The sequence below is a fragment of the Triticum aestivum genome, chromosome 5B (genome assembly GCF_018294505.1).
Source record: "Triticum aestivum cultivar Chinese Spring chromosome 5B, IWGSC CS RefSeq v2.1, whole genome shotgun sequence".
Lineage (NCBI taxonomy): Eukaryota > Viridiplantae > Streptophyta > Magnoliopsida > Poales > Poaceae > Triticum > Triticum aestivum.
This window is the reverse complement of record NC_057807.1, coordinates 396,818,006-396,888,564: the sequence shown is the minus strand read 5'-3', so window position 1 is coordinate 396,888,564 and position 70,559 is coordinate 396,818,006. Positions and strand designations below refer to the sequence as shown.

At 47.8% G+C, this 70,559-nt stretch overlaps 5 protein-coding genes across 29 annotated transcripts; 2 read left to right on the top strand and 3 right to left on the bottom strand.

Annotated features, from left to right (window-relative positions):
- The first annotated feature begins 25,813 nt into the window (after nucleotides 1–25,813).
- On the top strand, nucleotides 25,814–27,986 carry LOC123112063 (tetraspanin-8). Its single transcript, XM_044532982.1, has 2 exons — nucleotides 25,814–26,455; nucleotides 27,402–27,986. Exons 1-2 carry the CDS (start codon nucleotides 25,958–25,960, stop codon nucleotides 27,714–27,716), a joined length of 813 nt encoding a protein of 270 aa, XP_044388917.1. The 5' UTR covers nucleotides 25,814–25,957; the 3' UTR covers nucleotides 27,717–27,986.
- A 463-nt stretch (nucleotides 27,987–28,449) lies between these two features.
- Nucleotides 28,450–31,683, top strand: LOC123112061 (uncharacterized). 25 transcript variants are annotated; one of them, XR_006455078.1, is made up of 8 exons: nucleotides 28,457–28,809; nucleotides 28,894–29,219; nucleotides 29,474–29,569; nucleotides 29,657–29,849; nucleotides 29,963–30,119; nucleotides 30,206–30,286; nucleotides 30,359–30,515; nucleotides 31,247–31,683. XR_006455078.1 is itself a non-coding variant. In XM_044532980.1 (3 exons), exons 1-3 carry the CDS (start codon nucleotides 28,780–28,782, stop codon nucleotides 29,529–29,531), a joined length of 414 nt encoding a protein of 137 aa, XP_044388915.1. In that variant the 5' UTR covers nucleotides 28,456–28,779; the 3' UTR covers nucleotides 29,532–30,119. The 25 variants fall into 25 exon arrangements, 1 of the variants encoding a protein (XP_044388915.1); XR_006455080.1 differs by having other exon boundaries at nucleotides 28,459–28,809; nucleotides 29,739–29,849; XR_006455082.1 differs by having other exon boundaries at nucleotides 28,460–28,809; nucleotides 29,817–29,921; nucleotides 30,009–30,119.
- Nucleotides 31,684–32,564: 881 nt separating this feature from the next.
- On the bottom strand, nucleotides 32,565–35,113 carry LOC123112060 (nascent polypeptide-associated complex subunit alpha, muscle-specific form). The gene is made up of 2 exons (XM_044532979.1): nucleotides 34,881–35,113; nucleotides 32,565–34,764 (listed from the first exon to the last, which is right to left on the bottom strand). Exons 1-2 carry the CDS (start codon nucleotides 34,952–34,954, stop codon nucleotides 34,038–34,040), a joined length of 801 nt encoding a protein of 266 aa, XP_044388914.1. The 5' UTR covers nucleotides 34,955–35,113; the 3' UTR covers nucleotides 32,565–34,037.
- Nucleotides 35,114–35,351: 238 nt separating this feature from the next.
- LOC123112058 (WAT1-related protein At4g28040) lies at nucleotides 35,352–40,642 on the bottom strand. The gene is made up of 6 exons (XM_044532977.1): nucleotides 40,046–40,642; nucleotides 39,841–39,954; nucleotides 36,254–36,461; nucleotides 35,970–36,131; nucleotides 35,696–35,847; nucleotides 35,352–35,587 (listed from the first exon to the last, which is right to left on the bottom strand). Exons 1-6 carry the CDS (start codon nucleotides 40,390–40,392, stop codon nucleotides 35,371–35,373), a joined length of 1,200 nt encoding a protein of 399 aa, XP_044388912.1. The 5' UTR covers nucleotides 40,393–40,642; the 3' UTR covers nucleotides 35,352–35,370.
- A 302-nt stretch (nucleotides 40,643–40,944) lies between these two features.
- LOC123112059 (WAT1-related protein At4g30420) lies at nucleotides 40,945–44,103 on the bottom strand. Its single transcript, XM_044532978.1, has 7 exons — nucleotides 43,781–44,103; nucleotides 43,612–43,683; nucleotides 43,362–43,478; nucleotides 41,987–42,239; nucleotides 41,763–41,921; nucleotides 41,490–41,641; nucleotides 40,945–41,382 (listed from the first exon to the last, which is right to left on the bottom strand). Exons 1-7 carry the CDS (start codon nucleotides 43,951–43,953, stop codon nucleotides 41,190–41,192), a joined length of 1,119 nt encoding a protein of 372 aa, XP_044388913.1. The 5' UTR covers nucleotides 43,954–44,103; the 3' UTR covers nucleotides 40,945–41,189.
- Between the last annotated feature and the right edge of the window lie 26,456 nt (nucleotides 44,104–70,559).

Here is a 70,559-nt window from a genome sequence, read left to right as displayed (position 1 = left end):
CGCTATGATCCTCTCTCTTCCTCTCCGATTCTCCTATGGTCTACCTCCAACTAGCCTGACCTAAACGTACGCCATGCCGCATCACGATGGTCTGCCCTTAGTGTTCCAGTTTCATGAGGAAGACACCCAACCGGAGTCTCAAGAACATAAGGCACTTTGGGACGAGCTTGAACTGGCCTTGCGGGAAGACGCCGCGCCTGTCCCTGCTCCCGTTCCGGCTCCCGTCGCCCCGACTGCGCCAGCGCCCATCCCCATGGCATTGATGGGCTAGGAGCCGCACATTGTCGCCAAGCTTGATGCCACGGGGTTCCACGAGGTCCCCGTCGACTTTCACGCGCCCGTGCACCTGCCAGCGCATGCGCCTGCGCGTGCACTGACGCGCACGCCCGTGCCGGTGCCTGTGCACCTGCCAGCGCATGCGCCTGTAGCATACACTGACGTGCACACCCGTGCCGATGCCCGTGCACACGAATGTCTCCGCCGCGCCGTTGACAGCGCCTGTCCCCGTGTGGGTGCCAGTGCCCCCCTCAGCGGCATGGATGGCCGCCGTCGACCGCTTCCTTGCACCAACGCTAGTCACCTCCTCCCTCCAGTTGACTCACTCCGAAGTCCAGAGCATTTTGGCCTTCCTTGAAGCTAGGCCAACGTCCAAGAGTACGCCAACAACGGCGCAAGACGCCGCCGTCACCGTCGGTCAGTGGCCCGACGATACACAGAGCACGACAGAGGAGCCGCTTCCCACCGCGAGACGCCCCCGTCGCCGCCGCGTAATCTAAATTTGCCATGAAAAGCGTTCGGATTGCCATGCTTAAAATCCGAACGTTTATCATTTCCGTTTATTTTATATCGATCGTTGTATAATTTAAAGTCAGAGTCAGACTGAACGAAATGTATGGTTTGATCGATTGAATGTTCTACTAGAGCCGTATCAAATTAAATATAAAACATCGTCAAGCCACATGTATTCCTTGTCATCCAACGACCTAGACTGCTTCAATTTCGAGCGTTCAACACGTTTAGCGTGCAGTTAATTTCATGCCAAAAATAGTGCTAATCACATGACAACACGCAAATAATATCCTAGTAGTTAATATCCGCATGCACTTAATATACTTCCAAATTAACGTGCATTGCATGTACACACTGACTAATGCTGCTAGTACGTGAAACTGGTGCCGTGACTTGTGAACGCCTCCAGATATGGTCAACGGCAACATCGCCCGCGAGTTCTTCCTGTTTGCCTGTGCGTCTAAACGTAGAAGGGGAGGCGAGAGAGAGAGAGCACACATGGAACCCACCAGTAAGTGAAGGCGAATAGTACTAAAAATAATATTACATGTTATCCATTAATTAGGCTGTGGTAATATAAAAACATTATGTGAACAAAGGGGGTACAACAAACATTGCTATTCTACGTATATGTTGCCTATTGACGTGCGGTTTGAAGGCCCGGTCGCATGTTCGATCCTCATCCTTTATTTTTTAATTTGTATATGGGTCCAAATTTGTTTCATGGCATGTGGGCCCCTCGGTGTGTAGTTTGTAGCACTTTAATTTGTGGGTCGAAATTTGATCCATCCCAAGTGGACTATCGGTGTGTAGTTTTGTAGCTTATTTATAATAATTAAAGAGAACAACATAGTTTTTTCAATAATACCATGGTGCAACGTTGAAGGCGAGAAAGGACGTGCGAGAGAGCAATGACCAAGCCAGAGGGAAATCAACTAGGGGAGTTGTGTGGTTTGCAACGGTGTTTGGAGTAGTTGTGGGCCGAATGCTACGAAAATATAATCTAAACTAACCGGAATAAATGCCTACACAAATTAATCCAAGGTTGGAGTGCCCCTCGCAATGTAAATAGCTCCGGCTTTGCGAGGGATGGAGAGGTAGTAGCTTCAACGCGTGTAAGATACGGTGTGAGAAAGTGAGGTCAATCGAGATACATATAGATAGAGAGACAAAGTGAGTGTGGTCCAACATTCATTGAACAAATATATATGCTCCGGAGAGATATTGTCCGATTGAGCTTTTGGCAAGGGTGACGGCTATAAGATAGAGCTTGAGAGATGATCCAGTCACAGACGTGTAGATATATTTTGTGCGTGGGAGGAAGCAAGGTCAACCGATCACATAGGGTCGTCGTGCGATCGAAAGAGTGAGACGGGTTGGAGAGAGTGACCTAGATAGACGATGTGCGTGAGAGAGTATACAATGTGAATAGGTCGAATTGGGCTCAAACATGGTGATATATCGTTTTTGTCCGAGAAAGAGCGAGGTCAATCGAGACATACAGAGAGAGAGAGAGAGAGAGAGAGAGAGATTGAGTGAGCGTGGCCCACCATGAGGTCGAAAGAGTGGCGGCGGCTTGGATGGACTGACCTAGATAGACAATCTGCGTGAGAGAGTATAGAGTATGTCGATCGAGGCCCGACAGGGAGATATATCATTTGTGTGTGAAAGAAAATGAGGTTAAACGAGACTCAGATAAAGAGAGCGAGATTGAGCGAGTGTGGCCCGCCGTGCGGAAGAAAGAGTGACATAGTCTCGAGGGAGTGACCTAGATATACAACGTGCGTGCGTGCGCACGAGAGGTTGGGGGCTAGATAGGCAATGCATGTATTTAGCGCGAGAGGGTGAGAGGGAGAGGGGAGAGAGAGAGAGAGAGAGATCGGCATGGGGTGCAATGGCGGGTGTGTGAGGTAAATACATTTGGTAACAAGAGTGGAAAAAGGGGTTGTGTAGTTGAGAGACTTAGAGATCGAAACATGGAGAGAAAGAATGAACGTGTGTTGGAAACCGATAGCTTCCTAAGGTGGTTAGGAGAGGAAGATTGACCGATACAGGAAGTATGTAGCGTTTGTGCGGGGGGGGGCTAAAAACAACATTTGAATGTACATAGTACGAGACTTAATATCGATGTTTCAATTCGGTGTACATTGTAAGACTTGAACCGAGGACCAGGGGTAATTATTTCGAATTCGTGCCATACTAAGTTTCGAAAAGTTGACATTGACTCAATTTGTTGTGCTATTTTGTAGGTCATGTGTTTGAATCCATCCAAAAGTTTTCTCACTACCATGGCGTTCATCATATACATATGAAATTGTATTAAAAAAGTAGCGTGGATACAGTGAAATGTGAAATCCACGTTAGAATTGGAGATCGCTACGTGACACACACTATAATTCAAATAACTAACTACGTGACACACACTCTAATTCAAATAACTAATTATGTGACACACTCTAATCCACGTTAGCGTGGGTACCGTTTCAATTTTTTTCAAATACCTCCTCATTAATTAATGTATAGTACTCCCTCTGTTCACTTTTATAAGACCTTGAAGACATTTCAGACAGTGTGCGAAACAGTTCATTTTAAGTTGTCTGAAACGACTTACAAAAGTGAACAGATGGAGTATCTCGTTTCGAATGACTAATTATTGCAAGGAAAACACGGGCATGGTAATACATACAGATTCATTTGCAAATGAAAGAAGATTCGTTTGCATTCTCAAATGTAGGCGCACCAGGCAGACCAGGGTCGTGTCGGGTTGGACGCTGCTTTGGTGCCTTAAAGGCAACTGCCCTTGGGTGACTGATATGTGGGCCAGCCACCTGTTGGGCCCACATGTCATGGACACAAAGGCAGGTGCCTTAAGGCACCAAAGCATAGTCCTGTCGGGGTGGTCGCGTGTGTCGGACGGACGCGTAGCACCCAGCCACCCACCCCCCTCCCCCCAAAAAAGGACGACGACAATATAAGTTCGCGGTTCCACGTTTTGGATTGAAATATCTGGCGGCCCCAATTCCAGCCCTGCAAAATCTCTCTTCACCACCGTCCCCTTCCACGCCCAGATTGCTCAAATCCCTAATTCGCCGCCATCCCTCGAATCGCCCCTCGTCTTGTCTCTTTCCCCACCGTTCCCCACCTCTGTGCCGGACGACGACGACGAAGACGATGGTCGCGCTTCACCACCGCACCGGAGCTACCTCATCTACGCCCTCGTCCACCGCACCGGGTGGTCCACTGACAACATCGGCCGCCGCAACCGACGTGCCTCACAGACACCGAGTTCCACCGCATCAGGTGCGCTTCACCGACGCCGTCTCCCAGCTCACCGGGGCTACTTCACCGAGCACATCGTCGCACCTCCGCCCCCCGAGGCCGTTGGGGCTTCACCAACGGTCTCATCCACCGCATCGTAGCGCTCCACTGCCACTCAAGATCTGCATCCGTGCGCGGCCAGCCAATGCCAGCGCATCACCCTCAATGGCTCTGAAGTGACCTGCACTCTAGCTAGGCGAGCATGCCCAAACGCCGGGCCGAACTAGGTATCCACACATCACTCCCTTGTGCACTGTTCCGACGATGTTTGGATATCCTTTCACTGCTCTCTTAGCTTACAAGCCTATGCAACTCTAACTTTAACTCTTATTTCTTCTGGAGATATCATCTCAAACAAGCAAATCCATTTTTTAGCGAAGCATGACGGCGCTACGGGATCTGGTACACATCCTGCACACCCGTATAACCTTGTAAATATCTGTCCTCCAGTACAACATCAAGGTCGATTCCTCTTATTTGATCAACCATTCGTCGTGTCAAAAATGCAGAGGGGGATGCAAGGAGCACAAGGCCTGCACATCCAAGCAAGTGGTAACATGGACTTGTACATGGAACATCCCAAGCGCAAGCAGAGCTGCAGTGAGCCTGTACAACGAGCTAGCGTAAGTCCATGCATTTCATTTAATTCGTACTGGCATTCATGTATGATTTGTGTGTAGTGGCTGATCCATGAATTCAAGTTACCAGGGGCGAATATTTAACTTAAAAAATACGAAGGCACTTGCACTCTGGAAATCAACATAACTTGAGAAATGTGAAGCTACATGCGCTTTGAAAACCAGCTAATGATCCAAAGTAGTTCAGATTATAAACACTAAATGATGCAAGCACCAAAAAACACAAAATGCAACATGGTGTACAAGGACTACAAACATGGTCTGTGCCTGCTTGAATTATTCGTTCTCTGGCTGAAAATATCAAAGTGTAATTGCACGTATAACTAGTGCGCAAACTGCATATCAATATATCTATCCTGCACAAGTATGCCAATAGTTTCAAACAACAGATTAGAAAAGTATTTATGCTATGTTGTCATGATACGGGGACTTTCTGGTAGATGGCCTCGACGTTTCCTCAAGCTATGAAAATGCACTATAATTTGCTTGTCATCAATGCCTGCAAATCTTTGTCTCTCTCAACATAGTAGATCATCATTAGACACTAAATCCTTCAATGAGCTTGCAAAATGCTTGCATTAGATCCCTCATTAGACACTATATGTTCATCACCAAGAGCATGTAAAATGTTTGCATCAAATCCTTCATTAGCAGTCTGTTCATTGGACACTTCAGGCTCAAGAACAACATGAGCTTGTATGTTTGCACCGGAAACTTGATTAGATACATTAGATTCAATCAGTTCAGTATTGATTGGGGGAGTTATAAAATAAGTAGAAATTGGTTTCATTTTCTCATAGATTCCCTACATACAAGAAGTTTTACAACACCGTCAGGTTTAACTATTGGCCAGAAATTGAAGAGTTGAATTAGATATAATCAGGGATGCGATGTACCTGCTCGTTGTGCATGCTACTCTTGCAAGCTGCGACTATCCGTTTGCTCAAGCTCGATGCCATGCCCGTGTTGCCGCCGCTGCCTCCCACGCAGGCTACACCCAGGGTTGGATCTTCATCTTCTTGTCCTTCCATTCGCTTGAAGCCCGGCGATCGCCCTCCAACGAGGGCGCGAGGAAGTGCTGCGTCGGTCTGTCCAGCGGCGACTAGGTTAGGTGCGAACTAGACTGGAGGCTGGAGCGAATGAATTGGGATTTTTCCTACTGTCGATCAATATGGGAGGCGCTCGTTTGGTCCGCAAGCCTGCTATAGGGCCTGCCTTGCACTTATGTTATTGGCCCATCCAAATTGAAACATTTTTCTTCATTTTTTACATTGCCTGCTCGTGCGTTGGGATGAACAAAACTAGCGCGGGCCAACCTGGACGACTCAAACTAGGTGCACACTTTCCAGCCACCTGAGGCGGCCGCCCATACCAGCCCCTATGATGGCGTCGCCCCTTTTTGCGTGTATGATTGGATAGTGAAAAATATTCCAGTGGCGCTTTTGATTTACCCACAAAATGGTTGAATTGCTTGTTTCTATGAACTGAGTTCGCCAATAATGTGAAGGATGCCAGTCTTTTCATCCTATTGTAGATTGCTTAGATCTCAATATGCCAAAAGTAAACGCATTAAATATACAGTAAAAGCCAGTGTGATGTGTTTGGCTACAACTAGTCTGACTACATGTCCTCATATAACATATCGAGGATGCACCATCTTACCAGATTAACCATTCGACTTACCCATGCAGTGTGGGAAGAAAGAAGTATTGGGACTACGTATCCAAGCAATTGATGCCATGGACTCCTTCGTACAACCTTGTAAGCGAAAAAGAAGTTGCAGTGTGCCTGTACAAAGAACTAGCGTAAGTTCAGTTACCTGCTTCTTGGAATTTTAGTTAGCCACTTAATGTAAAATTGTTCAATTACGTTGCTTGGCTTAATTTAGTTTGCTACTGATTACATAATGGCACAGCCTGTTAATCATATTGTAGACTGCGCCTATCTATGTGTTTGATACTTACTGTTAAGAATTACCTGTTTGCCTTAACTTAAATATCTACTTGTTTGTTTAACTGCTTTGCTGTTGCAATAGCAGGTTACAATGATGTTAATAACTACTTTTCAGCATCCAATTGAAACTCTTTAATTCCTTGTTTGTTTAACTGGTTTGTTGTTATAACTCCCAGTTGAGATGTTTTGCTAACTTCAACTTTTCTGAATCCAATCGGAACTTTAATGGCAAAACAGGTTAGCCCAAGATCAAAGAGCAAGGTCCCCATGGACGTTGCATCATCCCACAGCAGTGGCACCGGCCCAATCGTGCATTATGAATTGCCAACTGCTGATGCTCTAGAGGCTAAACTAGTGGTAGAAAGAGATTCTGCTTCTGCACTTAGAGATGAAGTTGACATGTTGAGGAAGCAAACAGCACAATCACAAGCAGTACTCAAGACAACCATTAAATATTTGGTGGATTTCAAAACAAAGCAAGCTGAGATTGACCAGATTGTTAAGGTCCTGAAGGAAAAAAGGAAATTAAATTCCTACTTGGTAAATCATAGGTGAAATGTTCTTTCCATAGTTGAATAACCTTTGTGTTGTCTGTTCATGTAATCAATCAAACCATTTGTTTTAGAGATCATGTAATAATTGTTTTTTTTGTTTTTTGGTTTGTAATTTTATTTGAGCACAATTATGTATTAATTGATAAGACTCGGAGACATTTCATTTGGATTGCTATGCCAGACCTACAAATATGCCAATCGGGCTGAATGTGCATTCGGCAATAGTAGTAGTATAGATGGACCATAAGTGGTATGCATCGGAAAGGGCCAAGATGCTAGTTAAAAAATGATGTTGTTGTAGACAAAAAAAAGTACAGCGGCCTGGCCTATGTATGTTAGTTGATATTATTGATCCATATACTCTATAAGTGTTTATATGTCTGTTAGTTCTGTGCATTCTTGGTTGATTGACTCGGTATTTGAATCTTGATACATCGCTTGTGTACATATCTAAATGGGAGTACACATTATGCTGCGTGTGACATTTGAGTTGGACATGAAGTGTTCCAAATATTCGAATTCACCTTAAACTGGATTCTAGTTTCTGAATTTGAGTATCAGCATTTGTAAACCATATTCATATATCACAGTGGAATACATCTTTGTCGTCCTTTTGAAGATATATAAAAATACATAGAATGATTTATAAAGATTCATATAGGAATACAAAATGGATTCGAATTTAGTTGCCAGGGTAAACGTGGATGCTTATTGTCCCAAAATTCGAAAGAAGCAGCAAAATGTCCACTCCCATGTCGGTTGCCCGAAGCCAAGTGTTTGGGAGATGGAAATTACTCTCTACCCATTACACGGACAATCCATCGGCCCGATTTCCACTACTCTAAATAGTTGTAGGTTAGTAACTTCAATTAGACGTGACACGACCGCCTCTGAGCCCATTCCGACACGGTGGGCGTCAAACATGGGAGGCAAAACACATTTGATTCAAGCTCGTTCGAAAGACCTCTGTTTCTCCCTCCATTCCCCATTCATACACGGTGGGCAGCAAAACTCTAGATCTCTTGCGCGCTTCCGATCTCTACTCGCCCCCAGCCGCCTGCGTCGCCGGCGACTTGCCGTCCCCTGACAGCATGACTCTAGGAGGAGACGCCGGACTAACAGGAGGCCATGAGCCACTCGCCCAACAGCGTCACCGCTACCCGGGCGCGCTGCCGTGCTTACCTTCCTAGTCCATTCAGGGCTCATGCGTGCAGCACCCACCAAGCCAACCCGATTTATCCTGAGATACGTCCTCAACACTCAGCAGCCACTCCTCATCACCCATTTTCTAATTTATTCATTACTCATTAGGCAGGACTGTCATTAGGGTTTGTTGTGTGCTTAGTGCTACCTACACTTAATGGTTCAGATGTATTTCGGTAATCTTTAGTACCTCTAAAGTTCATAGGGTTTTCAAAATTCCGGCCCTCGAAACAGAAACTAGTCATTTTGGATTGTTGGTCATAGTGACATGGACCCAGATTACTACTGCAGGCCAGGTTTGTTGACAATTTTACATCTCTTTCTTACTCATTCGATATAATATCCAATTATTCATGTCGATTAGTTGCAAACAATAAGTGCTAGACAAACTTCTTCATTCAGATTTTGGACGGTCTCTTACTGCAGTTACAATTCTGCATACTTGTCCTAATAAGCTCACAAGTAAATGATTGATTCACTACATCTATGCTTGCCTTGTCATATTTGTTGTCAATATTCTTTTAGGGTGGACCACCCTGTTTCTAAATACTGGAACCGCAGACATGATTGAATAGTATTTCTCTATGTGATCTCTTCCATCATGTGTGGGTAACGAACACTGCATTGTATAGAAAGAAAGTGTCATTTCTAGCTTTTACATAGGTTTTGATCTTTTACATGGAATACAATCTGCCTACTTGCTTTGTGTCGCACTGCCAACACTCCACCCTTGAAGCTAAACATTACGCCACTCATAATTGCTTAGTTTATTTGTTCAAATACGAATTTCATATGATTCTAATGTTCCTAGTTCAGTTTTGAAATGTGTGCCTGCCTGTTATAGAGACATAAGGGGTTTGTATTTCTGTGTGTGGTCTGGTCAGCACGGTTGGGGAGGTGAACTTTGCATATGCAGGGGTTTATAGGGAGACACTCTCCGAGTTGAATCCGCAATGCATTCCGTAGATAATCTGACTACTTTTTATGTTTTCAAGAATCTCATATTTTGAACAACATCATAATGATTATGAGCTTGCGCGCATGAAAAGAATAAAGCAGAACAATGCCATGGCTGTCAAACTTGGCATTAAGGGACTGAAATCAAGTCTGGATGCAATGCAATGCAAACGCTCTCCACCTATAGATTCATGCTCAGAATATGATCCTAACAGTGATTCTGAGCTAGAGGGAGACCTAAGTCAATGTAGCTCCCTAGTGGAGGAGTCAGAGGAAGATGCCCTATCTTATTCACCCATCAAGGTACTTGCTCTAACTTTCCAAGGTTACATTGCTCGCACATATCTTGCAACTGATGCTTTGCATTGCTTCTACTTTGTTGAACTGCCATTAGCTTAGTTTACACATCGTGTATGTGAATACGCCCTGCCTATCCATTTTCAGTACATATTCCATCTGTCATCATACCATATTTATCCATTCAAATGTTGTCCTTGTGTATCAGACGTTCAAAAGGAAGAGGGCGATTGCTGATCGTGGAGGAGCACAAGCAAAGTATTTGGAAAAGGTAGTGGCACCTGACAAATCAAATAGCCAATTAGGTGTAGTTGCAATATCACCTGACCAACAAAATATCCCAACTCTAGCAGACTCTAGCCCTACTACACTGGTCATTTCTGATGCCCCAACTTAGCAGACCCAAACTGCAGCAAACAGTATGATTATGCCAGTTGACATAGCACCAGCTGTACGATGCAAAACCCCCATTCCAACAAAGAGTACACCAAATCCAGTTGCCAAATCCCTTTTCGAACCAGAGAGAGCCCTAATTGCAGCAAATAGGATCCTAGTTCCATTTCTTTCTAGTTTATAAGACGAAGCTTATGTTGTTGTCAGGAACTTTGTGCGCATCTTTCCATCATGGAAAGATTATACCGCAGACACAAAACAATTTCCAGTCTTCCTCCGCAACTTACACGTAAGTAATGTACTAATGTTATTCATGGTCATTACTACATATGTTTTTGCTGACAGAAGACACAAGATTTCATTCTTTTAAATAGGCGAGGAGCAAACTAGATTGTGATGACGAGCAAGAGTTGGTTGCGCTTTTCAAGCACTTGTTGATGAAGTATCGTTCCTACCTGAGGCAAGCGCACTTCGATGGCAAGCCTCTGAATGAAATTTCTGTAAAGTCTCCGGTGCTACATCTATCCGACGGTGACTGGAATAATCTTGTTACACATTGGTCTCGGCTGCAGCGTAAGGTACTGTCTATGATATCACATCACAATTTGAACTACATTTCTGCATTTGCCTTAATGTCTCACTTGTATGAAAACTGTTAGCAGAAGAACATTCGTTCTCAAGGCCACAGAATCTCACAACTATACTGCACACTGCATTGCTCTTGTGAGTACCTCTTGCCTTGTATGACCATACTTACTTTCATAGCTGTTTGATTATATAGCATCACTGCACATGTTAGCCTCGTAATCGTCCATTTGGTGGACATTATAAGATCCGTATGGACTCTTACACAAATTTAGAATCAACCCAATGCTTTTGAAGAGGTTTAGCTCTTTAGTCCTCTTGTAAGGACTGAACGTGGTCTATCACTGTACTTACATTAACAGCTACTCCCTCCGTCCCATAATATAAGAACGTTTTGTACAGTACACCAATGTTCAAAAACTCTTGTATTATGGGAAGAGGGATTGGTTCATTTTGTAGCATTCTGCATCTTATCTCCCTCGCCCACCATTTACTAAAAAAGATCAGATCTATATTTAATCTTACCAACAAGTAGAATATACAGACAATGCCAGTGCATAAGTGTAGCCCATTGCTCTTGTCAGTACATTTTGTCCTGTAACGCTTGTACTTCCAAGGATTGGTAGTTGATTATGTAGCATCAATCTGCATCTTATCTTCATTATCCTCTATCCCTTCCAGTATTATCATATCTATAATTACTCTCTACAAAATGTAGAGTACAGACAATGCTTATCAAGAAGATTATGTGCTGAAATTCTTGAGTTATCCTTCCCTTGACATGAAGAAGGGCATTATAAAGCCGGTGTTAGCTGTTAATGTAAGTCAGTCCTTCTAAAGCCTTTATCCTCAACTGCTGTTTAATTTGCTCATACTCCCTATCGTTTACTACTATTTAGTTTGCTATTTCTACCAAAATGCATGTTCGTAAGAACCGTAAGTTCTAAGTTTTACTTGTAAAACCAAATTCCTTATTCATACCATGCACATTACTTAATACTCCCTATATGTATGCTTGGTTTTGTGGATCTATAATCCAGTGTGTGGTGAAGCATCCCACGTTTGCACCTTGTCATCTCCTATTTTATCTTACTGATGTGGCTGATGATATGAACAACATGCCATGCACATTATCCAAAATAGATACAATGATTTTGTTTGCCCTTCATCTATGCTTGCTATGTTGACATGGTAATCCAGTAGTGTGGTGAAGCTCCCCGCATTATGAACAATGCCAAATTATGCTATTGATATTTTGAACTTACTCTTTATTTTCTAATTTGAAATTGGATAGAATTGATAGAATAGTTATCATCTTTGTTTATACACGTCCAAAACCTGTCATCTCTCTGCTTTGTTTCAGGGTGATATGCCTGATGGCATGCACAAGTCTGCTGTAGGCTGTGAGACAAACCCAACATATATTGCAGCAAAGAAGGCAAAACATCTTGAAGATAGCAAGACAACCCCAAAGTGTTGTCTTGATGCAGTGTTCAAGTTACTTGAGACTAACAGTCAGACAAGCTCACAGAATTCGTTGTCTGAATCAGTTCGACTTCTTCAGTCCCAAGTTCTAGCAGAAAGGTATTCTGCAACTCAACTTAGACTTGAAGTCCTATCTCTAAGAAAGATTGCGGAGAACACCAATGAGAACCTCATCGCTAAATAGCTACACCTAAAAGCTATGACCGACATGCTAGGCCGGTCTCACAGCCTTGCTCAGCAGCTTGCGCAGCAGTTCCCCCGCAAGGCTAACCTTTCTTGAACTGTCTTGGAAGTGGTCTCGGTTCAGTATTATTTTGTTACGCTGCAATGGTGCCTAGTTTTTGTAATCTGCTTCTTCGTTGCACTTTATGATCACTGGTGGCAAACTTCGATGCCCAGTGGATGTAATATACCTTAAATCCTTTATTGTATAGTTTAGGTTTATTCTTAGCTACTATGCCATAATTTCTTTATTGTATAGAGTAGGTTTGTTCTTAATTCCTACTAGTTACTGCCATCATTCGCTATCTGAAAAAAAATCTGATGTAGTCGACCGGGCCGAAACATTCGACTCTAACGGGCCAGGTTTTTAGCGGGCCACAATTGGGCCGGCCTGCGTCTTTCTTGGGCCCGAATGATTGGGGCCTTCACACATTGCGCCAGGCCCAAACTTACACCGGCCTATATTTTAGTTGGGCCTTTTGTCGACCCAGCGCTTAGTTTGGCCCAGGTAGCATTGGGCCATTAACAGGCTGAATATTGTACTGGTCTGTTATGACCGAGATGAAACCACGGGCCTTTAGCAGGCCAAAATGCATCTTGGGCCTCAATTTTCACTAGTCGTCGACGGGCCTTCAGCAGGCCGAAATGTAGACCGGGCCGTTTTGGGCCCAATTAGCTCACGGGCCATTACCAGGCCGAAACATATCTCAGGCCTTAGTTGGCCCACTGATATCATGGGCCTTTAAGAGGCCGAAAGCTTAGTACAGGCATCAATGGGCCGAATTACGCGACAGGCCTTTAACAGGCCCAAAGTCACGTTGGGCTTAACTGTTGCCACCTTTAGCACGGTCCGTTAGTGGGCCCGATGTCCCGTCGGACCATATATGGCCCATGGGAAACACGGGACATTCCCAGGCCGAAAGTCACACCGGGCTGAAATGGGCCCATGTCTACATCAGGCCTCTAACAGGCCGAAAGTCACTGGGCTGTAGTTGGGCCTAAATATTCAGTGAACAATTAACGGGCCAGATCTGGCTTCGGGCTGCAAATGGGCCCAAATATTGGGCGAATAATTAACGGGCCAGATCTGGCTTCAGGCCGTAAATGGGCCCAAATATTGGGTGAACAATTAACGGGCTAGATCTGGCTTCGGGCCATAAATGGACCTTTCTTAAGCAGGTCGTTATTGGGCTGGCCCACTAGTACCTAATTAAGTTCTACGGGCCTTTGACTGGGCCGGCCTTTTTAACCTATATGGGCCTCTGTTAGGCCCAACCACATGTCGACGTATCATAGGAATGTCTCCTCCAATGGACGGGCGACATCTAGCCCACTGACGAGCTGACAGGTGTTCCCTTCGGCCAATCGGAATTTTACACGTGGAAATTTCCCACTGGTCGGGGCTGTTAACGGGTTATCGGATCCAAAATCCGACCCGATAGCTTAACGGCGTTCCGTTGCGGTGGATGCCACGTGTCGGTCACCCTTGACGAAAGCACTTCTGTGACGCGCGATTTATCGTCATGGAAGTGGACACTTCCGTGATGATAATTTTGGTAATGTCATGGAACACTTCTACGACAGCACAGGTATGACTATCTTGATTTTGTCATAAATTTGTCATGGATGTACATGAATGAAAAAAAACGTGACCTACTGTGACAAACACGTATCATCACGGAAGTGTATTTTTTGTAGTGATCCTAGTCGGTTACGTATAAGAAGAACATGTTGTAGACGATTTCTACTGTCTTGGGGTGTACTTCAAATCTTCGGAGCCTTTCTCTTATACGCCACCTCGACGCGGCCCACTAATAAATCTGGTGAGTCCACCGACGCTGAAGGAGAAGCATGCACTGGACATGGTGGGTAACAGAGTCAAATCCGGCAGATCTCGGGTATGGGGTCCTGAGCTACCGGGGCATGGGTTTTACCCATGTTCAGGCTCTCCTAAGAGATAAAACCTACGCCCTGCTTATGTTTGTGTTGTAAATGATTTCTATTGTCTTGGAATGTTGTGGGTTGCCTTGACGTGTCCCGCTGGTGAATCAACATATGGGTTCCTCGGTCAGGCCCACTTGGCCGAAAGACGACTTGGTGAGAGACCCCCTAACCGAGACACCTCGATAGGATCCGACCTAGAGACCAAATAGGAGGAGCATTCCACAATCTCTGACGTGAGAATGGGGATACCTTTTCTCGGTGCAAATCATATGTGCCACAAAGCCCAGGGGAGTCAGCGGAGTACGTACCTAACATGGTACCCGTCCTAAGCCTAGACGGAGCAGCGTTATGCCATACCTCGGAACCCAAGCGTCATGCTTTGGGCAAAGAGCCATCAAAAATACCCCTGGTCGACTCGATCCGATGTGTTAGAACTTGGACATGGTGTCAATCCCAGTCCTTGTATAAAATATGTGTAACTCCGAATACCCTTGCGTTGCAGACGTAATCAGCACATGCCTGAAAGGATCGATCCCTCCATGACGTGTTGGACAAAAAACCAATACAACACTCATGCACTATCATATCGACTTCCTGGAACGTAGTCCGAACATCATCAGTGCAACACATAGGGAGCCTGGTCGAGGGTTGCTGAGGGAGTCCTGGATTAAGGGGTGTCCGGATAGCTGAACTATCACCTTCGACCGGACTCCAGTACTATGAAGATACAAGATTGAAGACTTCATCCCGTGTCCGGATGGGACTTTCCTTGGCGTGGAAGGCAAGCTTGGCGATACGGATATGTAGATTTCCTACCATTGTAACCGACTCTGTGTAACCCTAACCCTCTTCGGTGCCTATATAAACCGGAGGGTTTTAGTCCGTAGGACGAACAACAATCATACCATAGGCTAGCTTCTAGGGTTTAGCCTCTCTAATCTCATGGTAGATCTACTCTTGTACTACCCATATCATAAATATTAATCAAGCTGGAGTAGGGTTTTACCTCCATCGAGAGGGCCCGAACCTGGGTAAAAACATCGTGTCCCTTGTCTCCTGTTACCATCCGCCTAGACGCACAGTTCGGGACCCCCTACCCGAGATCCGCCGGTTTTGACACCGACATTGGTGCTTTCATTGAGAGTTCCTCTATGTCGTCATCTTTAGGCCCGATGGCTCCTCCGATCATCAACAACGATGCGGTCCAGGGTGAGACTTTTAGCCCCGGACAGATCTTCGTATTCGGCGGCTTTGCACTATGGGCCAATTCGCTTGGCCATCTGGAGAAGATTGAAAGCTACGCCCCTGGCCATCAGGTCAGATTTGGAAGTTTGAACTATACGGCTGACGTCCGCGGAGACTTGATCTTCGACGGGTTCGAGCCACGGCCAAGCGCGCCACACTGTCACGATGGGCACGATCTAGCTCTGCCACCGGACAGTGCCCTGGAGGTCGCATAAGTGTCCGCTCCGACCCTTAGCTCGGAGCCGACTGCGCCGACCGAGGACGGGTGGCTGGACACCGCCTCGGGGGCAGCTATCTCTACGGTGATGGAGCCGAATACTATCCCTGTCCTTTGCAAGGCTCGTAACTCCAAGGTACCGGACTCCTCTCCGGACTCCAGACCTTCCGCGCCCCTACCAATCGAATCCGATTGGGCGCCGGTCATGGAGTTCACTGCCGCGGACATTCTTCAGCACTCGCCCTTTGGCGACATCCTGAACTCACTAAAGTCTCTCTCTTTATCAGGAGAGCCCTGGCTGGACTATGGTGAGGAAGGTTGGGATGCGGACGATGAAGAAATTCAAAGCCCACCCACCACCCACTTTGTAGCCACTGTCGATGATTTAACCAACATGCTTGACTTCGACTCTGAAGACATCGACGGTATGGACGACGATGCAGGAGACGACCAAGAACCAGTGCCTACAGGGCACTGGAAGGCCACCTCGTCATACGACATCTACATGGTGGACATCCCAAAAGATGGGAACGGCGATGGAACAACGGAGGATGACCCCTCCAAGAAACAACCTAAGCTCCGGCATCAGCGGCGCCGCTCTAAATCCCGCCATAACAAAAACGGTGATTCCGGCATGGGAGACAATAACACCCCAGAAAGTGCCGAAGACAACCCCCTCCAGCAAGATTCTGCAGAGGAGGATGGAGAAGCCAGCCCTCATGAGAGAGCGGCAGACAGAGAGGTAGAGGACGATAATTACATGCCTCCCTCCGAAGACGAGGCAAGCCTCGACGACGACGAATTTGTCGTGCCTGAGGATCCCGTCGAACAGGAGCGTTTCAAACACAGGCTTATGGCCACCGTAAGCAGCCTCAAGAAAAAGCAGCAACAGCTTAGAGTTGATCAAGATTTGCTAGCTGACAGATGGACTGAAGTCCTTGCGGCTGAAGAGTACGAACTCGAACGCCCCTCCAAGAGCTACCCAAAACGTAGGCTGCTACCCCGATTAGAGGAGGAAGCACTCAAACCTACTTCACCAGCGCAGGATGCGGCAGACCGGCCACCTCGTGGCCGCGACAGAGAGGCCTCTCGACCCTCCACTCAAACCGCACCCCGGCGCCGCTCAAAAAATACCAAGGCACGGGGAAATGCGCCAGACCTGCAGGATATACTGGAGGGCAAGGCAAGGCAAACAATATCGATCTACGGATCGCATGGGCGCCCCACAATACGTGATGATAACCGTCACGCCGGATATGGCAATTCCGGCCGGGCCGAACACAATAGACAAAGCTCATTTGAGCTACGTCGTGATATAGCCCAATACAGAGGCGCCGCACACCCACTGTGCTTCACAGACGAAGTGATGGATCATCAAATCCCTGAGGGTTTCAAACCCGTAAACATTGAATCTTACGATGGCACAACAGATCCTACGGTCTGGATCGAGGACTATCTCCTTAATATCCACATGGCCCGCGGTGATGATCTACACGCCATCAAATACCTCCCACTCAAGCTTAAAGGACCAGCTCAGCATTGGCTTAACAGCTTGCCAGCAGAGTCAATTGGTTGTTGGGAAGACCTGGAAGCCGCGTTCCTCGACAATTTCCAGGGCACCTATGTGCGACCACCAGACGACGATGACCTAAGCCACATAATTCAGCAGCCAGAGGAATCGGCCAGACAATTCTGGACACGGTTCCTAACCAAGAAAAATCAAATCGTCGACTGTCCGGATGCAGAGGCCCTTGCAGCCTTCAAACATAACATCCGCGATGAGTGGCTCGCCCGGCACCTAGGACAGGAAAAGCTGAAATCCATGGCAGCCCTCACAACACTCATGACCCGCTTTTGCGCGGGAGAAGACAGCTGGCTAGCTCGTAGTAACAACATGACCAAGAGCCCTGGTAATTCGGATACCAAGGACAGCAATGGCAGGTCGCGTCGCAACAAGCACAAGCGCCGCATTAACGGCGATAATGCTGAAGATACGACAGTCAATGCCGATTCAGAGGCTCTAAACCCGGTCAGCGGAAAAAGCCATTCAAAAGAAATACTCCGGGCCCGTCCAATTTGGACCGAATACTCAATCGCTCGTGCCAGATACATGGCACCCCCGAAAAACCAGCCAACCACACCAACAGGCATTGTTGGGTGTTCAAGCAGGCAGGCAAGTTACATGACGAAAACAATGACAAGGGACTGCATAGCGATGACGAGGAGGAACCCCGGCCGCCGAACAATAGAGGATAGAAGGGCTTCCCCCTACAAGTGCGGACGGTGAACATGATATACGCAACCCACATACCCAAAAGGGAGCGGAAGCGTGCACTAAGGGACGTATATGCGATGAAGCCAGTCGCCCCAAAGTTCAACCCATGGTCCTCTTGCCCGATCACATTTGATCGAAGGGACCACCCCACTAGCATCCGTCACGGCGGGTTCGCCGCATTGGTTCTAGACCCAATCGTTGACGGATTTCACCTCACTAGAGTCCTGATGGACGGCGACAGTAGCCTGAACCTGCTTTATCAGGATACAGTGTGCAAAATGGGCATAGAACCCTCAAGGATTAAACCAACAAAGACGACCTTTAAAGGCGTCATACCAGGTGTAGAGGCCAACTGTACAGGCTCAGTTACACTCGAAGTGGTCTTCGGATCCCCGGATAACTTCTGAAGTGAGGAGTTAATCTTCAACATAGTCCCGTTCCGCAGCGGCTATCATGCACTGCTCGGACGAACCGCATTTGCAAAGTTCAATGCGGTACCGCACTACGCATATCTCAAGCTCAAGATGCCAGGCCCTCGAGGAGTCATTACGGTCAACGGAAACACCGAACGCTCTCTCCGAACGAAGGAGCACACGGCGGCTCTCACGGCGGAAGTACAAAGTAGCCTCTTAAGGCAATTCTTGAGTCTGGCTATTAAACGTCCGGACACCGCCAAGCGCGCCCGGAGTAACCTACAACAGGACCGCCCGGCACGTTCCGAGCACGCGTAGCAATGCGGCCCCAACCCCAGCCCTTGCGATATTGCGAAACAAGTATTACACGTACATAATTACGCTTTGGAAATACCATGGGTATAGGGGGAGGGGTACGACCATGGCAGACCCAGAATGCGGCTCAACCGCACCAGGGGCTCCCGATTGTGTAATTCTTTTTCTTACTTTCAGGACTCCTTTATCAAGAAGCCCTGCCCGGCAGTAGAATCGCCGAACACACGATGCAACAGCCAGAGAAGCAGAAAGCTATGTCGAATGTCCAGGTGGTCTTTATAACGAGCAGTATACTTGTTTTACATATCATCCCGCAGCTCGCTCCTGGAGGGGGACATGTCAAATAGTCCCGTCCCTTGCTTATCGCACTATTTGTATCGTTCTGCTTTTACCGCAGCTTTTTTAATGAACAATGCACAACTTTTGCCTATTATTGCATTCCTTTTTCTTATCTATATATGTTCACTTATGACATATTGCATCCGTACGCTTTGGTACGGCCAAATACACCAGGGGCTTAAGTACCCCAAAATATGGTGTGATAAGTCCAAACACTTTCACAAGTGCGGCACCCCGAACTTATAGCATCATATGCATCGGCTCCTAATCATGTCTTGGGTCAATAGTTGGGTTTGCCCGGCTCCCATGTTTTGGTACCTTACGTTCCGTTATATCAGCTAAGGTAGCGCTGGGAGAACCACTGCGATTGTGCCCCGGCTGAGCTGGGTTGAGCACCTCAGTGGAGAAAGCTAAAACTGATCGTCATGATAGGGCGAGAGCCGGTCGCTGTTCGAGAGGTTCTTCGAGTCCCTAAAGGCTTATGCCGCTTAGAGCGAGGAGCCGGCTTTGTCCGACCCAGGCGTGGATAGCGCCCCGAAATCGGTCTTCCGAATACTAGGGGCTTCGCTGAAATTTAAAATTATAGAATTATATGGCTAAGTGAGAGTGTTCAAGCATTATAGTCCGGTTGCCTTGTTCGTTGCATTGAGCGCATCCCTCGAAGGACCCAAGAATGGGAAAAAGAGCGCTCAAGTTTATCCCGAACACTCCAGCACTCGCGGCACGGGGGCAGAAGCCGACGACTCGCCATCTCTCAAATTTGATAAACGGCCGCACAAAAGGCAATATTTTAAATTCACAAGCGTTGCTTAGTGCATATGAACAAGTTTTCAAGCGTACAAGATAACAAATGCGAGTTTACTCAAAAATTACATCTTTGGAGCATTCACTCGCTATAAGGAGGGCACCCTTCAGGACGCCCGTATAATACATCTCGGGCGTGCGATACTCCTTGCCCGGCGGTGGAGCGTCCGTCACAAGCTTCTCAGCGTCCATCTTTCCCCAGTGCACTTTAACACGGGCAAGGGCCCTACGGGCACCTTCGATACAAACAGAGCGCTTGACGACTTCAATCCATGGACAGGCATCCACCAGCCGCCTCACCAGCCCGAAGTAGCTCCCAGGCATGGCTTCCTTAGGCCACAACTGAACTATGAGGCCCTTCATGGCCTGTTCGGCCACCTTATGGAGCTCGACCAGCTGCTTCAGCTAGTCGCTCAAGGGCACCGGGTGTCCGGCCTCATCATATTGAGACCAGAACACCTTCTCCGTCGAGCTCCCCTCCTCGGCCTGGTAGAATGCGGCAGCGTCGGACACACTGCGGGGTAGATCTGCGAATGCTCCTGGAGAGCTTCGGACTCGGGTAAGTAACAAATAATTCACTTTCACGTGCTTGCTCTGCATGAAGAATGCCTTACCCGTCGCTATCTTCTTCATTGCCTTAATTTCCTGGAGGGCTTTTTGGGCTTCAGCCTTAGCGGCTTTGGCGCTCTCAAGAGCCGAGGCGAGCTCGGACTCTCGAGTCTTTCAGTCATGCTCCAAACTCTCATGTTTTTCCACGAGAGCCTGGAGCTCTTGCCGCACCTCCGCCACCCGCGCCTCCTACTTCTCTCGCTCGGTGCGCTCCGCGACCGCACTAATTTCGGCCTTGGACACCGCTTCCTTCAGGGTCGCCACCTTGTTCGTGGCCCCTGCAATTCTCACGTTATTCCTACTATTTTTTGCAACCACATCTTTTATATACTTCCATAAGGTATTACTTACCTTCCTTGTCCTCGAGCTGCTTTTTGGCAAGGCCGAGCTCGTTCTCAGACCGCTCGAGGCTCTGCTTCAATGCATTAACCTCCGCAGTCAGTGCGGCAGAGGTCAGCAGCGCAGCCTGCATTCCCCATATTGACATACCTATGTTAGACTCCTGTGTACATCTTTTTAGATCCTCAGTTCGGCTTTTCTTTCCGAACACCAAACTGAGCATTAGGGGCTACTGTCTATGCGATAATATTTTTACATATCTTAAATACATACCTCAAAGCCTGTTAGAAGGCTGGCACAGGCTTCAGTCAGCCCGCTCTTGGCGGACTGAACTTTCTGGATCACCACACTCATAACAGTGCGGTGCTCCTCGTCGATGGAGGCGCCATTAAGCGCCTCCAGCAAATTATTCGGTGCCTCCAGTTGGACGGAGGCCACCGATGTCGCAGTCTCGCCCTTCTTATGAAGTGGTCGCCTGCCGGACTCCGGAACCACTGAAGGTTCTGGAGTCCGGCCTAGTGCCCGACTTAAAGCCCTTTGGGGTTTGATCCCCCTTATGACCGGAGTCTGGGAGGTTGCCTTGCGGCGCCTCCGGGACCTCCTCCTCCTGGCTGGGCCCCTTTTGGGACCCCACCTCGGTGTCATCCGCAGCGCGAGGAGAGGAGGCGGCCGGAAGTGAAGTGCTATTCACGTCCGACGGAGCCAGGGAGCCACTCATTGAGGTGTCAAGCCCGTTCTTAGGCGGGCTGCAGGGTTGTATTCGGCGTTAGGAGACTCTATACGACAAACGAAACGCCATGAGTTATTTTGGTATCCCGATACTTACGATGTTGCCGGGGGCTTATCCCTCGGTGGCCACTCCTCTTCGCCGTCGTCGGCATTGGTGGAGTAGTCCGGAGGAAGGGTCCTTCCCTTCTTGGACCCTCCGGCCTCCCCAGTTGGGGCGGCCTTCCTTTTCTTCTCTCCCCCCGCTGGGGGAGAGGCCTCTTTTTCCTCCTCCTCGTCTTCGCGGGAGGAGTCCGCCTCAGAGTCATCGGACGAGGAGTCCGATAACACCTGGCGCCGGGAACTCTTTCGAGTTCCCGTGGCCTTCTTCTTGGCCTTCTTCTCCAGCACCACGTTAGGTGCCGAAACCAGCAGTCCCGTCAATCGGGCGTCCGCTGGGTCTTCTGGCAAGGGAGCCGGAAAGTCAACTTGCCCGGACGTCTTCTGCCAGGCCTATCAAAGGTAAGGGAGTTTAGATCCCGCATAGAGTCAAACTATGAAAAACAAGTGTCCTGTAAAGGGTAAAATAGCTTACCTCGCTGGCTTGACGCTGCGAGCTGAATCCGCGATCTTTGGTAGCGGATGCGGGAGCCTCGGCGCCCTTGAACAGCACCTTCCAGGCATCTTCGTACGTAGTGTCGAAGAGCCTACTCAAGGTTCGGTGCTGTGCCGGATCGAACTCCCACAGGTTGAAGGCCCATTGTTGGCACGGGAGGATCCGACGGATGAGCATGACCTGGACTATGTTGACGAGTTTAACCTTCTTGTCCATCAGGTTTTGGACGCAGTTTTGGAGTCCGGTCACCTCTTCCGAATTACCCCACGACAGGCCCTTCTCTTTCCAGGAGGTGAGCCGTGTGGGGATGCCAGATCGGAACTCGGGGGGCGCTGCCCATTTAGGGTCACGCGGCTCGGTGATGTAGAACCACCCCGATTGCCACCCTTTGATGGTTTACACAAAGGAGCCCTCGAGCCATATAACGTTGGGCATCTTGCCCACCATGGCGCCTCCGCACTTGGTCTGCTGGCCGCCCATCACCTTCGGCTTGACATTAAAGGACTTCAGCCATAAGCCGAAGTGGGGCTTGATGCGGAGGAAGGCCTCGCACACGACGATAAACGCCGAGATGTTAAGGATGAAGTTCGGGGCCAGATCGTGGAAATCCAGGCCATAGTAGAACATGAGCCCCCGGACAAATGGGTGGAGTGGGAAGCCCAGTCCACGGAAGAAATGGGGGAGGAACACCACCCTCTCATGGGGCCTAGGGGTGGGGACAAGCTGCCCCTCGTCTGGAAGCCGGTGCGCAATGTTGTTGTGTAGGTATCCGGCTTTCCTCAACTTTTTGATGTGCCCCTTCGTGACGGAGGAGGCCATCCACTTGCCTCCCGCTCCTGACATGACTGGAGAAGGTTGAGGTGGGATGTGCGGACTTGGGCGCGGGAGCTCGAGTGCGCAGAGATGGATAAGCAAAGGAGGAAGAAGGCGTAAATGGAAAGAGTGGATCCTTATCCCCTTATATGGGTGGACGAAGCTATGCGTCCCCACCAGCCTGGTAAAACTCGCTTATCTCCCAAGCACCGTAATTGATGGAGCGGTTGGGTTACCCACGCCCGTATTGATGAGAATCCCGGAATAAGGGGACACGATCTCTGCTTTGACAAGACGTGCCAAGGAAACCGCCTCGCTAAACGCGCTGAGGTGGAACAGTAAAAATGATTCGAATGAAGACTTGGCCGTGATGTCACGCCACGGAATACGTCAGCAGATTGAACTTGTGTAAATATTATTCTCTCTATGGTGGTATGTGGAACTTATTTTGCAGAGCCGGACACTATCCTTGTGTTCAAGATCTTCTATGAAGTATTCGGAGGAGGAACCCGCCTTGCAATGCCGAAGACAATATGCGCGCCGGACTCGTCGTCATTGAAGCCTGGTTCGGGGGCTACTGAGGGAGTCCTGGATTAAGGGGTGTCCGGATAGCCGAACTATCACCTTCGACCGGACTCCAGGACTATGAAGATATAAGATTGAAGACTTCGTCCCGTGTCCGGATGGGACTTTCCTTGGCGTGGAAGGCAAGCTTGGCGATACGGATATGTAGATTTCCTACCATTGTAACCGACTCTGTGTAACCCTAACCCTCTTCGGTGCCTATATAAACCGGAGGGTTTTAGTCCGTAGGATGAACAACAATCATACCATAGGCTAGCTTCTAGGGTTTAGCCTCTCTGATCTCATGGTAGATTTACTCTTGTACTACCCATATCATCAATATTAATCAAGCAGGAGTAGAGTTTTACCTCCATCGAGAGGGCCCGAACCTGGGTAAAAACACCGTGTCCCTTGTCTCCTGTTACCATCTGCCTAGACGCACAGTTCGGGATCCCCTACCCGAGATCCACCAGTTTTGACACCGACAGTTGCCCTCCCACCTGGTCAGCCTCTCACGACCGATCTCACTCCCCCCAACATGCCCTTTGGGCGACGGAATGCAATGAAGGCGTATCAATGGCAAATCAGGTCACCATACGCGACGCTCCTCAGTTGAACGAAATACAGGTGATCTACTGCAAGATCGTTGTGTGCCATCTATGAGCCCCACCCCTCGGCATATGTAGGTACCCGAGGGTGTCTAGAGTTACATCCTAGTCGGTTACGTATAAGAAGAACATGTTGTAGACGATTTCTACTGTCTTGGGGTGTACTTCAAATCCTCGGAGCCTTTCTCTTATACGCCGCCTCGACGCGGCCCACTAGTAAACCTACATGGGAGTCCTTGGATGGGCCCACCTGGGCGGAGACAAGTTGGTGAAAGAACCCCTAGTTGGAACTCCGCCATTGATAGGCGGGGGAAGGAGGAGGTGCCGTTAGTGTCCAAGAGCCGATGGAATAACATGGCTGCGTGCGTTGACTTAATCAAGGGCTAAATATATTGTTGATACCAATTAAATCAAGCGGCTGCTAGGCGACCAGCTGAAAATTGGGTCGGTCCGCCAGCGCCTAGCATCGTCCTCTTGAAAAGATATATATTTCTATTGTCCGTTCCGATTATTAAAAAAATAAATCATTTTGAAGCTTTGAGAACGATGGGTGGACGACATGTGGTCCTCCATGCATGATTGGTGGCCCCCGATAGACTAGACGCGATTTCACATGATCGAACGTGGACTAGGGGAGGGCTCTTCCGTGTTCGGGTGCAACGATACTAGCAGCAGCACGGTAGCGTCGTTGGCGTCCCTAGCTTACGAAAGAGGCAAACGCAGTGCTACCAACAAACGAGCCAGGCAGGACGCGCCGCGTAGGATGGATCCCCATTTATTATCGCTGCTTGGTTTAGATAGAAGCAGCCCTCGTGCGTGCCTTCTTGACGAAATCAAACCGGGCGCAGCGAGCGAGAGGGAAATCGTACTAGAACTACCAAACGCCACTTCCCGCACACGCACTGAAACCTCGTGCCACTTCGACGCGGCAAAGGCAGACAAGTCAAACCCGCCATCTGCTTCGTGCAACCTTTTTCGACCGATGTGATATGTTTTGCTCTCGTACTAGTAGTAGTACTAGAGCTGACGCAGAATGGAGTCGTCGGTAGTTAGATCTCTTGGGTGTAAAATGTGAAACAAGAAAAATACTACCTCTTGGCGGACTGACGTGCCGGCGACGGTGTATTTCAGTAGCATATACGTGGTGTGTGTGTGTGTGTGTAGTGTAGGTGTGTGCACGAGAGAGGCCGGAAACTTTTCTTCAGCGCGTCGGTGTACGATTCATACACATTTCGTTATCGTTACCAAGTCGGGGCCCTCCGCTGATCGGCCGGAAACGCGTGATCTGAAGAACAGTGGCGTCCCCTAATAGCCACAACCTTTTTGATTTTTGAACCCTTCGTCGAGACCCTGGAGAAGGACACGAGCCAGGCGTTCCCCGGTCAATACGCTTGCGTGTGCGTGTGCAGACCCCTGGAGTGCGAGAGTCGCGGTCAATAGTTTCCGTGCCCAGCAAAGGATCCATCCATCCATCAGCAACCGCCACGCCCCGTTTCGCTCCCACACGAAAAGCCCAAGAACTTTCCTCCCGCCCTCCCCATCCCACCCCGGCCCAATCCAATCGAATCCACGCGCACACACCCCCTCTACAAATACCACGCCCACCACCATCCCACATCATCACACAATTCCCAGATCACACCGTGCGCCACGCCCCCTTCCCCAAAAACCTTTCGAAAACCGCCGCGCCAACCGCCACCCAGCCCCGTCCAAGAAACCGCACGCCACCGCGGACGCGACCCCCCGCCGGCGCCAAGATGGTGCGGCTAAGCAACACGGTGATCGGGATCCTGAACGCGGTGACCTTCCTGCTCTCGGTGCCCATCCTGGCGGGCGGCATCTGGCTGCGGGCGCGCGCCGACGGCACCGAGTGCGAGCGCTACCTGGCGGCGCCGGTGATCGCGGTGGGGGTGTTCCTCATGCTCGTCTCCATCGCGGGGCTCGTCGGCGCCTGCTGCCGCGTCACCTGCCTCCTCTGGTTCTACCTCGTCGCCATGTTCCTGCTCATCGTCGTCCTCCTCGGCCTCACCGTCTTCGCCTTCGTCGTCACGCACAAGGGCACCGGGGAGGCCGTCTCCGGCCGCGGATTCAAGGAGTACAGGCTCGGGGACTACTCCAACTGGCTGCAGAAGCGGGTGGAGAACGACAAGAACTGGAACAGGATCAAGGGCTGCCTCCAGGACGCCAAGGTCTGCAAGTCGCTCGAGGACAAGACGGTCGACCAGTTCATGTCCTCCGATCTCTCCCCCATCCAGGTAATTTCATTTCACCGCCGATTCGCCTTCTTACCTGGGTACTATTCTTGTCCATTTATTTCATACCTAATCTGACAATAACAAACCTAGGCCAAATATGCTTGATGATCCGAGATGAATTTGATTATAAAATGAGTAGGACTAGTACTTAATTTACCATGGATATATATATTACCTGTGTTTGAATTAATATGAAATATGAGTTCTTTTTCACGTGTCTGCGTACGTGCTCGCCGAGATATTTCTGACCACGGAAAAGGATAAGATATAGCTCCTGCCTAAAGTCAACAAATTGCAGTTTGAGATATTGTAGTAGCACAACTTGATCTAGTGTGATGTTTACGTGTACGGTTGTGCCAGAGGTCAGCATCATGTAGAGAGGGTCAATCAAATTACTCCACTTGCTCATTAGCGCAAACGATAATCAACTAGTCCCAACTTTATTAGTACTGCTTTTTCCAAATGATAGTTGCATGCGTGGTTAAAAAGATAAAGAAATCATCAACTGCAGACCAACGTTTTGAGGAGCAATGTTTGATACGGTCCTCCCGATTTCCGAGGGCTGACTTTGAGCCGACGGCGATACTGTCAACGGATCGCTCCTGATTCATAGTGATTTTCCTTCAAACCAAAGCAACCCTCAGGCCTGCTGCTTTGCATTAAATTCTTTCCAAACGTTCTGACCGGTTGCAACATGGAACCAGACCACAAGTGTGGCAGTGACACCTCCATCTCAACGCTCGGGTGCCATTTTACCAAACTTTCCTATTATTAGGTCGCACAATTCAACTGCTCCTTGACCAAATCATCTCTTTCTATAAGAAAAATTGAGGCATGTAGTACCATTGAACTTTTTTTCGTGGTCAGAAAAGAAATAATTTAATTGATTATTATTCTATATTTGCGATGGAGGCTGACTGACCATTTCATCTTTTCCTGCGCGCAGTCCGGCTGCTGCAAGCCTCCGATCAGCTGCGGCTTCACCTACGTCAACAGCACGCAATGGACCGGCCCCGCCAAGTCGACGGAGCCCGACTGCGGCGCGTGGTCCAACGACGGGGCGCTCTGCTACGGCTGCCAGTCGTGCAAGGCCGGCGTGGTGGCCACCCTCAAGCGCAATTGGAAGCGCTCCGCCATCATCAACATCGTCTTCCTCGTCTTCATCATCATTGTCTACTCCGTCGGCTGCTGCGCCTTCAGGAACAACCGCCGCGACCACCGCAACGGCGGCGGGTACAAGCAGCAGGGCGCGTACGCCTGATCGTTTGGCTCGGTTATTTATTGCTTGGATTGGATGGATGCGATCGTCGTGTCATTTTCATTCATCGTCGTGCTTCTCTTAGGATGGCCTGATCTAGCTTTGTACAGGCGAGATTATTCTGTGCTCTGATCATCTACTAGTTAGGTTCTATACTCCGTGGTCATGAGGAGGGTTGTGTATATATCTTTTCTGTTCTTTGATATGTATGGCAGACCATTATATATGTAACAGATTATTCTGGAGTTATTTATTTCATATTATATTTACTTTTGTCCATTTTTCTAATTGAACTGCATCTTTGATTGTTTCGCCTGACTCACAAAGTCAAAAGTATATTTCGGAAATTCGCTCGTGAAGTAGTAGTATTCATTTTGATTGACATTAAGTTTTTTTTTTAAAGTCACGGCAAAAAACTGTCCACCTGAACATCAACTGTTTTAAATGGTTGATGTATTGCTCTCATTCAGTGTTTTGACAGCAGCGTGCTGTACATGCCCTTTGATTTTTAAGCTTGGACCTTATCCAAGGCTGTATTTTTCCAAGATGGCCTTTAAGTGCGATGGGCACATGCATGCTTTCGAACGGTCTGTGTCACCTTCACTTTCTTGGTTTCTCCGGCGTGTCACCTAAATCTTGTTCATCTACTACCACTATAAAAGGAAGAGAGGGGCAGATCCAAACAATCACATCCATCAATCGTCAAGATCTAATGGCCCTTAATTCTTCCGTGTTTAATGCTGCAAGCCACGCATTAAGCCACTACAATCAAACGCACACCTCCATCGAGTCATCCATAAGAAAAACCGCCCCTCGCACGCACGATACCCACTCGCCCATATGCCACCGCCCTCGCTCGCCCATACGCCACCGCCCTCGCTCGCCCACCCCCTACACGGCCGGCCGCCGCCGCCGCCTCACACCACCGCTCCTCCGCTCGGCCGCTGCCCCACAGATGCGATCGCCGTTGCCGTCCGCGGCTCCTCCGCTAGGTTGCTGCCGCATGGATGCGGTCGCCGCCCGTCGTTCGGCTGATGTGTGATGTCCAGTCACCGCCTCATTTGCTATGGCGAGCCGCCGCCGACCTCCTCGGCCGGTTAGCCGTGCCAACACCCTCCTCCTCCCTTCTCTCTCTCTCTCCTCACTAATCTCTCTCCCTCTCCCCGTTCCCATGTTGCAGAACACCATGGCCATGGACCAAGCTCTGCCAGACCTTCTCTCGCGACTTCCGGCCTTCCTCTCGACCAGATCGACGACGGGACGCCCAGATCCGAGTCATCTGACACGACGCCGTTCGTTTCCGGCTTGCCTAGCCGCACTGAGCATCCGAACCACCTCCCCAGACAGCGCCGCCATCGTCGCCAAGGCGGCGCCGGTCTCGGCCACGGCGCAGGAGGTGTCGTCATCACCGTCCTTGTCATCATCTGGCTGGGCCGTCGACGATCTCCTGCAGTTCTCCCTACGGGCACCGTCGACGGCACTGATGGTCTATCACAAATCAATCAGGTGAACCTTTAATTCAAATCAATCCGGTGATTTTTTTCGTGTGTTATTAATCAGCTTCCATGGTAAGTAGTAGAGTTGGTGGGATCCTCACGTGTTCAATTTTTTGGTGCTAATCAATCAGATCTCCGTCTGATATAGTAGCTTATGAGCACACGTACCCCGCAGCATCAAACAAATACTCGGTTTCAGAGTTAATTTCTGTAAGTCTAGCTCACCTAAATACTCATTTGATTCACTGTTGGGTAATTGAATAGGGATAAGAAAAGCGAGGTGCAACTCAAGCGAATAAACAGTAGAAGAATGAAGAAGTAAGCAGGGGGTGGATGTAGATCCTCCAAGGGACCATCAAGGTAAGGCATTAAACTGAATTTGTGGCACTACTGAATATATGAACTGGCTTGTTAGGACCAACTTATCTGAAACTAATGTGTGAAAAGCTGGACAGGGCGAAATAATTTGTAAGTATACTACAAAACTGTACGGAAAATCTTATGGCAATTTTCCTATTGATGCTTCAAGGTACTGGTTGTGCCCACCTGTTGTGGGATTGCTTCTACCTAAACCATGTGGATTACTCTTCGTACAATTTTCTTGCAGTCAGTGTACTTGTGAAATGCATGCAGCAACAAGGTCTGCCAACCATTGTCATTGTTGCAAGATTACTTTTCTGAAAGTTGTAAAGAGAACGAGAGATAGAACTAAGTAAGTTGCTCTAGCTCTCACCAAGCTATGTCATTGACCAGGTCACTAAGCTTTGCTATTCGGGTGCATATGACACTAATTATTCAGTGGGTTGGGCACAACATGGCGCTCAGCAGCCCATAGGAAACAAATGGTTCTCTAAGTTGAGATGGTGTTGTGATTAATTGTTGGCTTGTTGCCATCAGATTTACTTACATGGTCAGCTTCCAGTGTTCAACTGTTATATGTAGCACCGCAGATGCATATATTACTATTCAGTGTATACTAAAGTGTTTACTTTGCAGAAGAAATGCATGGTACAGATGGTGTTACTTGCTGTTCTAGGTGTGGTGATCTCAACATTTTTGCTTGGCGCTCCTATAAAGGTATGTGTGTGCCTGGATTGATAACGGACATAGGCAATTCAGTTTAATGTTCCGATGCCTAATTTGTCGTAGCTTACTTTTCCGTATGACTGGAACTGGAAAACATCATTCTTGTTCGGCGGACGCTCAGTGCAACCGATCATGTTACTATGATTGCTCTTCTAAAAGACCTAGGCGCAAGCAAAAAGCTCAGTACGATAATCGAAGGAGAATCCTTAATGAACGATAGGTATGGTACTCTGACTCCCAAATTGTTCATCTTTTGATTTTTTTTAGAATGCATGCTTTCCCCTTGTCTGCATGCCCATTCCTGTGTTTTATTGGGAGCAGTTCCATTATGATAATCAAAATGGAATGATTGACATAGTATACAGATTACAAGTCTATTTGGGCTTTAGAATGTATGCTTCACACTAAGAAGTAAAAGTATACATTATATTGGTACACTTGTATGTGAAATTTAATACAAGTGTATTTTCACTTCATTTAAAATAAATCGCACCATGTTGGAAAAAAGAGACCAGAGGGGTTTGGGATGGGGCAGGGTGGGATGTGTTTGGATGAAACTACTTTGCATATTCTTAAGAAGAAGCAACGGCCAACTCATATTTATTTGATCCGGGAAAATGTAACCGACAATGATAATTCTGCCCACGACTGAACTTTGAAACATAGCCAACGCACACCCACCATTGGGTTATTGCATAGTTACCAAATTACGCCATGTACAATTATAAGATTATTTTGTACTGTATTCTTACTAAATAACCTTGCATTCTACTGGACTGCTATTGTTGTCTATCAGTTATTTTATTGAACGGTTCTCGGAAAAACTTCCAGTGCAGGGTCCATAATAAAGTTTTTATCATAAGTTTCACTCGGAGCATATGTGATTTACAATTCCAAACTAGATGATACCAAACTATGCTACCAATGCTAATCTGTATCTTCTTTGACCAGTGTTGCTCTGGGCCTTGCATTTGGAATCGCATCTCTACTATGGCTGGGCTTTATTTTCGATGGTACAATCATACAGATTTCACTAACACTCGCAGTCAGATATATGGCTTTCTTCACTGTAAGATAATCAGATAACGGGCATATCAAGGCTCTTATATTTCTATTTTTATCTCTAGAAGGACATGATTTGCTCAGTGTTTGGAAATGGTTTTTAGCTCGAGTAATAGAATGGTTGTCAAGCAACCCTTTTTGCAACATTGGGATGCTGTTTTAATGGCTTGTGATGGCAATCCAGGGTCATTTCTGGATGCATTCATGTGTGCCAATGAGGTTTCCATGTACTGATGATGTAATACTAGATTTTTTATCTTGTCAATTTCTTACCCTGGCAGTACGACTATGTACTCAGACTGCTAGAAAAGTGTATTTTCTTTTTACTATTTCCCCATGAAAGTATGTACTCCCTCCTTAAAGAAATATAAGAGCATTTAGATCACTATCTGAACGCTTTTATATTTCTTTATAGAGGGAGTACTATTTATATCTGATATTGTGTGTTGATCGTTGAACAACTTAATAACTTTTAAGTAATGACTCGGGATAAAGATGATGAAGTAGAGAACATAATCTTGGTGAAGGCATCTCAATGGAGATGGGACAGTATCTATTCATTTATGTTATATTCCTACCCATAGTCTGTTCTGTGAGCAATTGTTTATCTTTTTAATAGTTTACCAGGGATGATGAATTAGTATTACACATTAGTGATTTTGAATGCATGGTTTTTGTGGTTTACTTATGTGTGCATGATTGAGAGTAGGTGCTTCTCAGATAATAAAATTGATTGTGTCATCATTTCATTTGCTCATTATATTGTTTTTGTACTAATCAAGACGTGCATTGCACGTGCAAGCTTACTAGTTATGAGTAAAGGAGAAACTGCCTGAAGTTGTGCACCTAATTACCGTCCCCATTTGCATACAAGGTGGCAGACAGACGCGCAGGCATGCTCTCAATCTTCTCTGACTATTTGTGCCATCCTTCCCACCGAAGTATTACTAGAAAGAGAAGCTATGAAGACATATGTGCTGGATGATGATTCATGGGAGAGGCAGGTCCAGCCCACCACAACCTCCAAGATATCCAACTCGTTTCACATTCGTCTGCAAGAATCGTTATAGCTAGGCATCGCACCACCTTGCCGATGTCGTTTCTGCGCGACTCTTTCGTGTTGGACTAGTAGCCCTTCTGAACATAGGCCTCACTGTCTTAATAGCCAACTGGCATCTTCCGATATATATCTTCCATGTTGGCTCAGTCATCCTAGTAATGATGGACAGCGATGGGCTCGTGGCTGCCTGGGTCAAATCTGCTCCGAAGATCATATGCGTTCAACAGACTGCCAGACTCCGTGTCTGATAATTTTAGCATGGCTGCAAAGTCACGAATTTTTTTGTTTTGTTGGGTGACAGACAGTTCAAGGAAGCATGGGAGACAGCTGATTATCAGTTCAAAGGCCAGAGGCTCATTTTTAGAGTAGCGCAATATCATTGGCATGTCCAAGTAGTATCAGCGTCCGCGTTTTCAGATAACAATTGCTCTGAAGGATTGTTCTCACTCTCTAGTTTTACAACGATGTTCTCTTGTTCTACCATGCTCTCACTCTTTTTTTTTTTCGAGATTGACGGGGGGGCCAAAAACCCCACCGCTTGTTATATTCCCACTCGAAAGTGACTTGGCAGTCAGTACAGATACAAGTAAGTGCACAAAGGCACAAAAGAAAATAACAGGGGAGGGCTTCAAGAGGAAGCCCAAAACTAGAAGAAAGAACACAAAATGGAGGGGAAGGCTGGCAACAGAACCAAACCGAAACCCCTGGAGGCCGACATCTCAGGTAGCAAGCTCCGCTGAGCAGCTTGTTCCACCACTGACAATGAACCACAACAAGGCCTAGGGAGAAAAAGACGGGCACCATAACAGAAACTCGCAATGGAACATCACTGGCACGAACGAAGGGCGTCGGATAGCCGAGTTCGTGCGGCGACACCGGTGTGCGCCGGCGAAGCCAAGAGACAACAAACCACCGAGACCGAAGGGCACGGCACCGGTGTACCGCCGCCGAGGTCGAAGAGCAGCGTGCCGCCGAGGCCACCCCAGGATGTCCACGCAAACGTCGTCCGGGCCACCATGAAGCACATCCCTGATAGAAAGGAGACACCGAAGTAGAAGCATATCGAGAAGCATCACTGGCGCGAACGAAGAGCGTCGAATAGCCGAGTTCGAGTGGCGACACCGGTGTGCCGCCAGCGAAGCCGAGAAGGCAACACGCCACCGAGACCGAAGGGCGCAGTACCGGTGTACTGCCGCCGAGGTCGAAGGGCAGCGCGTCGTCGAGGCCACCCCAGGATGTCCAAGCAAGCTCCACTCGAGTCGCCAAGGACAATGGCCAGCCAGGGATCGAAGCCGAGGTGGAGAGGAAGCAGCAAGAGGCGAGTCCACCCGAAGCAGAAGAAATCCAAGAAGATGCCCCCAAGGAGGAAACGGCGTAGAGACGTCGACACCATCCGACACGGGGAACCCCGGGTCCGAGATTTCTCTCGGGATCTGAGTGCTTGGGGGGGAGGGAAACAATGCCAAACTCGACGCCTTCAAGAAGGAAAAATGGCGGCTGCAGCCGTCATCGTCGATGAAGTTTTCACCCGGCAGTGCCTCCTCCACCTCGCAACCGGAGCAAGTCGGCCAACCACCGCCGTAGCCCAACAATCTAGGCAGCCATGAGCTGCGAAGCGAGCTACGGAGGGCCAAAGAAGCAGCAACACGCCGGGGCGCCGCGCCCAACAAGGAGAGGCTGAGGTGCACCACGGCCAGCGCGAGGCCGCAACGAGAGAGCACGGGGAGCCGGCCGACAAGGCCACCTGAACCCGCAGATCTGGTGCTGAAGCGCGACCACCAGGAAACCCGCGACGGCAGAGGGACGAGTGGCGGGGGTCGGGGGAGGGGTGGACGCAGCAAGGAGGGCGTGCCCGGCCGCCACGGCAAGCGGGCTGGGGAGCACCACAACCGGCTGGGCCCCAGATCCAAATGGGGCAGACGGGACCAGTGCAGCAGGAGGAGCCGCATCCGGAGGGAGACCCACCACACCAGCAGCGGGCGGGGAAGACACCGCCGGGGGAGGCCGCTCACGGCGCCGGTGGAAGCCGCTGGAGCCGCCAGGGGACAGATCTGGAGGAGCTGTGGAGGGAAAGGGCGTGGGGTGAAGCGGGATGGGGGAAGAACGGCCTCGCCGCCGCCATCCCTGGGTCCGGCGCGGCTTCGTCGGCCGGCCCTCCGGCGGCGGCGACGCGGGGGTGGCCGGGAGGAGGGGCGGCGGTCGGTGGCGGCTGGGGTTCCCCTCGAGTCGCCCGGTGTGGGCGACGCGAGGGTCGGGCCTGTTCTCCTCCACCATGCTCTCACTCTCTCCATCGTCTTCTGTACCCCACAGGACTACATAGAGGCCGATGGTGATAGCGCCTAATACGCTGCGTCAAAGGAAAAAGATCACTGTAAACATCATCCACAACAAAGAGTTATTATGATTTATGACTGAACACAACAGGGTTCAGTGGACCTAATGAGGAATGAAGTTAGTGCATACCTCCCAGTATGGAGTTCTTCATGAAGGAAGAGCTTAGGTAACACTGTCATGAGTAAACAATGAAGAGATATCATCTTTGTTTCACTTTCACTTGCAAGAATAGTTGTAGCTAGGCATCGCCTTCTTGTCGTCCCTTGTGTGTGACTCTCTTGTTAGACTAGTAGTCATTCTTAACATATATAGGTCTCAGTCCTTGCCAATTGGCATCTTCCAATATCTTCCATCTTCCCTGATTAATCCTCATAATGCCGGACAGTGATGGGTTCCTGACTGGCTGGGTCAAATATATGATCGGCACATTAAGCATTGTGCAGACAGCCAGACTGCGTGTTTGATAATTTAGCATGGCCATTGCCCATTGGCCAAGAACTATCCAATGAAAAAAATATATATACACATATTTTGGCAACAAGCAGGCAGTGGAAGAAGTATCAGAAAAAGGGATCATTATAACTCAAAGGCTGGAGGCTGTGTCTGAAAAACTGCAATATCACTGGCGTCTCGAAGCATCAGCGTCCGCGTTTTCAGATGATAACAATGGTTCTGAAAGATTGATCCCACTTTCTACTTTTACACCCATACAATCTTGCTCTAAAATGCTTTCAGAATCATTAGAGTGGATGGCCAGCCCCTCGCTGCTTGCGTCATCAGCTTTACCCCACAGCACAACATACAGGCCTAGGATGATCACAATAGCACCCAACACGCTGCACACAGACAATTTCATCGTAAACATCATCAACAGTGACAGTGATTATGTACTGAGCAGAATAGGAAGTTCAGTCCACCAAAAGAGGAACGAAGCGTCGACATACCTCCCAATGTGCAGTTCCTCGTGAAGGAAGAGCGTAGACAATATTGTTGTGATGACCGCGCTCAGCGGTGTAAAAATTGCGCTGTAAAGTGGGCCTTTCACTGATATGCACCAAGATTGCATAAAAAAGTTTGCACCCGATGCGAAAACGCCCTGCAAAAATTGTTCAATGTTGTTGAGTGGCCAAACTCATTATATATCAACATTCGACGCAGTTCAGAATAACATGTGGATTACCATGCCATTGCGTGCATTTAAATGGACTAAAAACTTACTCCGTATAAGATGCAGGGGAGCTCCCAAATAGAAGCAAGCTTCCAGATCTCAATGTAGTTTGCTTCTAGGAAGAAGGCCATCACCGCGCATTGCAAGGTCGCTAGGAAGCACATCCAGGTTGCCAAGGATAGTGGATCAAGGTAGGATTTACAGACCGGTACCTGAAAATGACCGCGGACTTGATCATTTTCCCTCTCTTCGATCGCACAGAGCATACACATTTTGTCTATAATCTAACAGTAACAGGGTAATGTTTTCAAGCCAAGGTGCATGCAATGCTTGCCTGCAAGATGTACCAGATGGAGAAACAGAAGGCGTTCCCCATGAGGTAGATGCCGCCTCTCACCCAGTCATCGGTCGCCGGCAGGAGGAGGGCGCCGAGAAGCTTTGGGCCCTTGAAGAACGCCATGAGCATTGCTCCGGCGAGGCAGACGACGGTTCCGACGATCTTGGCGATGCTTCTTGAGCTCCTCAAGTCCACCTTCTCCAACCTGCGAAAAAGCGTGGGAATGGGATGATCGGTCGTGGTTCCTATATGGCGCGTAGGTAGCCGTGTAGCACCGTAGCGCGTACCCCGCCTGCGTCTTTCCTTCCATTATCGGTACGGCCCAGTTCGCTTCCCTTCCTCTGGTTCTGCCGGTTTTGGGAAGGTTCTAGAATCTTCCCAGGACCGTTTTTTTTTTTGTTTTTATGTTTTCTATAGTGTTTTTTTTTCATTTTTCTGTTCTTTCCAATTTTTCTTTCTCGTTTGTTTTCTTTCCCTTTTTTTCTATTTTCTTCTTCTTCACTTTTTGACTATTTTTGGCATTTTTTATCTCGAATTCTTTAAAAACTTCTTTGTTCATCGAATTCGGAAAATGTTCAACCATGCAAAAAAAATGTTCAACAATCCTAAAATGTTCATCCAATTAAATTTTTTGTTCATAAGATTTAAATTGTTCATAAAAATTCAAACGTTGTTCACCAAACTAAAAATGTTCATCGGCTTCTTTTTTTTTTCATTGAGATTTTGTTCATCAGATTCAAAAAATGTTCATCATATTCAAAATTTGTTCACTGAATTAAAAATGTGTTCATCATTTTTTTAAACGTTCATTGAATGCAAATTTGGTACATAATTTTTCCAAAAAAATGTTCTCTAACACAAATTTTGTTCATCAAATTAAAGAAAATGTTCATCAAGTGCCAAATTTGTTCATCGATGTTCAAAATATGTTCATCAAATTCAAAAAAATGTACATTCCTTTGGAATCATGAACATTTTTTGAATTCACGAACATTTTTTTGAACCATGAATGTTATCTTAAATTTAAGACAATTTTTTTGTAATCATGAACGTTTTTTGCAAATTCGTGAACATTTCGTGAATGCATGAACTTTTTATGAAATCATGAACATTTTTTTAAATTTGTGAACATCTTTTGCAATCATGAACATTTTTTGCAAATTCGTGAACATTTCGTGAATGCATGAACTTTTTTGAAATCATGAATAATTTTTTAAATTCGTGAACATTTTTTTACATCTTCATGAACATTGTTTGAATTCCCGAGCATATTTTTGAAATATTTATTTCGAAATCATGATTGTTTTTTTTCAAATTAATAACTTTTACTGAAATTTAGAAGCTGTTGATATCCTGAATTACTGAAAAAAACAAAAAAAACGCGAAGGAAAAGACGAAACAAAAACAGGCGGCGTGCCGGCCGCACATGGGCCGGCCCAGAAAGGCGCGGAGGGGGAGCGGGGGGTGTGCGCCCGCTGCGTTCTTAGTGCGTGCTGCGACATATAGGAGATCAACTAATTAACGAGCGCTCCTTCGAGAGTCTCACAACGATCAGCGCTACATGATGCGCTCTCAGCCGCCCGCCACGTCTCGCGCTCTGGACGCTCCCTCCGGATTTTTTTCTAAATTTTCCGCACGCGTTTTCGTCTTTTTAAATGGTTTTTTCGCGAAAAACACCTTTCTTTTTTCTTTCGTTTCGCGAAAGTCACGGTTTTGCTTCTGCAAGAGGCAGACACGCTTTTGCTTTCGCGAGAGTCACGGCTGTGCCTCTCGGAAACGGAAAACGTGTTTTCTATTTTATTTTTCTTCCATGAGAGGCACGGTTTTGCTTCTGCAAGAGGCATGTTTGTGTGCTTTCACGAGAGGCACGACTATGCCTCTTGGAAATGAAAAAAAAATGATTTCAGTTTTTTTTCTCTTTCACGAGAGGCACGATTTTGCTTTCGCGAGATGCATGGTTGTGCTTTCGCGAGCCTCCTCAGAAACAAAAAAATGTTTTCTCCTTTTTTTTCCTTCCGCGAGAGGCATGATTTTGCTTTTGCGAGAGGCACGATTTTGCTTTTGCGAGAGGCACGGTTGTGATTTCGCAAGAGGCACGGGCGTGCCTCTTTCGGAAAGGGAAAAAATTCCGTGCTCCCTGTTCGGTATTTTCGTCCGTCTTTTTGGTGAAAAATATTTCGTCAAAACCTATCAACATGGGATGTAGTTTTGAAGATTCGACGCGAAGAATTTAAGGATGAAAACGGTTCGAGATTTGAACGCACGGTTTAAGAGATAAAACGTTTTAAATAAACGAATCAAAGAAAACAAAAATTGCCAGGTTGTGACAAGTAGCGCACATGCAGTGCGCCACTTGTTGCAACATAAGAAAGTGAAAGCGATTTTGCAATACGAACTCTTCACAATTTCGGTCATATAGGAGGCCTCATGATCGGTCAAGCATTTCGAGTCACTCCACTAGTGGGCCGAAATCGAAATGGAGGAGTCTCAAACGAAACCGGAAGCAACAGATTAACGAGCTCTTCTTCGGGAGCCTCGTAACGATCAGCATCACTTGCCACGCTCTTAGCCATTCGTCACATGTCGCATTCTCGGCGCTCCCTCCGATTTTTTTTTGCACGTGTTTTGGCTTTTTAATCGTTTTTTTCCAGGTTTTTATGACGTTTTGGTTTTTCACCGGTCTTCCCTAGCTTTTCGACAAAAAAAATTGCGCTATCGTGAGAGTCACGGTTTTGTTTTCGCGAGAGGCGCGGTTGTGTCTTCGCGAGAGGCACGGTCGTGCCTGTTGGAAACGGAAAAAAATGTGTTTTCTATTTTTTTTCCTTTCACGAGAGGACGGTTTTGATTCCGCGAGAGGCGCGGTTGTGCTTTCGCGAGAGTCACGGCCGTGCCTCTTGGAAACGAAAAAAAAACATATTTTCTGTTTTTTTTCTCTTTCGCGAGAGGCACGGTTTTGCTTCCGCGAGAGCACGGCCGTGCCTCCTCGAAAACAAAAAAAAATGCATTTTTAATTTTTTTTCCCTTTCGCGAGAGACACGGCTGTGATTTCGTCAGAGCCACGCCGTGCCTCTTTCGGAAAGGGAAAAGACTCGTGCTCCTGGTTTGGTTTTGTTATCCGGTTCTTTTCGTCCAGTTTTTTTTATGAAAAAAAATTCGTCAAAATCTATCACCATGGGATCTAGTTTTGAAGATCTCAACGCGTGAAATCCAACAGCGAAAGCGGTTCGAGATTTGGACGCACGATTTAAGAGATAAAACGTTTTGAATAAACAGATCTAAAAAAAGAAAAAAAAATCATGTTGCGACAAGTGACGCACATGCAGCACGCCACTTGTCGTAACCTGAGGGAATTGGAGTGATCTCCGCAAGAAATATTTTTAATTAGTGATTTCAGACGAAACCCACATGCCCAAACATCGGTGGGCGGGCCTGATGGGCATATGTCTCATTGCTGGTGGGCCTAAAATAAATGAGTAGCTACAAGCGGGACAAAAGAAGGAAATCGGACGGCCAGCGGGCTCTGTCTGACGCACCGACGACGGACAAATGACGTGAGGTGGAGAAAGGGGAGGAGGAGCGAGTACCCGATGACGGCGGCGATGGCGAAGGTGATGCCGGGGGCGAGGTTGGTGGTCGCCCGAGCCATGGACGGCGACGCCAGCTGCAGCCCCATGAAGTAGAAGTACTGCCCCGTCGCGCTGCAACATCGACCGGCATGTACATCTATCAACAACACGAGGGATGCGGCCGGGATTAGAGAGATGGAAGCGGCGAGACTTGGGTGCGCACCTGGCGAGGGAGGCGAGGAAGAGGAGGGCGAAGGCCCGGGAGCCGACGGCCATGGGGCGCAGCGTGAGCCCCCTGGTGGCGAGCGAGGCGAGGAGGAGCGCGGCGGCGGCGATGCCCTGGCGGTAGGCGACGAAGACGATGGGGCGCATGCCGAGCCCGTAGGCCGTCTTGAGCGCCATGTCCACCAGCGAGTAGAAGAGCTGCACCAGCACCATGGCCACGCACGGCTTGTACCGCTCCGCCCACGGCCGCCAGCCGCCGCCTGACATGGCACGAGAGATCCGGGAGAGAGTGACCAGGGAGGGCCTCCGCCTCGCTCTCGGCAGCCACCAGCTAAGTAGGAGCATCCATGTGCGGACAAGCCTGGTTTTGCGTGCTAATTTTGTTTATGATTCGGGTTTTGCAGTCAAACCAGCTACCAGCCGATGAGATAAAGAATTCCCGGCTGCCTGCGGTGATGCGGCGAGCATGCGTGAATCACCATCACCAGGCTTGAATTTTTCGCCTTAAAATATGCTTGGTGATCATGTTCTCTTGTCCTTCTCTTCGGTCCTGTGACTCATGTTCCCCCTCTAATCAATTGGTTTCCGCGGCATTCGTGCCCGAGTTCTCCTCTCCTGCTATCCTGACTTGGCTGGCACCATGTGGTCGTCGGCGTTTTTATTTCTTTAGCACCTTTCATTTTCACCCGTCAGCTCGCCGCCTGGCACTGGTTCGACATGACCAGACTGGAACATGCTGACTGGAGACGGGTCCTCACTGAAATGCACAATGACTGCAGGTGCGCATGCACTGTCAGTGTCAGTTCAGAAACCAGATTCGCCTCTGAGGTTTCTGCGTGATCAAGCGGAAATCAAAGCCATGACACGGCGAAAGTATGATTGGTTGTAGCACAAATGTATTGTCAAGACAATATATGTTGCCGTAATTGGTAAGCACCCCCTACCTCATCTTAAATTCGTGGGTCACAACAACATTTACGGGCATTATATTTTGTACATTAGCGGCGACATGCATGATGCCCATGGCCACATGCTTCACCAGCACACTAGTACTCTCCCTCAGAAAACAACCCTGTAACTACAAAAACACATGGGACCATGAGCTGAGAAAGATCACTGGCTATTCCAAAATTGTAGAGCCACTACTTCTCGATCCGGTTGTCGTCCGCTAGGAGCGGCTCGGTGATCGTACTTTCCGCGTCGAGGAGCTGCGAGTCCGACCATGTCTTCTCCAGATCATCGGCGTGCTCCGCCGCCCTTGGGCTCTTGACGTCGCCTGCTTTGCCCCACAGCACGATGTACAGCCCGGCGACCACCGCGAATGCACCCAACAAGCTGGACAAGCAGAACCGTTTCGTCGTTAAGTAAGTTGAAAAGTGAAGTGGTGGGTTCAACGAGACTGAACTGCATGCTAAGTTGCAAATAGTAACACACACACACACCTTCCGACGTGTGGCTGTTCGTGGAGGACGACGGTGGCGAGCACGGTGGTGACGACGGTGCAGAGGGGGTTGAACATGGCCGAGTAGAGCGGGCCCCTCACCGTTATGCACCACGACTGCAGGTAGAACGTCACGCCTGACCCAACCGCGCCCTGCATGCCCAACGATCGACATTGTTTAACAGTTGTACACTCTCTGTAGTTGTTTGTCCGCGGAAACGGCGGCGACGCGCACGGGAAATACTGAAAGTGGATGGGAAGACGATGAACTTACGGCGAAGATGCAGCCCATGACCTCGAAGAGCGAGTTGATCTTCCAGGCGTCGAGGTCCGGCAGCACGAAGGAGTTGAGTAACGCCATCTGCGCCGTGGACAGGAAGCACATCCAGGCCGACAGCGTCAGGGGATCCACGTACGACTTGCAGATCGGAACCTGTGAAACAGTACAAGGTTCAAGTTCTCATGATGGATATTCTTGGCTGGCTGACTGACACCGACCTGTATGATGAGCCACAGCGACCAGCAGGAGCTGCTGCCGACGAGGAACAGCGCGCCGGTCACCCATTTCCGGCTCGCCGGCGAGTTGAGAAGCAGGTCTTGGAGGTCCAGCCCGGCGCCGTCGACTCCCAGCGAGTCGTGCAGCAGATTGGGGCCCTTGAGGAAGGTCATCACCATGGCGCCTCCGACGCAGACGGCGGTGCCGAATATCTTGGCCACGCTTCGCGGCTTCCTGATCTCCACGCTTTCTAGACTGCGTGCATGAGCCGCCGGTAATTTCATTAGTAACTAATTCCACTTTTGTAATCCAGCGTTTCAGTAAATGCTCCTACTTTTTTTTGACTAAAGAGCAAGAAGCCCTCTTATTTAGACTACCCAGCCCCACTAACACTCATAGTGATGGAGAAGAGAGCGTACATAAGTGGCAACGTTGGGGTGTGATAGTACCAATTATTTGCATCTTGTCCCAAGAGTTTCACAAATGATGACGTCCCGTACGTAGCCCCCCACGTACGTGGTCGGCACTACTGTACTGGTGTCCTAGAAAGGCAGCCTTTATTGCAATCTGTAGTAGCCAAGTGGAACGGCTACTGCTTGTCACAGATCTGTGCTTGATGAACCAGGGGTCTAGGGGAGCTGACTTCTGTTACTAGCATTTTTCTTACAGGTAGTGTAGTGTTTAGCACTTTGGAACAGAAGAAACATGCTAGACCTGAATCTTTTAATCCCTCCGTAGTCCGTACCCAGGTGTTTATTTGTTTCAGAGAATGTTCGATCTGCACGATCAGTGGGAGGAAGAGCAAAAGATGCCGAGAGTCCACAACTTATTGGGAGGTGGCGTACACAGAGGATGATGAACACCCGACACATGCTACTTACTCAAACCACACACGCCCACACTACATAACATTTCACGTCTACGTCTACCATGCAGGCACGAATGCTGCGCAAGCTCCAAGCATCGATCAGTCACACAGCGCAGACATGCGTGCGCTTCCCGCACTCACCATTATAAGCTCGAACACTGACAAAATTGATTACTTAGTAGTTGAGGGCACAAGTTGCCTTGTTAGCCACAGTTAATTGTACCATAGGAATAGGATATTCTGTGGATCTATCTCACCTACATACTGTAGAAGTACATATATTATGACCCTAACTGCCCCATTAGTTAATTCCATAATTATCGTCCCCGATACCCTTCAGCTGACTAAGCAGTGAGGCGACAGATCTACAAGATGCGCACACGCTCATGGCCTGATTTCATTTTTAGACCACAGATGATGAAACTTGACGAGGAACTGTGAACACACGATGTGAATGAAAAGTGCAATGCCGGCTGCTTGCTGCTTGCAGTTCCAGGAACGGTACTCACCCTACTGACGTCGCCAGCACGAAGGTGATCGCCGGTATCAGGTTCGTCATGGCCGTCGCCATGGACGATGATCCCAGGTAGATGCCTTGGTAGTACATGTACTGATTGGCCGTCGCCCTGTTCATTCGTTGCAGACACACACACCAAATGATCAGTATTGTAAACAAGACTGTTCGATCGCTTCGGTGCTCACTGCTCAGCTCAGTACGTGATCGTTCGCAAGATGGCGAGAAGGCATATATGGACGTACCCGACGAGAGAGGCCAAGAACACCAGCGCGAAGCCTGTCGTCCCGATACAAAGAATCTCCTTCAGCCTCTTCCTGAGGAAAAATAAAAGGACAATCTACAGCTCACCACGAGTGACAAAATGATCGCCTAGTGAGAGCAGGAAAGAGAGAGGGGTCGATCTTGTCTTACCTGTTGGCAAGCACGGTGATGGGGACGAGGACAAGGGTGGCGATGGCCTGCCTGTAGACGACGAACACCATGGGGTTCATGCCGCGGCTGAACATGGCCTTGGCCCACAGCGCCATGGCCGCGTAGATGCACTGCACCACCACCATGGCCGCCAGCGGCTTGTGCTCCTCCATGGCAACGCCCACCGCCACCGCCACCGCCGCTACCTAGGTCGAGAGATCTCGAGAAACTAGTCGAGTAGGCGGCCGGTTTCCAAGGAACGGCTGAGGCGGGCTAGGTAGTTTATATACGCTGCAGAGTGCAGAGGTCGATCGTAGGTTCGCACAAGGTTCTGCGGTGCTTTGTTCATGTGCTGCCTCATGTATTGACGGGCCCACGGTGTTGTCGTACCTGGTGTTGGCCTCGCGTGCTAGGATGGGTACAGGTCAGCTGAGCTAGCTGGTTTTTGACAAATCTTGACTGCTGAGAACGTGATTTATGGTCTCATGCAGCGTGCTTATGTGGAGATTATTCTACTCCTGTGTCAGACTGATAGCGTGAGCTAAGCTCCGTCTGTCTAATCATACTCCCTCTGTTCGAAATTACTCTGGATGTATCTAGAACTAAAAATACGTCTAGATACATTCATTTCTGCGACACGTAATTTAGGACGGGGTGAGCATAATTCTGTCCTAAGAAAAAAACCGGGTTCGTCACGAGGCGTTTCTTTGACTGACCCGCCACCATGCTGTCTTCTCGGTTCCCTACTCTCCACCATCGGACAGTTCATCGGTTGCCAAAGAAGTGGGGACCCCTCTCTTTTGTTTTTCAGGTTCTAGTAAGTTCTTACTTTTGATATTAGGTTTTTGTTTTCTTGGCGGCAACAACAAGGTGCTGATGGCGACGACATGTGAGATTATGGTTTCTCTGGCCTCTCTACCTCGAGGATGTTCGATTAGGCGCCGATGAAAGGTTTGTGTGGTTAGGTGTTGTCTATTAGCTCTGTTAAGATATTTTTTCTCGAATACGCTTAAGAGTGTATCATTTCATTGATAGAGGGGAGAAAGTACCCCCTGTAGGTGATTAGGGTTAGGTGGACAGGAAGGCGCCCACGGATCTCATCGGCGGGGCGCATCGACACGCGCGGGGGCGATGGCAACACCGTCCACCGGCAAGGGCTGGAAGCGCAGCGGCAATCTCTCTCCCCGCTCTGCGCGAGCATAGATGGAGGAAGCACTCGGCAAGCTGGACATCACTGAAGAGGAGCCGACATCCCTAGTGATCGACGACGCAAACGATGGTGCTCCGACGAAGTGGCTGTTCGCAGGGAAGGTTCTGCATCGCAATCTGCTCCACATCCAGACAATCAGCAATGCCCTCCGCCCAGCCTGGGGAAACCCTAGAGGTCTATCCTTTCAGCCTTTGGGAGAAAACACTTTTGCAGCGGAATTCGAGTCCAAGCGCGATCTTGATCGCGTCTGGGAAGGAGCGCCTTGGCACATTAGCAAGAACACGGTGATCTTGGAGGTGTTCGAGGACCACATGCAACCTTCTGAACTAAAGTTCGACAAGCTACCAGTATGGGTTAGGGTAGTCAATCTACCTTACAACCTGAGGAACGACAATAGGGGTTTGGCGATAGCTCAACAAATTGATAAGCATGCTTCTATCGTCCAAATCGATCTCGTAGGGGGCTTTTTGAGGGCACGGGTCACTATTGACGTGCTCAAACCTCTTCGCAGATGGATAGTCATTGAATCGACCAAGAGGGACAAAGTGGACTGCTATGACATTGAATATGAATAGATCCTGCACTTTTGTTTCTCTTGTGGTCGGCTAGGCCATTCTCTGTTCTGTCCCACGCCAGGGACACGGGATGCAAGCGGTGACCTTCCTTTCAAGGCAAGTCTTCAGGCGCCCGAGGAACGGAAGAGGAATTTCTCGGGGGAGAACTCGTCGAAGGAGAAACAAGACACACATAATAGCACAAAGGAATCTTGATCGTCTAGTTCCAAACAGCACAAGGGTGTTGAGGTGACCTCTCCTGTCAAGAACCCCATTCTGAATAAGAGGAAAGGAGGGCCAGATCCTACAAGATCCAGAGGAGGTGAAGAAGGAGATTACTGACTTCTATCATGATCTGTACCAAACGCAAGGCTATAGGCTGATGGCAGAGTTGTTAAACTGTGTCCAACCCATTGTCACCGAACACATGAATGAATATGTTAAGAAATTGTACGAGGCGGACAAGGTGAAGAGGGCGCTCTTCGACATGGCTCCGTCGAAGGCCCGGGAGTGGATGGTTTCACGGCGGGTTTTTATCAACGACATTGGGATGTTATTGGAGAAGACATCACAGTGGTTGTCCTGGATTTCTTGAATGGGGGTGAGTTGCCATTGGGACTAAACGACACATCTATCACACTACTCCCGAAGGTACGGCACCCATAGAAGATATTTCATTTCCGCCCTATTGCATTGTGCCCTATCCTTTATAAGATTGCTGTCAAAGCAATTGCTAATAGAGTTCGAGGGATTTTGGATGAAGTGGTCGGAGAAGAGCAGAGTGCATTTGTCCCGGTACAATTAATCACTGACAATGTACTCATCGCATATGAGAGTATCCATGCTATCAAACGGCGGAAGAAGGGCAAGAATGCTTGTTGTGCAATCAAGTTAGATATGCTTAAAGCCTACGATAGAGTGGAATGGCACTACCTCGAAGCTATGTTAACAAGGCTGGGATTTGGAGATAATTTCGTTCACCTGATCATGAAGTGTGTAACTTCGGTAAGGTTCACGATCAGGGTAAATGGGGAGCTCCTGCCATTTTTTAGTCCATCCAGGGGGCTACGACAGGGGTGTCCCATGTCGCCATATCTGTTTTTGTTATGCGCACAGGGCCTCACATCATTGCTTAATAATTTTGGTGGCGCATACATTGACAGAGGCATGAGAGTGAGTTCCCATGCACCTTGGGTCAATCATCTGTTATTTGCTGACAATAGCTTTATCTTTCTCATTGCAAATACCCAAAGTACAAAGAGGCTCAATGAGATTCTTCGAATTTATGCCGAATTCTCAGGGCAAGCAGTGAATCGGGAGAAGAGTTCCATCTATTTCAGTGGTAACACAACACAACCCCTGCGATAGCTTCTGAAGCTATCACTCGGGATCAATGTGGAAGCGTTTTCATAGCGCTATTTGGGGTACCGACAACCATTGGGGGAATTACCAGCGGGACCTTTGAACACTTAGTGGACAGGTGTCGTGGTAAAATGCAAGGATGGTCAGAAGGAAACATGGCTTGTGCAGCAAGAGAAGTCTTTCTCAAAACGGTAATCCAGGCCATCCCTACATTTAGTATGAGCTGTTTTCTTCTTACAAAGAAGGTTTGCAAGAGCATCGCATCACCTATGGCTAAATACTGGTGGGGAATCTCTATTGATAAACGATCTCTTCATTGGCTCTCTTGGGAAAATCTTGCAAAACCAAAGGTGAAGGGCGGCATGGGTTTCCAAGATCTACACCTCTCCAATCTTGCGATGCTCGGGAAACATGGCTGGCACCTTCTTACTAAGCCGGACTCTTTATGTTCCAGGGTGTTGAAGGGGAAATATTTCCCTCATATGGATTTTCTCAATGCCATAGCCTCGGCTCGATCGTCGGCGACCTGGAAGGCCATCGTTGCGGGGCGAGATGCCCTAAATGTCGGTCTTGTTCATCGTGTGGGTGATGGAGCATCCATAGATACATGAACGGATAGCTGGATCCCCAGCACGCCCACTCTAAAACCAAGAGGGCACATTGGAACGACACCTCTCCTCACTGTTTCAGAGCTCATTGATGATTACACGAGAAACCGGAATGAGCAGCTGGTTCGTCAAAATTTCCTACAACCGGGCATGGAGGCTATTCTGAATATACCGCTAAACCCGGCTGACGTCGAAGACACTTGGGCTTGGGCCTTGGAGAAATCTGGCATTTACTCTGTAAAATCAGCGTATCATACTCTGGTGACTCGCAACGAGCTTAGCTCTTTATAGGAAGGGAGGATTACTGAAGCATCATCAGCAAATAAACAGATGTGGACGGCCCTTTGGAAACTCAATGTCATCCCCAAGGTTCGAGCCTTCTGGTGGCGAGTACTCTATGGGATACTCCCATATTATGTTAACTTGCAATACCTCCATATCAAACCACTTGGTATGTTCGACATCTGCAAGGCGATGAATGAGGACATGCTACATGCATTACTACATTGCACACATGCAAAGAAGTTTTGGCTGGTAGCTCGAGATAGGTTTGATCTACATCTACCACGGCCGCGTCCAAACACATGGGCTCGTGATATTTTGCTTGACCAACTTTCACAGAGGCGGACAGAAGCAAAATCATCACAATTATGCACAACATACAGTCGTCTTGAAGGAAATATGCCCTAGAGCAATAATAAAGTTATTATTTATTTCCTTATTTCATGATAAATGTTTATTACTCATGCTAGAATTGTATTAGCCGGAAACATAATATATGTGTGAATACATAGACAAATGAAGTGTCACTTGTATGCCTCTACTTGACTAGCTCATTGATCAAAGATGGTTAAGGTTTTCTAACCATAGACATGAGTTGTCATTTGATAAATGGGATCACATCATTAGGAGAATGATGTGATTGACTTGACCCATTCCGTTAGCTTAACACTTGATCGTTTTCGTTTACTGCTTTTGCTTTATTCATGACTTATACATGTTCCTATAACTATGAGATTATGCAACTCCCGATTACCGGAGGAACACTTTGTGTGCTATCAAACGTCACAACGTAACTGGGTGATTATAAAGGTGCTCTATAGGTGTTTTTTATGGTACTTGTTGAGTTGGCATAGATCGATATTAGGATTTGTCACTCCGATTATCGGAGAGGTATCTCTGGGCCCTCTCGGTAATGCACGTCACTATAAGCCTTGCAAGCAATGTGACTAATGAGTTAGTTGCGGGATGATGCATTACAGAACGAGTAAAGAGACTTGCCGGTAACGAGATTGAGCTAGGTATTGAGATAACGACGATCGAATCTCGGGCAAGTAACATACCGATGACAAAGGGAACAACGTATGTCGTTATGCGGTTTGACCGATAAAGATCTTCGTAGAATATGTAGGAGCCAATATGAGCATCCAGGTTCCGCTATTGGTTATTTACCGGAGACGTGTCTCGGTCATGTCTACATAGTTCTCGAACTCGTAGGATCTGCATGCTAAACGTTCGGTGATGATCGTTATTATGAGTTTATGTGTTTTGATGTACCGAAGGTAGTTCGGAGTCCCGAATATGATCATGGACATGACAAGGAGTCTTGAAATGGTCGAGACATAAATATCGATATATTGGATGACTATGTTTGGACTTCGGAAGTGTTCCGGGCAAGTTCGGGCATATACCGGAGTACCCGAGGGTTACCGGAACCCCCCGGGGAGTGTAATGGGCCTATTGGGCCCTAGTGGGGAAGAGGAGGGGCGGCCAAGGCAGGGCCGCGCCCCCCTCCCCATCTAATCTGAATTGGACAAGGAGGGGGGGGCGGCGCCCCCCTTTCCTTCCCCCCTCTCTCCTCCTTCCCCCTTCTCCTACTCCTATTAGGAAAGGATGAGTCCTACTCCCGGTGGGAGTAGGACTCCCCCCTTGGCGCGCCCTCCTCCTTGGCCGGCCGCCTCCTCCCAGCTCCTTTATATACGGGGGCGGGGGAGGGGGGAGGGGGGCACTCCAAGACACACAAGTTGATCATTGATCTTTAGTCGTGTGCGGTGCTCCCTCCACCATAATCCACCTCGGTCATATAGTAGTGGTGCTTAGGCGAAGCCCTGCGTCGGTAGCTTCATCAACACCATCATCACGCCGTTGTGCTGACGGAACTCTCCCTTGAAGCTCTACTGGATTGTGAGTTCGTGGGACGTCACCGAGCTGAACGTGTGTAGAACGCGGAGGTGCCGTATGTTCGGTACTTGGATCGGCCGATCGTGAAGACATACGACTACATCAACCGCGTTGTCATAACGCTTCCACTTACGGTCTACGAGGGTACGTGGACGACACTCTCCCCTCTCGTTGCTATGCATCACCATGATCATGCATGTGCATAGGAATTTTTTTTGATATTACTATGTTCCCTAACAGTGGCATCCGAGCCTGGTTTATGCGTAGATGTTATATGCATGAGTAGAACACAAGTGATTTGTGGGCGATACAAGTCATACTGCTTACCAGCATGTCATACTTTGGTTCGGCGGTATTGTTGGATGAAGCGGCCCGGACCGACATTACGCGTACGCTTACGCGAGACTAGTTCTACCGATGTGCTTTGCACATAGGTGGCTGGCGGGTTTCAGTTTCTCCAACTTTAGTTGAACCTAGTGTGGCTACGCACGGTCCTTGAGAAGGTTAAAACAACACTAACTTGATGAAATATCGTTGTGGTTTTGATGCGTAGGTAAGAACGGTTCTTGCTAAGCCCGTAGCAGCCACGTAAAACTTGCAACAACAAAGTAGAGGACGTCTAACTTATTTTGCAGGGCATGTTGTGATGTGATATGGTCAAGACATGATGCTAAATTTTATTATATGAGATGATCATGTTTTGTAACAGAGTTATCGGCAACTGGCAGGAGCCATATGGTTGTCACTTTATTGTAAATAATGCTATCGCCTTGTAATTGCTTTACTTTATCACTAGGCGGTAGCGATAGTCATAGAAGCAATAGTTGGCGAGATGACAATGATGCTACGATGAAGATCAAGGTGTCGCGCCAGTGACGATGGTGATCACGACGATGCTTTTAAGATGGAGATCAAAGGCACAAGATGATGATGGCCATATCATATCACTTATATTGATTGCATGTGATGTTTATCTTTTATGCATCTTATTTTGCTTTGATTGACGGTAGCATTATAAGATGATCTCTCACTAAATTTCAAGGTATAAGTGTTCTCTCTGAGTATGCACCCTTGCCAAAGTTCGTCGTGCCGAGATACCATGTGATGATCGGGTGTGATAAGCTCAACATTCACATAAAACGGGTGCAAGCCAGTTTTGCACACGCAGAAATACTCGGGTTCAACTTGACGAGCCTAGCATATGCAGATATGGCCTCGGAACACTGAGACCGAAAGGTCGAGGTGAATCATATAGTAGATATGATCAACATAGTGATGTTCACCATTGAAAACTACTCCATCTCACGTGATGATCGGTTTTGGTTTAGTTGATTTGGATCACGTGATCACTTAGATGATTAGAGGGATGTCTATCTAAGTGGGAGTTCTTAAGTAATATGATTAATTGAACTTAAATTTATCATGAACTTAATACCTGATAGTATTTTGCTTGTCTATGTTGTTGAAGATAGACGGCCCGTGCTGTTGTTCTGTTGAATTTTAATGCGTTCCTTGAGAAAGCTAAGTTGAAAGATGATGGTAGCAATTACACGGACTGGGTCCATAACTTGAGGATTATCATCATTGCTGCATAGAAGAATTACGTCCTGGAAGCATCGCTGGGTGCTAGGCTTGCTGCAGATGCAACTGATGACGTTAAGAATGTCTGGCAGAGCAAAGCTGATGACTACTCGATAGTTCAGTGTGCCATGCTTTACGGCTTAGAACCGAGACTTCAACGATGTTTTTAACGTCATGGAGCATATGAGATGTTCTAGGAGTTGAAGTTAATATTTCAAGCAAATGCCCGAAATGAGAGATATGAAATCTCCAATAAATTCTATAGCTGCAAAATGGAAGAGAATAGTTTTGTCAGTGAACATATACTCAAAATGTCCGGGGTATAATAATCACTTGATTCAACTGGGAGTTAATCTTCCTGATGATAGTGTCATTGACAGAATTCTTCAATCACTGCCACCAAGCTAGAGCTTCGTGATGAACTATAATATGCAAGGGATGAACAAGACAATTCCCGAGCTCTTCGCAATGCTAAAGGTTGCAGAGGTAGAAATCAAGAAGGAGCATCAAGTGTTGATGGTCAACAAGACCACCAGTTTCAAGAAAAAGGGTAAAGGGAAGAAGAAGGGGAACTTCAAGAAGAACGGCAAACAAGTTGCTGCTCAAGAGAAAAAACCTAAATCTGGACCTAAGCCTGAGACTGAGTGCTTCTACTGCAAAGGGACTGGTTACTGGAAGCGGAACTGTCCCAAGTATTTGGCGGATAAGAAGGATGGCAGACAAAGGTATATGTGATATACATGTTATTGATGTGTACCTTACTAGAGCTAGCAGTAGCACCTGGGTATTTGATACTGGTTCTGTTGCTAATATTTGCAACTCGAAACAGGCACTACGGATTGAGCAAAGATTGGCTAAGGACGAGGTGACGATGCGCGTGGGAAATTGTTCCAAAGTCGATGTGATCGCCGTCGGCACGCTACCTCTACATCTACCTTCGGGATTAGTTTTAGACATGAATAATTGTTATGGGCAAGATGACTAAAACACCGTTCTCCGGAACAATAGAGCGAGCAACAGATTTGTTGGAAATCATACATAGTGATGTATGTGGTCCAATGAATATTGAGGCTCACGGCGGGTATCATTATTTTCTCACCTTCATAGATGATTTAAGCAGATATGGGTATATCTACTTAATGAAACATAAGTCTGAAACATTTGAAAAGTTCAAAGAATTTCAGAGTGAAGTTGAAAATCATTGTAACAAGAAAATAAAGTTTCTACGATATGATCGTGGAGGAGAATATTTGAGTTACGAGTTTGGTCTACATTTGAAACAATGCGGAATAGTTTCGCAACTCACGCCACCCGGAACACCACAGTGTAATGGTGTATCCGAACGTCGTAATTGTACTTTATTAGATATGGTGCGATCTATGATGTCTCTTACTGATTTACCGCTATCGTTTTGGGGTTATGCTTTAGAGACGGCTGCATTCACGTTAAATAGGGCAACATCAAAATCCGTTGAGACGATGCCTTATGAACTATGGTTTGGCAAGAAACCAAAGTTGTCATTTCTTAAAGTTTGGGGCTGCGATGCTTATGTGGAAAAGCTTCAACCTGATAAGATCGAACCCAAATCGGAGAAATGCGTCTTGATAGAATACCCAAAGAAGACTGTTTGGTACACCTTCTATCACAGATCCGAAGGCAAAACATTTGTTGCCAAGAATGTATCCTTTCTAGAGAAGGAGTTTCTCTCGAAAGAAGTGAGTGGGAGGAAAGTAGAACTTGATGAGGTAACTATACCTGCTCCCTTATTGGAAAGTAGTTCATCATAAAAACCGGTTCCTGTGACTTCTACACCGATTAGTGAGGAAGTTAATGATATTGATCATGAAACTTCAGATCAAGTTACTACTGAACCTCGTAGGTCAACCAGAGTAAGATCCACACCAGAGTGGTACAGCAATCCTATTCTAGAGGTCATGTTACTTGACCATGGTGAACCTACGAACTATGAGGAAGCGATGATGAGCCCAGATTTCGCAAAATGGCTTGAGGCCATGAAATCTGAGATGGGATCCATGTATGAGAACTATGTGTGGACTTTGGTTGACTTGCCCGACGATCGGCAAGCCATTGAGAATAAATGGATCTTCAAGAAGAAGACTGACGCTGACGGTAATGTTACTGTCTACAAAGCTCGACTTGTTGCGAAAGGTTTTCGACAAGTTCAAGGGGTTGACTATGATGAGGCTTTCTCACCCGTAGTGTCGGGGATATACCCCGCGGTATGACCCGGCCTAAGTATGACCCAGCCAGACTTGGCATTTTCATTGGTAACTCGCCGGAGGACTGGCGACTCACGAGTCTGGCGACTCACGAGCCTGGCGACTCACTAATGGCCCCGACGGCGGGTGAGATAGAAGACTAGGCCCAAGGCCTAGAAGGCCGGCTCATGTTATGGTGGGCCGGTTTACGAGGAAAGGCATAAGGAGTTTTCCCTTAAGGGGCAGACTAGGATTCTACTTGTAATAGACTAGTCCTAATCCTAATAGAACTCCACATGCAACCCGCCCTTCTAACTTATATAAAGAGGGGCAGGGCACCCCAAGAGGGACAAGTAAGAAACAATCTCTAAGGCTAGACACAACTAAATGGGAGCCGGCTTATGGGGCGTCTCCCTCATGAGCATAATAAGATCTAGCCACAAACAACATGTAGGGTTATTACCGGATGATGTTTTCCGGGGCCCGAAGCTGTCTAAATCCTTGTCTTATGTTGCGTTTCTCGATTCCGTCCAACCCCTCTCAAGCCACCACATAGATGCGTTGGCCTCGCGACTAAGTCCTCACACTAAGGACATCTGCCATGACAATTCCACGACAGTTGGCGCCCACCGTGGGGCTTGCGTACGGTGGTGTTGAGTTCTTGAAGGGATCTCTCATAGGGATCGTGAAGTTTGCAATTTTCCGGCTGAGCAAAAACTGGCATGGAGGAATTCATGTTAACTACAAGTTTGTCGGTCAAGATCACGTTAAAGATTAAAAAAAGTGTTCAGCGGTGGCATATACGAGATTGACATTGAGAAAGAAAAAAGGGTTGCGTCAGGAGTGCGACTGTGTTAAAGTAATCTGCAAAAATCGCAGAAGCCAGAATCATAGCAGCCCACGCCTATTTTTGATCCACCGAGATCGAAAGGATTCGACTGCGCGGTTGTCGTATCCAGATTATCCTGACACAGACTCGGAAGGCTATAGCAGTACCGAGGCAAAATATACAACACCGTGCAGTTTATCTTTGTCACGGAGTACAGACAAAATCAATGGGCATCGATGACTGAAATAGCCAAAAGGAAAAAATTCCAATGATACGGTCTACTACTATCTAACTTGGTGTCCACATCAAGGCATTAAAGTCAAAAGTACTACTGGAAAAAAAGAGAGCGAGTACTACGTTGCTTAAGCCAGGAAAATATCTCCTTTGTGGACGTTTCCATCGATCACGTGGAGTCAACTATGGAAGGAGATGAGGTCATGGACTCCGGGCGACGATGGCTCGTCTCGCCTCTGCCTCGAGCGGAGTAGCTCTGTTGGTCTTCACTCACGGCCGCTCTCCTCTGCTGTGGCCGACTTCGCGCCAGGCCGGCTTGCCTCCGCTGCATCGCGTATGCCCCGGCGGCTTCCAAGCCGTCGCCGACCTCCACACCGCGGCCTACCTCCGCCGCCCGGAGGATCCGTTCCGAGCTGCCCGTCTATGGCCTTGACCCGCCGCTTCTGTGGCCTTGGGTCACCGTTTGCCAAGGGCCAGCCCCTGTTCTGCAGTATCAAACGCTCAGTTGCGTAAAGTTGCCTTTGCCAACGTTGCTGCGAGGCCGCCATGGCCGCTTTTGGGAGCCGCCTGTGCTTCCACCTCGCCGGCCAGGCCGCCCTTGTTGCCGCGCCGCCACCGGCTCGCCACCTGCTGCGAACAACCCCGACCGAGCGGCCCTGCTTCTGCTGTTATGGCTGAAACCGCGCCCTCTGCCGGCTGTTTCCAACTCGCCTCTACTGAGGCCTCACTTCAAATCGTTGTTGCCTCCGCAATAAGCCGCCTTGTTGACCGCAAGCTGCCGCTGCTGCCTTGCCAAGCTGCTCGCCTACTCCGTATCCAAGTTAATATGGTTATCTCTGCATCTGCATAATGGCTCGGAGCAAATTAACCCACCCATCTCCACCGTCGTTGTCGTACTACTGATATTAGTACACGGAAGGAGAGTCGCTGGTTCCTGTGCTTTTTCCTCCTGCTTTCGTTGTGGCTACTGTTGTTTCCACGTTGATCAAAACAAGTCACATCAACCACTGATGTTATTTACGCCACATGAGATCAAGAGTACCCCTTGGTTGATAGTGCTACTACTGTTGCTACAGGAGCACTAGTACTAGTTGGCTGATATGGCACTAGTTGCTGTGGACGGCCACTGCATGATACTACCAGGTGCTATCTTTTTTATCTATTGTTAATACATATTAATTTATCTTGAGAAAAAATACTCCCTCTTTGCGATATTTTTCGCGCTGTGCAGCTTAATCTACATCAACCCGCCCTTGCCGCTTTAAGCCGCCAGGGTTATATTAAGTCGCTGGTCTGTCTGAGCCGCCGGAACTATATTGAGTCGCTGGTCTGCCTGAGCCACCTCTATCGTGATAAATGGATCATCCATCGTCCGAACAAATCGGATGATATCCATCCAAGTTTGTTTTATTAGCACATGTTGTTTTTGTCAAAGAATAGTTTATCTTTGCCTTGGTCCGTAATATTGTTTATGCAGGGCAATCATTTATGACAAAAAGTGATACTATACCGCGGAGATGGAGGCACACCAACATCTTTTGGCACAGGTGGTCGTCGTTACTCAACAGACTCCCACACCGGCTTACAATGCCGTGGCCATCTCTCGCGACCATATCGGCTTACAACGCCGTGGCCGTCTCTCGCGACCACGCCGGCTTACAACAAGGAGGACAACTTGCCCATCCGCACCGGCTTACAACATGGAGGACAACTTGCCCATCTGCACCGGCTTACAACATGGAGGACAACTTGCCCATCCGCACCGGCTTACAACAAGGAGGACAACTTGCCCGTCCGCACCGGCTTACAACAAGGAGGACAACTTGCCCGTTCGCACCGGTTTACAACGCCACGGCCGGTTCATCTATCTGTGCCGCCTCAGATGTTGCGGTCGTCTTTTCCGTCCATCTCTCGCGGCCTGGTCGACATCAACACACCGGGCCGCACCTGTCTGCATGAGCTGTTTATTGAGTATGAGCAAGTCACTGCTTGGGTAGCCCGGTTTCCTTCCAACAAATTGGAGGCAAATTATCATGTATTATCAGCCGCCGTCTGCACTGGATGGCTCAATGGGCAGGCGCACAAGTCGCCTCCACTACAGTTTGGTTAACTTCAAACAGCTAGTTGGAAGGAGCCATTGGCCGAGTTGCTGACATGGCTCATACGAGATCATTTACAACCCGGCGTAGTCACCTCAATCTTCTGTGGATTCACATCATGCTATCAACGCCAATGATATACACCTTCTGCTATGGTCAAATATGGAGAATCTCAAGCCAACTCCTCGAGTCATCTTGAGACTCGGGGGCTACAATGGTATGACTCGGCAGAATTGGCTGGTTTCAATGCATTCAAGAATTTCGGTTTATTGGAGGGAAAAATAACCCGACTCTGAAGATTACTGCTCTATTAGTGAAAATTTAAAAGGCCGTCAGAAAAATTCCTGCTCACAATGATGCTTCCGGTTTACCATCCGGTTCAAGGAAATCCCGTCTTCCACAAAGCTCTGAAGCTCTCAAACCCGGTTTATAAAAATTCCGGTTCAAGAAGAATTATCTCTTGCAAGGTTGAGTTCTCAGAAAAAATTAAAGGAACAAAGAAAGTCTGTTGCAAAGCACAACTCAAACATAGGTACCCCACTCCAAAGACCAACTGGGGGCTGATCGTATTCGAATCTAGCTTAAATCCTTTGGCACAGCTTCCTGATCATATCCGAATCATAGCTGATAAAAACAATTGATCATTTGGGGGCTTCTTGTTCAAACATAGGTCGTATTCGAACCAAAGAGAACATAGCTGTCAGTACCCTCTTGATCGGCACACTACCGAGCTCACTAGAGGGCTTCTTGGTCATATTTGAATCATAGCTCAACCCCTTTTGGGAACCGACATTGATCGTATTCGAATCAGAGTCGTTAAAAAATTCTCAAGGTCATTAGGGGGCTTCCTATTCAAACATAGGTCGTATTCGAATCAAAAAGAACATAGCTGTCGGTACCCTCTTGATCGGCGCAACGCCAAAGTCACTGGGGGCTACATGATCGTATTCGAATCTTAGCTTAAGCCCTTTGGAACGGTTTACTGATCGTATTCGAATCAGAAGCCTTGATTATTTCTTCTTATTTGGTTTATGTTTTATTTGAAAGCAGCCTTTATTTGACTTGAGACCTTTTTTGTTCAGATCTAAGTTTAAGTGTGGTTTAAATTTAACCCGTCTTGACTTTGGATGATAAGTCGCCAGCATATGACAACTATAAACATTTGGAAGTTTTGGCTTCTAAAGATTGGGTTATCACCCTTACTGCACAGGTATCATAAACCGGCAGTACGATTCAATATCACAGGTATGATATTGTTTATTCATGATTATATTTAAACCGGCCCTGGCTATGGACTTTAAGTCGCCGGACTATTTTGGATTGCGCCATTTGAAACATGCGCTTATCAATCATTGGATTATTGCCCTTATTGGATACGGCGATGTAAGCCGGCAGTATGAGCCAATTTCTACAGGTATGTTATCCCGATTATATAAATATGCGAGGTTGGATAACCCGCCCTGGCTTTTGACATTAAGTCGCCAGTATGTTTAGGCTTGAGTGGCCTTAATCCTATTCTTTTCAATAATTGCATAAAGACTATATTATGTTTGGATTGTTACCCGCCCTGGTTTTGACGTTAAGTCGCCAGGGCATGTGTTATTTAAACTCTGTGCAGGATTTATAGAAATATGACTTATATAAATGATTAAGTGCAATCTCAATATCAAAATTGATGCTTCAAAATGATTATCCGTTCTAGATTTTCTCAAAGGCTATAAGCCGCCGGGTTATAAAAATTCCGGCTTACAGTGGAGGCGTATTAAATCGCCATCGGCCAAGAGCCGCCGGGTATTTAAAAACTCCAGATTTACTTATCAGCAGATTAGGTATTCAATGTCTATTATTTTATCAATGGATATGATTTATTCAACAATGGAAGGAATAGTCCCGAGTCGCTGCAGGCTTACGACCCGACACTCGAGGGCTACATTATTCAGATTAAGATTATATCAAATATGCAAGTCCCATGTCACTGCCAGCATGCACCATAGCCCTTGGGGGCTAATGCAAAGTCATTTTTTGCTCAACTTATTGAAGACCCGACTCATCACATTGTAATGAGCCGGCCCTTGGGGGCTACCAATTGCTTCTATCAACAATTCAAGGTACACAAGCTTTAATCCATTATATTGAAAGGTTCACTGCTCAGTTCGTAGAGTACAAAGCTCTTTAACCTTGTGGACATGGGTTCAAGCCTCATGGTGGAGATTACATCATATGATGTTATTATCAATGAATTATATACAAAGTCCCAAATCAGTATTATCTTACTGAGCCGACCCTTGGGGGCTATACGTCGCTGCTCAGGTCTACATGATCATATTTACAAAAGTCCCTCCTCCTTATTAATTAATGACCCGACCCTTGGGGGCTATACTGGTTGGAGTTTTTATAGGCATCAGGCAATTACAAGTCCCAGGTTGTTGCAAGCATGACAACCCGACACTTGGGGGCTACAGGTAATATGGATATAAGGGAGAAAAATCTTTAAATTCTCAGTTCTGAGCAAACCAGATTGACCCGGTGTCTGCAACAATTATAACCCGGCGTTGGTAACAATTATGACTCAACATCATATGTTTATAACCCGGCGATTTTGGTAATCATAAATTGGCAAGATATACATCTTCAAGCCAGCTGAAAATCAGATGAGTTTTCCAAGACCAATATTTTTTTAAAGCCGACGCTTTGGAGGCCAACTCAAGTGGATTATTCTTCACAATATTTCTCTACAAGAGCCAATGTCAGCAAATTGGTTATGATGTTGGCCTATTTACCCGGATTTTTTAGAAGAAGTGCCTGGATTTTTTTTGCATTGGCAAGGTTTGGACATATCGATTAAAGGAGATTTGCTATAAGATTTGAGTATGCATCCAGGAGGAAATGACAAGGACTTAAAGATAATCAGGTGCCGGTTCAGGAAAATATTTAACCCGAAGCATAACCTATCAAGTTTGTTCTTGTGTTTATTTTACATGATCAGTTTAACATGGATAAATCCAAATTAAACTGGGGGCTAATGTCGGGGATATACCCCACGGTATGACCCGACCGAAAGTATGACCCGGCCAGGCTTGGCATTTTCATTGGTAACTCGCCGGAGGACTGGCGACTCACGAGTCTGGCGGCTCACTGGTCTGACGACTCACAAGCCTGGCGACTCACTAATTACCCCGACGGCGGGTGAGATAGAAGACTAGGCCCAAGACCCAGAAGGCCGGCTCATGTTATGGTGGGCCGGTTTACGAGGAAAGGCATAAGGAGTTTTCCCTTAAGGGGGCAGACTAGGATTCTGCTTGTAATAGACTAGTCCTAATCCTAATAGGACTCCACATGCAACCCGCCCCTCTAACTTATATAAGAAGGGGCAGGGCACCCCAAGAGGGACAAGTAAGAAACAATCTCTAAGGCTAGACACAGCTAAAGGGGAGCCGGCTTATGCGGCGTCTCCCTCATGAGCATAATGAGATCTAGCCACAAACAGCATGTAGGGCTATTACCGTATGATGTTTCCCGGGGCCCGAAGTTGTCTAAATCCTTGTCTTATGTTGCGTCTCTTGATTCCGCCCAACCCCTCTCAAGCTACCACATAGATGCGTTGGCCTCGCGACTAAGTCCTCACACTAAGGACATCTACCGTGACAATTCCACGACATGTAGCGATGCTTAAGTCTGTCCAAATCTTGTTAGTAATTACTGCATTTTATGATTATGAAATTTGGCAAATGGATGTCAAAATTGCATTCCTGAATGGATTTCTGGAAGAAGAGTTGTATATGATGCAACCAGAAGGTTTTGTCGATCCGAAAGGTGCTAACAAAGTGTGCAAGCTCCGGCGATCCATTTATGGACTGGTGCAAGCCTCTCTGAGTTGAAATAAACGCTTTGATAGTGTGATCAAAGCATATGGTTTTATACAGACTTTTGGAGAAGCCTATATTTACAAGAAAGTGAGTGGGAGCTCTGTAGCATTTCTAATACTATATGTGGATGACATATTGTTAATTGGAAATGATATAGAATTTCTGGATAGCATAAAAGGATACTTGAATAAGAGTTTTTCAACGAAAGACCTCGGTGAAGCTGCTTACATATTGGGCATCAAGATCTATAGAGATAGATCAAGACGCTTAATTGGACTTTCACAAAGCACATACCTTGATAAAGTTTTGAAAAAGTTCAAAATGGATCAAGCAAAGAAAGGGTTCTTGCCTGTGTTACAAGGTGTGAAGTTGAGTCAGACTCAATGCCCGACCACTGCAGAAGATATAGAAGAGATGAGTGTCATCCCCTATGCCTCAGCCATAGGGTCTATTATGTATGCCATGTTGTGTACCAGACCTGATGTAAACCTTACCATAAGTTTGGTAGGAAGGTACCAAAGTAATCCCGGCAAGGAACACTGGACAGCGGTCAAGAATATCCTGAAGTACCTGAAAAGGACTAAGGACATGTTTCTCGTGTATGGAGGTGACGAAGAGCTCGTCGTAAAGGGTTACGTCGACGCTAGCTTCGACACGATCTGGATGACTCTAAGTCACAAACCGGATATGTATATATTTTGAATGGTGGGGCAGTAAGCTGGTGCAGTTGCAAGCAAAGCGTCGTGGCGGGATCTACATGTGAAGCAGAGTACATGGCAGCCTCGGAGGCAGTGCATGAAGCAATCTGGGGTGAAGGAGTTCATCACCGACTTAGGAGTCATACCCAATGCATCGGGGCCGATCAAACTCTTCTATGACAACACTGGAGCTATTGCACTTGCCAAGGAGCCCAGGTTTCACAAGAAGACCAGGCACATCAAGCGTCGCTTCAACTCCATTCGTGAAAATGTTCAAGATGGAGACATAGATATTTGTAAAGTACATACGGACCTGAATGTAGTAGATCGGTTGACTAAACCTCTCCCTAGGGCAAAACATGATCAACACCAGAATTCCATGGGTGTTTGATTCATCACAATGTAACTAGATGATTGACTCTAGTGCAAGTGGGAGACTATTGGAGATATGCCCTAGAGGCAATAATAAAATGGTTATTATTATATTTCTTTGTTCATGATAATTGTCTGTTATTCATGCTATAATTGTGTTATCCGGAAATCGTAATACACGTGTGAATACATAGACCACAACATGTCCCTAGTGAGCCTCTAGTTGACTAGCTCGTTGATCGACAGATAGTCATGGTTTCCTGATTATGGACATTGGATGTCATTGATAACGGGATCGCATCATTAGGAGAATGATGTGATGGACAAGACCCAATCCTAAGCATAGCTCAAAGATCGTGTAGTTCGTTTAGCTAGAGCTTTTCCAAATGTCAAGTATCATTTCCTTAGCCATGAGATTGTGCAACTCCTGGATACCGTAGGAGTGCTTTGGGTGTGCCAAACGTCACAACGTAACTGGGTGACTATAAAGGTGCACTACGGGTATCTTCGAAAGTGTCTGTTGGGTTGGCACAAATCGAGACTGGGATTTGTCACTCCGTATGACGGAGAGGTATCTCTGGGCCCACTCGGTAATGCATCATCATAATGAGCTCAATGTGACCAAGTGTCTGGTCACGGGATCATGCATTACGGTATGAGTAAAGTGACTTGTCAGTAACGAGATTAAACGAGGTATTGGGATACCGATGATCGAATCTCGGGCATGTAACGTATCGATTGACAAAGGGAATTGTATACGGGATTGCTTGAGTCCTCGACATCATGGTTCATCCGATGAGATCATCGAGGAGCATGTGGGATCCAAAATGGGTATCCAGATCCCGCTATTGGTTATTGACCTGAGAGGCATCTCGGTCATGTCTGCATGTCTCCCGAACCCGTAGGGTCTACACACTTAAGGTTCGGTGACGCTAGGGTTGTAGAGATATGAGTATGCAGTAAACCGAAAGTTGTTCGAAGTCCCGGATGAGATCCCGGACATCACGAGGAGTTCCGGAATGGTCCGTAGGTAAAGAATTATATATAGGAAGTGAAGTTTCGGCCATCGGTAAAGTTTCGGGGGTTACCGGTATTGTACCGGGACCACCGGAAGGGTCTCGGGGGTCCACCGGTTGGGGCCACCTATCCCGGAGGGCCCCATGGGCTGAAGTGGGAGGGGAACCAGCCCCTGGTGGGCTGGTGCGCCCCCCTTGGGCCCTCCCTGCGCCTAGGGTTGGAAACCCTAGGGGTGGGGGGCGCCTCCACTTGCCTTGGGGGGCAAGCCACCCCCTGGCCGCCCCCCCTTGGAGATATCATCTCCTAGGGCCGGCGCCCCTCCTAGGGGGCCTATATAAATAGGGGGGAGGGAGGGCAGCCGCACCCATGCTCTTGGCGCCTCCCTCTCCCCTTGCTACACCTCTCCCTCTCGCAGAAGCTTGGCGAAGCCCTACCGAGAACACTGCTGCATCCACCACCACGTCGTCGTGCTGCTGGATCTTCATCAACCTCTCCTTCCCCCTTGCTGGATCAAGAAGGAGGAGACGTCTTCCTCAACCGTACGTGTGTTGAACACGGAGGTGTCTAGGCGGATGGTAACAGGAGACAAGGGACACGATGTTTTTACCCAGGTTCGGGCCCTCTCGATGGAGGTAAAACCCTACTCCTGCTTGATTAATATTAATGATATGGGTAGTACAATAGTAGATCTACCACGAGATCAGAGAGGCTAAACCCTAGAAGCTAGCATATGGTATGATTGTTGTTCGTCCTACGGACTAAAAACCCTCCGGTTTATATAGACACCGGAGAGGGCTAGGGTTACACAGAGTCGGTTACAATGGGAGGAGATCTACATATCCATATCGCCAAGCTTGCCTTCAACGCCAAGGAAAGTCCCATCCGGACACGGGACGAAGTCTTCAATCTTGTATCTTCATAGTCCGGGTGTCAGGACCCCGACTCGATGTCACATCGATCTAGCCGGTAACACTTCATATCACTTTGCGGCCTCACGCACGGTGTTCCCACGGGTGTCGCCTTACCTTTGCCCGGGACCGTTTGCGCCTTTTGGCTCACGTATATGATAGTGTCGCTAGCATCCATATGATAAAGAGCCCGGGCTGACATGACTAGTCGTAAACCCAAAGTGGCACAGACTTACAGGGACAGGCATCCATGACCCAGCTTCGAACGTGTCGGTCATCAGCAAGTGGGTCCGGGCTGTAGCACTGGGCTAGCAGGACTCCGGTAAACCGGGCTGTAGCGGGCTAACAGGACTCCGGTACTCAAAGCGTGACATTTCCCCGAAGGGACAGACACAGGAACGAAGAAGGACACATGCCGGCCAGCCTAAGTGTTCCAGAGAAGTAGCAAGCTACCATGGCTCAGCGGTAACACTAGGAGACATTTCCCGGTAAGAGAGGCTACTGAAGATAAACAACTAGATAGTCAGATCCCACACATACCAAGCATTTCAATCATACACGCAATATGCTCGATATGTGCAATACAACGAAACATCACAACATGACTCTACGACACAAGTACTTTATTTAAGGCTCAGGGAGCCATACATAACATACACCAAGGTACGGGTCTCACGACCCAACATACAAGTCATACAGTCATACAAACCAGCAGCGGAAGTAACTTGTCTGAGTACAGACAACTAGTAAAATAAAAGAGGCTTGGAAAGCCTAGCTATACTACGTGGTCCTTCACAAGCTCAGGGTCACCACCTGGGTCTTTAGCCTACTCGTTGATGTCAACGTCTACATAGAACCCATCAGAAGGGGTTGCAGCGTCTTCTGTAAAAATGTAGAGTATAGCAACATGAGTACAAAGGTACTCAGCAAGACTTACATCAGATCCTACATACATGCATAGTATCAAGAAGGGTTGGTGGAGTTATTGCAGCAAGCCAGCTTTGACTCTTGGCTAGGCTATCCTACGATACTCCAACTTGAAATGGTTTTGCGCACACGAGTCCACTACTCACCACTTCAATACACTACCGAGGATCCACCTCCGTCTTCCTACGGAAGAGCCATCCTCGGCACTCACACTTATCTTGAGACTTTTAGTAGTTTCCATTTACTTGTCTATGAACTGTATAGGCAACCAAGTAGTCCTTTACCGCGGACGCGGCTATTCGAATAGATCATGTTAACCCTGCAGGGGTGTACTTCTTCATACACGCTCTCACCACTTACCGTCGCTTACACGACATGTACTCGGCAACCTTCAAGCGGAAGCCCAACGTGGGTGTCGGCCACGACCTACCTAATCACCTAAGCCTCCAGTCCGGGTTTATCGCCTATTCAGGTTCCATCCGCAGGGAGTCCGGCCGAGGTTTCCCATACGGCCCCGAACGATGTGAACAGGGTTCCCGAGATACCTAACGGGTATTCGGTACACCGTGCCACGTACCTACCGCATCACAGCCCACCCCTACGGTCAGCGCTGTCCACGGCCTCTAGTAGGCTACAAACACCAGAAACTACTTGCAACTCCTGGACGGAGAACTAGGGTGAATAAGAAGCCGAGAGGGTCCATTGGTTTCGGGCCCAATGCATGGTAGTAGCTGATTCTTAAATCACACATACAGATCTCAGTGCTTAAGGTCGGCTTCAATGAAACAACCCACCATGTACTCCTACATGGCCTCTCATCGATACCTTTACCAAATCGTGTTCACCACACCACTCTCATTACCGACGTTAACATTTCACTCTAGCCCATCACCCAGATGAACCAGACCTGACACGACTCTAAGCATAGCAGGCATAGCAAGGTAGGAACAACACATACACATGGCTCAATCAACTCCTACACATGCTAGTGGGTTTCATCTAGTTACTGTGGCAATGACAGGTCATGCAGAGGAAATGGGTTCAACTACCGTGGCACACAGCAGTTTGAAACGCGTTGTCTTAATGCAGTAAAAGAGAGCAGGAGCAAGAACATGGGATTGTATCGATATGATCAAATGGTTGGTTGCTTGCCTGCTGGTTCGATGCACTGATACGGTTCTTCGTTAGGGTAATCACGGTACTCCTCGGAGGCAGAACCTGTCGCAAAGGACACCGATACACAACCATCACCAAACAATGTGCAACAATATGATGCATGCATGAAACATAGCAATATGAGTGTGTTGGGCTAATGCAACTAAAACCAGAAGGGTTTGAACAAATTTGAATCAAAGATTCAAATTCCAAACTCAAACATGGCCTTTTAAAGTGCTTTTCCTTGTTCTGCTTAAAACATCAATTTAACTTATTTGATCATGCATGAAAATAGTACAGATGGATAGATTGGATTTTTCTGATCATTTTTCATATATAATTTGTCCAATTTGGAGTTACAGAATAAAAGTTATGAATTTTTGAAGTTTAAATAATATTCTGGAATTTCCTGATTAAATTTAAATCCAGAAAATCAATTACTGCGTCAGCCTGACGTCAGTGTGACGTCAGCAGGTTAACGGAACAGGTCTGGGTCAAACCTGACAGTGGGTCCCGCATGTCAGGGTGATTATTTTAATTAAGATTTAATTAAAACTAATCCTGTATAATTAGCAGGGCTGGGCCCCACCTGTCATTGACTCAGGGGAGTCAACCAGGGCCCACCCGTGGTCAAAGTCAAAGCCAGCGACGCCGGCGTTTAGCCGCCGGCGAGCCAGACGCGGCGGCGGGAGTGGTTTTGGCCATTTCGGCCACCAAAGGGGCCGCGGAGACCACCGGAGTGGAGCTGAGGACAACCCGCAGCTCTTGGCGGAGTCCGTTGGGGTCGGGGTGGCCGGAGTTGGCGCCGGCGACGACTTTGGCGGCCACCGGGGTTCGGTCGAGGATGAACTTGGCGCTAGAGGGGTCGGTGAGGCTTGTGGAGTGGCTAGCTAGGTGCTGTGGGACATGGTGAGTAAGATGGACACCATCTTGTGGCCGGAGTGTGGTCGGAAGCACGTCGGCGACGAGGTCCGCGACGGCGCGTGCGGGTGAGCTTGGTGCGCTCGCTGTGGTGCACGAGAGAGAGAAAGAGAGGAAGGGGAAGTTAGCCCAGCTCACTGCGGTCTTGATGGAAAGGACGGCGTGGTCGGGGACGAGCTGCTGCGGCGGCGACGGCGAAGGGGATCTCCGGCGATGGCGGTTCGGGCGAGGTTGGTGCGGCGGCTTCGAGGCACGCGAGCGCTCGGGGCTCGGCTAGCTCGAAGGAGTAGAGGACGGCGGAGCTTCTGGACACGGTGGCTCGGCGTGGAGACGAAGGGGAGCACGGCTACGGCGGAGGTGCGGCGACGGTGGCGTCGGCCATGACGTGGGAGCGCGAGGGAGAGGAACTAGGGGCGAATGGAGGTGTCCAGGAGGGTCGGGGCGCGACGTGGAGCTCGTCCAGGCCATCAGGGCGGCGAGAGGGGGAGGCCGGGCGGCGTGCAGCTGCGTGGCGAGCTGCGGTGCCGCCGCCGAGCACCTTGGCTGCCTGCCTGGCAAGCCAAGCAGCTCGCTGGAGCGGTGGCCGGGCTGGGCCGGCCAGGTGGGCTGGCTGGTGGGCCTGCGGTGGCGCCAGGTAAGTTTTCCCCTTTTTTTCTGTTTCTGTTTTTATTTAATATATATCTGCAACTTTGTTGAATTTAATAAAATACCTAGGCAACTTCAAAAATCACCAAACTATTCCTGGCCCATAGTTGGATTATTTCCAACATGAAACATTTTAGTTTGGAGATATTTGAGCATTTAAATATTTTATATTATTTTAAATGCCCAAATTCAAATATTTATGATTTAATTCAAAAACCCTAGGATGGCCTAGGAAAATGTGCACCACTTTTGGCAGAGGTTCTGAACCAAGACAAAAATGATGGGCATTTTAGAAGGGCATTTCAGGTTCATTGAAAAATTATTTTAGTAACCCTAGTTGTTTTCAGAGGGGACTGGGGGTTCTGTCATCCCCATTTCAAGTTTCTGATGAAAGAGTAAACATGATGCAACACTCTAATGCATGACTAGCTAGGGTGTGACAACTCACCCCCACTCAAAAGAATCTCATCCCGAGATTTGGGTTCCTCCGGGAAGAAGGCGGGATATTCAAGTCGAAGACGATCCTCCCTTTCCCAGGTTGCTTCATCTTCAGAATGGTGCGACCATTGAACTTTGAGAAACTTGATATTCTGGCGTCGGGTGGTACGTTCGGCCTGATCGAGGATACGAATGGGGTACTCTCGATATGTAAGATTATCTTGGAGATCAAGCGTTTCGTGGTCCACTTCACGGATAGGATCCGAGAAGCAACGCCTGAGTTGAGAAACGTGGAAGACATCGTGGACTCTGGAGAGATGCGGAGGTAGTTCCAATTGGTAGGCAACTTCTCCTCGTTTGGAGAGAATGCGAAAAGGTCCAATGTAACGAGGAGCCAATTTGCCTTTGATACCGAAACGATGGGTTCCCTTCAGAGGGGTGACCCGAAGATAAGCCTTCTCGTCAACCTCGAAAGTCATAGCCTTATGTTTTCGGTCATATTGACTCTTTTGACGGGATTGGGCTGTTTTCAACTTTTCACGAACGATATGAACTTGTTCTTCTGCTTCCTGAATCATATCCGGGCCAAAGAATTGTCTTTCCCCGGTCTCTGACCTGTTAAGGGGTGTTCGACACCGTCGTCCATAGAGAACTTCAAAAGGGGCTTTACCCAAGCTAGATTGATAGCTGTTGTTGTAAGCGAATTCGGCAAATGGAAGGCACTTCTCCCAGTCCATTCCAAATGAGATAACAGAGACTCGAAGCATGTCCTCTAGAATTTGGTTGACGCGTTCCACTTGACCACTCGACTGAGGGTGGAAAGCGGTGCAAAGGAGAGACGAGTTCCCAAAGCATTTTGGAAACTTTCCCAAAATCGAGAGGTGAAAAGACTTCCTCGATCCGAGTTAATTTCCAAAGGAACACCATGGAGGGACACTATTCGGGAGATGTATAAGTCTGCCAGCTGACTAGCGGTTATACTCTCACGAACAGGTAAGAAATGGGCTACTTTGGAAAGACGATCGACCACGACGAAAATAGCATTATTCCCTCTCTTGGTCCTGGGAAAACCGGTAATGAAATCCATACCAATTTTATCCCATTTCCATTCAGGAATAGCTAAGGGTTGAAGGGTGCCAGCAGGCCGTTGATGCTCTGCTTTTACACGACGACAGACGTCGCAATTTGCAATATACTGAGCAATTTCTCTCTTCATCCTAGTCCACCAAAACCTCTGGCGTAGGTCCTGATACATTTTAGTGCTACCGGGATGAATGGTGAGAGGAGATTCATGAGCTTCCTTAAGGATTAATCGCCTTAGGTTGCGCACTTTGGGAACCACTAGTCGATTCCCGAAGTATATGACTCCTTGATCATTAATGGAGAAACAATTCGCAATTCCTTTCTGAATGTTCCTCTTGATGCGGGAGATTCCCGGGTCTACCTTCTGTGCTTTGATAATTTGATCCGTAAGGGTAGGTTTTGCCACCAAGGTGGAAAGAAAACCTTGAGGTACAATGTGAAGGTTAAGCTTTCGAAATTCCTCATGGAGAAGCGGTTGACTTTGTTGTAACATCAGGTTGTTACAATAAGATTTACGACTTAGCGCATCAGCCATGACGTTGGCTTTCCCTGGGGTGTAGGTTATTCCTAAGTCGAAGTCTGTGATCAATTCAACCCAACGTCTCTGCCTGAGATTCAAATCCGGTTGGGTGAAAATGTACTTCAGACTTTGGTGATCAGTGAATATTTCGCAACGATTACCGAGGAGGTAATGTCGCCAGGTCTTAAGTGCATAGACTACGGCTGCAAGCTCTAGATCATGAGTAGGATAATTCTCCTCATGTGGGTGCAATTGCCGTGAAGCGTAAGCAATTACGTGTCGATCTTGCATGAGAATGCAACCTAGTCCTTGTCGCGAGGCGTCGCAGTAGATAACAAAGTCCTTGGAGAAGTCTGGCGGTACCAGCACGGGAGCAGAGGTCAGGCGTCTTTTCAGTTCCTGAAAGCTGTGCTCACATTGTGGAGTCCATTCGAACTTCTTATCTTTCTTGAGGAGTTCGGTTAGAGGTTTAGCAACCTTGGAGAAGTTCTCGACAAAGCAACGACAATAGCTCGCTAAGCCTAGAAAACTCCGAACTTGCTTGACCGATTCAGGTGGAGTCCAATTAAGGACGGCTTGAACTCACTCAGGGTTAACAGCAATACCTTTACCAGATATTACATGACCCAGATAGGTCACTTCTGACAACCAGAATTCACATTTAGAAAATTTGGCATAAAGGCGATGCTCTCGAAGTTTCTTCAACACTAGCCTTAGATGTTCGGCATGTTCTTCCTCGTTCTTGGAGTAGATGAGTATATCATCGAGGTAAACCACGACGAATTTATCCAAATACTCCATGAAGATTGAGTTCATTAACCGAGAAAAGGTGGCTGGAGCGTTGGTTAAACCGAAGGACATGACGGTGTACTCGTATTGGCCATAACGAGTAACAAAGGCCGTTTTAGGAATGTCCCCGTTTCTGATTTTGATTTGATGGTAGCCCAACCTCAAATCCATCTTGGAGAAGACTGAGGATCCAGCGAGCTAATCATACAGGTCGTTGATCCTGGGAAGTGGATATTTGTTCTTGATTGTGACCAAATTGACAGGTCGGTAATCTACAACCATCCGGTCCGTACCATCCTTCTTCTTGACGAATAGGACGGGGCAAGCCCACGGAGATGAGCTAGGTCGGATGAAACCCTTTTTCAAGGACTCATCGAGTTGTTTCTTAAGCTCGGCTAGTTCTAGTGGTGCCATCTTATAAGGTCTTCTAGCAATCGGAACGGTTCCGGGGATGAGGTCGATTACGAACTCAACATCCCTGTCAGGTGGAACACCTGGCAATTCCTCTGGAAAGACATCCGGGAAGTCACAGACTACCGGCACGTCCTCAAGGTCTGGCAAAG

Coding starts and splice junctions, on each gene's coding strand:
- LOC123112063 (XM_044532982.1), top strand. CDS start 25,958: ATGGTGCGGCTAAGCAACACGGTGATCGGGATCCTGAACGCGGTGACC. Junction 26,456..27,401: donor CCGATCTCTCCCCCATCCAG/GTAATTTCATTT, acceptor TCCTGCGCGCAG/TCCGGCTGCTGCAAGCCTCC.
- LOC123112061 (XM_044532980.1), top strand. CDS start 28,780: ATGGCGAGCCGCCGCCGACCTCCTCGGCCG. Junction 28,810..28,893: donor GCCGCCGACCTCCTCGGCCG/GTTAGCCGTGCC, acceptor CCCATGTTGCAG/AACACCATGGCCATGGACCA. Junction 29,220..29,473: donor GTCTATCACAAATCAATCAG/GTGAACCTTTAA, acceptor GTAATTGAATAG/GGATAAGAAAAGCGAGGTGC.
- LOC123112060 (XM_044532979.1), bottom strand. CDS start 34,954: ATGATATCTCTTCATTGTTTACTCATGACAGTGTTACCTAAGCTCTTC. Junction 34,765..34,880: donor GAAGAACTCCATACTGGGAG/GTATGCACTAAC, acceptor CCTTTGACGCAG/CGTATTAGGCGCTATCACCA.
- LOC123112058 (XM_044532977.1), bottom strand. CDS start 40,392: ATGCTCCTACTTAGCTGGTGGCTGCCGAGAGCGAGGCGGAGGCCCTCC. Junction 36,132..36,253: donor CCATCTGGTACATCTTGCAG/GCAAGCATTGCA, acceptor GGTCATTTTCAG/GTACCGGTCTGTAAATCCTA. Junction 35,588..35,695: donor GAGGAACTGCACATTGGGAG/GTATGTCGACGC, acceptor GTCTGTGTGCAG/CGTGTTGGGTGCTATTGTGA.
- LOC123112059 (XM_044532978.1), bottom strand. CDS start 43,953: ATGGAGGAGCACAAGCCGCTGGCGGCCATGGTGGTGGTGCAGTGCATC. Junction 42,240..43,361: donor GTGCTGGCGACGTCAGTAGG/GTGAGTACCGTT, acceptor TCATGCACGCAG/TCTAGAAAGCGTGGAGATCA. Junction 41,642..41,762: donor TCATGGGCTGCATCTTCGCC/GTAAGTTCATCG, acceptor TTGGGCATGCAG/GGCGCGGTTGGGTCAGGCGT.